Source organism: Desmodus rotundus, chromosome 4, assembly GCF_022682495.2.
Source record: "Desmodus rotundus isolate HL8 chromosome 4, HLdesRot8A.1, whole genome shotgun sequence".
Classification (NCBI taxonomy): Eukaryota; Metazoa; Chordata; class Mammalia; order Chiroptera; family Phyllostomidae; genus Desmodus; species Desmodus rotundus.
The window spans coordinates 175,627,355-175,699,443 of NC_071390.1; the positions used below are offsets into that span (position 1 = coordinate 175,627,355).

At 42.3% G+C, this 72,089-nt stretch overlaps 1 long non-coding RNA gene across 1 annotated transcript; it reads left to right on the forward strand.

The window, feature by feature from the left end:
* The first annotated feature begins 4,168 nt into the window (after positions 1-4,168).
* Positions 4,169-27,923, forward strand: LOC123478031 (uncharacterized). Its single transcript, XR_006653130.2, has 4 exons — positions 4,169-4,509; positions 14,006-14,084; positions 25,290-25,540; positions 27,856-27,923. It is a non-coding gene; the product is annotated as an uncharacterized lncRNA (long non-coding RNA).
* The last annotated feature ends 44,166 nt before the right edge of the window (positions 27,924-72,089 follow it).

Below are 72,089 nucleotides of genomic sequence, written 5' to 3' on the forward strand. Positions count from 1 at the left end.
AGAGAGGGAATCCTTCCCTCAGGAAGACTTCAAATAATCTCATTCCTGGGAAATATTTTTTTCTCATTAAAAGTGTTACTCGACATCTACTCCTTAAATTCTACATAAGATGATCTCAATCCCCCATTCTGTACCTTGTGAAAAAGTGTAATAGTCTTTCTAATATTCCTGAGCGTTCTTTATCGTGGGATGAAGGGGTCATGCTTACATCCCCAGGTCCGCCTTTGGCTCAAATTTGCTGTCTTTGCTCATTTTGTCACTGTTCCTTTATTTTTGCTAGGCCATTGATACAGGAAACTCAACCTGTTTTGTTGGGAACCACAAAAATGTTCTGTGTAAGGCTGGAGTAGGCATGGAAATGTCCCCTGAAGCTTTGAGGTAGTGGCACTTTAGGTCAGTGAAAATAACTTTAAATATAACCTATCCTTGTCTTCTTACAGCATCCTAGGCATTGCTGTTTCTGCCATCTCACTTCCCCATTCCCTATTCATCCCCTCCCCCCGCCCTGCCCCAACTCCACACACAAACACACTCTCACAGACCTTTCCCATTTCCTTTGGTAAAGATCTCAGCCTTCTCTAACTCCTATCCACAATTCAATTGAAATTTTGAAATAACTGCTAACAAGGACCTACTTACATTTTAAGATAAGTTGCTATGTTCCTTCCCAACTCAGTTTGGAGATAAGTTTCAAGCTCAGATTTCCAGCTACAGTAGCATTCTGTTACTTAGGTGCACGTTCTGTGCATTTTGGTTAGTTTCTCTGAAACTGATTGCCTCTGGGAGTGTCATGACTAGGTCACTGGGCTTTCAGAGCAGGGATCTGGACCCAGGGGCTGAGGTGCTTACTCAGCTTTAGTGGGACTGTCTGCTGGTCACAGTACCAGCTTTCTTCTCTTTGTTATAGCTCCTTATATTTCTATCTTCAGCCATCTCGAAGGCTCTAGTTTCTAAGGCAAGAAGCTAGATACCGTCTTTTAATGATTATGGCTCCTCTAGGTATTAAAAATTACTACTATTCTCATTTTACAACAAAAAAAACTGAGGTTTAGTGGAGTTTAAGGTATCTGCTCAAAGTTTCACAGCATGTAACAGCTGGGATTTATCTTTGTGTTCCAACTTCATCTTTGTGTCTTCCTGCAGCACCAACAAAGCTTAGATTGTACCAAGCATCCGTTTATATGTCTAGCTAGTGCAAATATTCCTTAAACTGAAATGCAAACCTTATTTCACAAAATCCTTTCCACGATTCTGATCAGGTGTTACTTTAATGTGGGATTTTAAAAATTGTCATTCTTCAAGAGTTCAAAGAGTCATAATTTTTAAGGACCGAGAAAACTGCCTTCTCCCGTCTATTTCATTTCCAGGACATGTAATGCAAATACACAACCCAGTCATCCCGTTTTCCCCAAACGGGCATGAGGTCAGGTGCATGTGGCTATTTGAAGTGAGTGTGTCATAAACTAGAACGTGATAGTTATGTGCACACGTATACAGCTCAGCCCCAAGAGGTTCACTGCAGCTGAACTTAGGCTTTTAAGAGCAGTTGTGAAAAAAACCCCAAAAAACCCAAACTGAACCAAGTTAGGAATTAGGATGCACAGAAGGTCTTTGGCTGCTTTTCAGTGTGCTTCAAATTGCTAAATTCAATCACATTTATAGCTCTGGTTCCAAAAGCAAATTATCTTGATAAGTACCCAGGCTACCTTTGGGAAACAGGAATAATTGCACATATTTAGGGATGTGGTCAGTGTACACTGAACCTTCAGAGGGTCAGCCTCTGTAAGTAAATTTGGCACAGAGTCTGAAGTCAATATACTTTGAAGGATGAGACTTCAGTTGGAGATTTGGAGGAACGCTTCCACTTTGTAGGAAAGGGTGGAAATGCATACCCTATCGCCATTCTGCAGAAGTAGAGAGATGCTATAAATAAAGACCCAATTAGAATGGGTCTCAATGAAGCCTTCACTTACTGTACTTTCCTTCTCTGAATCATAATGTGCCCTTTTTGGGGGGAGTCTTAAAGAAGAAGCCTGAGTGATTGCATAGCATGAACAGAGGAAAGGCGAGCAGGGGCAGAAAAATATGGGGCAAGTCAGAGACGTGGTGAGGGGAGGGCAATCCTCCCTTGAAACAGCTGTGAAGACTTCAGTATGGAAAGGAGTGTATCAATGAGACCACAGTGAGGGCGAGTGAAAAAGGACATTAGAGAGGTAGACAAAGATTAGACCATGGAGGCCTTGGATGGTATGCTAAAGAACATGGGCCTTAGCCTGCAGGCAACAACTGGTAGTGAACTAGGAAGAGTTCCTTATCACGGAATTTTCCCTCTAACCAGAGAGATGGAATAAACAAATAATAAGCAAAGATCAGGTAGGGGTGTATAAAAGAGAATAGGTCAGATTTGAAAGAACACAGCTGTTAAAGCCAGAGAGGCCTCATTCAGATCTCAGGTGTAGTATTTGCTAGCAGTGTGAGCTTGGACAAAGCATCAGTTTCGGGGCCATTTGTGAGAAACACGCAGTGGGTCCCCAGGCCCTTGTCTATGGCTTGGCCTATTGTACTTGTTCAAAATAGCCTCTATCGAAGCATCTAGATGCTGATGCCAAGGAGAAGAGCTGCAAGGGGCAGACTAGGCAGTTGCTTTGCTGGCTCAAGAACAACAATATCAATGATAATGCTAGTGAATGTATATTGAGTTTTTGGCACATGCAGGAACTGTTCCAGAAGCACTATGCATGCATCAACCTTCCTATGAATGACACATTTCTATCACCCTGCTTTTGGAGATGAGAAAAATGCAGCACAAGAGAGGTTCAGTGACTTGGCCAGAATCACATACCCAACAAGTGGCAGAACCAGGATTCTAGTTTCCCTCTGTACTTACGCTCCTAATCATAGCCTTATACTGCTTTATAGTTGGGTAGTGCACCATAGCTGACCACCTTCTAGCAAAGCGTGTGACACATAGAAATTATACTGTTAGTATTTATTTAATATGTGGATCCAGGGTCTGAACTGAACTTTATCTCTTAGACAAGCACACTTTACTTCATGGTTGGGTACACAGAGGCCCAGTTTATCTCAGTGGAATCCAAAAGTCACCAAGCTACTCAGTAGTGGGGCCAGGTCAGGAAAACCAGGTCTCCTCATCTGCAATCTAGAGCTCCAGTCCTTTTGCCCAGGACTGGAGGGCAGCTGAGAACCGTGCTCTCTGTCAGAGGGGCAGGCTCCTTTGGTCCCTGGCCTATAATGGCTTATAATTCTCATCATCAGAAACATTCATTTTGGACACTTGGGGTTTTTGTAGGTACTATCACAAAAAAGTGATAAGATAGCATCAATTCTTCAAAATACTACCATTATTTATTACATTTGAATGGCACTATATAGTTCACAAAGCCTTTTGCAGACATTCTCATATAATATTTATCATTGCCTGCACTATACCTAGACCCTTAAACTGGGCTGATTCTCCCAGAAACACCCTCCTAATAACAAGCATCCAATATAAACAAATGCCAATGATACTAAATAGCTGCAATTCCAGGTAATCACTTAGGTCCATCCTTCCCCTTCCCACTTTGTCACATTATCTTTGGTTTAATTTCACCTCCTTAGTGTTACTTTTATCTCCATTTCCATCCCATCCATAAATGGCTTTTTTTCCTGACTGTATGCTTGGCATTGGGACCTCCACTCTCCTACCTGGGTTCCTGGTTAATTCATACTTTGTGTCTTGGAAGCTTACATAGTATAAGAATAAAGTCCCTGATCTAGGCATCATCTGTCCCAAAGCTGGTGATCTGCAACTTGTCAGATGCCTCTGTCTTGCTCAAGAACTAGCCTATAAAGCAAAGGTTTATGTATTTCTCAGATAAAGAAACAGGCTCAGAGAATCCATGTAACTTGCTTAGGGTTGTAGCAGAGACTGCTGGTTGTCCCTCAAAATCCATTTTAAAAATTATTTCTTATCAATGTAATTTGTGATTTTTAGTTGAAAACTTGGCCTGAAGTAAGACTACATTTCCCAGCCTCCCTTGCAGTTAGGTGTGGTCACATGACCAAGTTCCAACCAATGGAGGACAACTGTTTTGCACCCCTCCTCCCTTTCTTCTTCATCCTCTCTTCTTTTCTGGTGGCTGGACTGTGGACAGCATGCATGAATTCCAAGCAACCATCTTAAGGCATGAGCGAAAGCCACGTGTTAAGGATGTTGGTGCAATAAAATATAAGGTATCACCTTACCCTCCTCGGGCCACTTACTTCTGGATTCTGTTACATGAGAGATAAATGGATCTCTATCTTGTCTGAGCCCCTATTATTTTACATATTGTGTCTCAGAGTTGACATAAATCGGACTGATACAAGATCACACAGATAGTTACTAGCACAGCTGAACTTTTATGCTCCATTGTTTTGATTCTAAATTAAGTTGTTTTTATTTATACCTGGAACCTCCATCTACTTCCCTTTCAAGGCTCCTGTGAAGATGAAATGAAGAAACTGGTAAGAGAACATTTTGCAGACTGTTAAGGCCTCATTCATATGTGCACAGAAGCAGCATTTGGCATTTGTGGAGAGCTGTGGAAAAATACTTAATGTTTTAGCTTGCTTGTTGGTTGAACAGGTAGGGGGTGAAAAAAAAAGCAAAGAGCCATGTTGTGTTAGAGACCTGGATTCCAAATGAACCGGAAACCCCGTTGGCTAATTCTTGGGCCAAAAGATGCTTTTCAAGTGGGGAAGGATGAGTTAGTCCTGAACATCCAGGACCTCTCTGACTAGCTGTGGTTTAATGCTGCCCAAACTTTTGTGTAAATACACCTACACCTTAAGTAAAACAGGGAGGATTGGGGATCCATAACCCCCGAGTTGGGAGATTCTCTGTGTCCAGCGTCTCTTCACGAAGGAAATTGTATCAGTAAAAAGTCAAATTCCCAGTGTTGGAATTTGAGTCACTTTGGCAGTAAGTGGCCAGGTTTTCTGAGGCTTGTTTGCTTTATGAAGAGTATTGGGGTCAGGCTTTGCTGGCCAGAGGTCTCTGACCAGAGACAGGTCTTTACACAGGGCTTTTCATATTTTCTGTCTTCAGCTCAAATACCAAGAAGTATCTCCAGGATGTTTTTGCAAGTTTGCCTTTTCCTTTTGCAATGGGCAAAGGCCAACAAAAGCCAATGCTTAGAAGGTATGCACATACTCTGCTCACTTTGTTCAGGCTTTTTTTTTTGGAATATTCTGGAATTGTCTCCAGACCTCCTAGCATAGTTTAAGACTGATGATACCCTCTTGTGAAAAGATAGGGCAGAATATAGTCATTGTTTAAAAGCTGGGTCCAGGAATACAGTGATAGTTAGGAGCAGGGTGAGGAAGTCATTATTATAATAGTTATATCTAACCCTCACTGAACATACTTATGTACCAGGCACTGTGCTAGCCCCTTACATATTGTATTACTTAGTCCTTCTAGCAATCTTATGAGCCAGAATGATTAAAAATATTTCACAGGAAGTAGAACACAGCATCAGTAGGTGGGAACAGATGTTACCTTAGTGCTGCTTCTGGGTCCTGAAAGCTCCTTGCCTCTCCAAGGTATTAACTCTTTAGTTTCTGGATTATAGGGAAGTTTGGAGGGGAGAACAATCCTATCCCTTCCTCCTCTCCCCTCCTCTCTCCTCTTCTCCTTTCTCTTTTCTTTCCTCACCTCCCCTTTCCTCCTAACCCAGCCCTCTGTGGAGTGAGAGAGTGATTCTCCCACAGATGGACTATACTAGCAGAGGCTTCGAATTATGATTGTGAAATAAAACAATGTGAAACTGAATAAAAGCAAGTTGGATTTCAAGAGCGAGGGATAATGTAAAGAAAGATTATCTGTGATTGTTTAGATCAGGAGTTCTCAAACTTTTTGATCTCAAGATCTCTCTCTCTTTTTTTAAAGATTTTATTTATTTGTTTTCAGAGAGAGGGAAAGGCAGGGGGAAAGAGAGGGAGAGAATCATTGATGTGTGATATCACATTGCCCCCAACTGGGGACCTGGCTGCCAACCCAGGCATGTGCTCTGCCTAGGAACTGAACTGGTGGCTTTTCAGTTCCCAGGCTGGTGCTCGATCCACTGAGCCATACCAGCCAGGGCTCAGGGTCACTTTTAGTATTAAAAATATTGAGAACCTCAAGGAGATGTTACTTATTTAGGTTTATTTATATTTATGTATTAATATTATATATATGTGCACATGTAAACTGAAAAAATTAAATGTTTAATTTAAAATCATAAATTATAATATGCTAACATACACAATTTTATGAAAACAGCACTATATTTGAAAACAAAATCTATTTAGTGAGAAGAGTGTCATTGTTTTACATTTCTGAAAACATTTTTAATGTTTGGTTTAATAGAAAACATCTCCTCTCCTACTTTCTCCTGCACTTGATCATTGCAATAAGTTATTTTGGCTGAAATATTTGTAGAAAATCAATTTATACAGGTTACAGGTATATAGTTAAAAAAGGGGCATTGTAATTAGCAATTCAAATAATTGTGGATGCTTTTCTTTGGTAAAGGGGTAGTTTCTAAAAGGTCAGTTGCAATAGACTTTATTTTGTGTTACACCAAAATCCATTGGTCTGTCTTGACCTTTGAATGCATCCTTTACCCATGTATGGTTTTGTAACATTGTGTAATGGTTTGAAAAAAACATGAGGTCATTAAATTATTTAGGTATTCTAAATTAATTTAAGGTTTGGATTTTTTAACGTATTACCACCAGTCTCACCAGCAAAATCTAAGTATTGGGAATCTGTGCATCGCAAGATGGAGGCTACAAGGCCTTCAAACATCTAATTTTCACTTTTAAGCTGGGATTTTATCGTTGGCAACAGACACTGCCATTTTTCTTCCTTGACTAGATAGATTGCCTCACTTCATTCACTTCTAAGAAAGTGTTCGTCATATAACCACGTTCGAATAAACATAGTTTGTCAGCCATTCTCTCAAATAAACGTGGTATTCATGATGAAAAAAAAAAAGAAAAACAACACCAGTAGTTAGTTCAAGCTTGCAGTTCAAGCAGCTGCAAAGTTTTCGTCCTGCACACGTCTTTGCAGGTGTGTTTTTTGCACATTTCCCACTTAACCACACAACATATTAAAACATGGCTTGTAATGAAGAGTTGAGATTAAATACAATTAAGAAATTGCAGTGCTTTATTAACGTCATTCTTAAGGAAGACTAGCTTTTTTTCTCTACTTAAAAAAATGCCCTGCAAATTGTAAAATGGGCGAAAAATAGCTGAAGCTCAACTCTGCAGTTGAAATGTTAACTCAGTCTTCACATTCGCGACTACGCCTTCAATTTGACAAGTTGCTGCATCACAGGCAAATGTGCGAGCTGCAATTTCCTTCCCTGGCTTTGCATTCGGCAGGCATTCGGCAATACCAGCTCTGCAGTTTTCATCACGCTCTTCGCTTTTGAGGGGCCTTCTTAGCTAATGCAGGATGCTTCAGTGGCTTTTTCATCTTGGTTTATACTTATTTCTTGCTGTGTTTTTATGTAGGTACAAGAAAAATTTTGGCATTTCAAACAAATAACATTTGTACAATAATGTATTGTACAGATGGAGGAAGTTATAGCAGGTATATCCAAAGAAAGCTAATAAGAGCACAATAGAAGTACTAAGAAAAAAAAGACCTGAGTTAATCTCTGAAAATGCACACATTTACTCTCTAAAACTACAACATTAGGAAATTCTAGAAAACATGATAATACACAAACACACATCCTGTTAGCCATCAGTGATGACATCATCACATACAAAGAATCCGGAAAATCCACTGTACAGTCATGGAAAAATAAGAGTAAAGGAGGCAAATAACTCAATATTCTTATGGAAATAGCTTTTACCTTATAAGTCCCTTGAAAGGGCCTTGCAGACCTTGGGACCACACTTTGAGAACCTCTGGGTAGGAGCATTTAAGGCGCAAGTATTTTTACAGATTGGAAGAAACACGTTGTGTGAATCAATTAGTGCTGTAATTAAATTATATCAGAAGATATATCGAAGTCCTAATCCCCAGTGTCACAGAATGTAACCTTATTTGAAAGTTGGGTCATTGTGGCTGTAGTTAGTTAAGAAGAGATCACACCGGAGGAGGGTGAGACCTTTATCTAATGTGACTGCTGTCCTTCTACGCGGGGGACAGAGCCACACAGGGCAGGGGCGGCCATGGGACCACAGAGGCAGGGTTGGATTGCTGTAGTTGCAAGCCAAGGAAGGCCAAGGATTTCTCACCATCACCCGAAGCTAGAAGAGTGTCGTGGGACGGATTTGGTTGTTTTCAGGCACCCAGTTTGTGGTACTTTGCTGTGGCTGTAGGAAACTAATACAATACAACTGGCTTGTTCCGAACAGCCGTAGGTGAAAGAAACATTCATTTCTATTTCAAATTCAGGAAAAGCGGCTCCCTTATAATTCAAAAAAACTTTCTGCTAAAACAGAAACTACAACCCAATCTCTCCTGGCTGGTTACATTCCGAGGTCTACATGTTTATTCCCACCAATCAAGCGCTCTTCATAATCTGTCCAATCAGATGTTATGATCACCAGGGCCCTGGTAAACAGGTCACCCTTTGGAGTGCTGGGGCTGTTTTAAAAAAGACAAAACCTTCTCTTGCTCATAGGAGCTTAAATTAGCACATCGATGTTCTGATGTTTATCAGGATAATATGTCACTGGGACGGACCAGGGCATGTTCTGTTTGAGAGTGGACATCCTGAATCGTGCTTAGAGTAGACAGAAGAAAAGAAATAGTAACAATAACCTGCATGGTTACACGAGACTTTCATGCTGAACTCAGATGCATTTGTCTTAGTAGGTGTCTGCTCATATTCTCCTTAGAAACTACCCCATGACATCCAGTTCTACATTTTTGATTTTGGTTTTCTCCCATGCCCAGTATTTGTTGATCACATCAAACTTTCATAGGTACTGCCTCTCACCGAAGGGAAAAGTGAAGGCAAATGACTCTTACCCAAGGTGGGCTGCCAGCGATCACCAGCTGGCTCTGTTTAGCAGATAAGAAAATTCAGATGGCAAAGAAAGACAATTACATTGATGAATATGGGAGCACAAAGAGAAAAAACTATTAGCCAGAACAGTTTTGACTTCCAATCCCTGCCGCTTTAACAGGCAGCCCCCAGCTCCCCTCCCCTTTCTGCTGGAGCGCTCTCTCCCCCACCAGCCCTCCCAATGACTTCACCTTCAGAGGTTTGGAGCTTCCCCGCCTTGTTTAACTAATTCATGGTCACTCCATGTGGCTTACTCGGGTTTTACTCGTTCAGTACAGACACAAACTATTTTGCCACAATTAATGTTTTGGTCAACAATGTGCAGACTTAAAGCCCTGAGTTATATGACTAGGCAAATAAAACCAGACCACAAAATTTGGTCTACTTTGGTCGGCTGTGATTCACCCACATGGGCAAGCCAGCGGGCTTGCTGCTTTCCCCCAAACCCTAGGAAAATCAGACTGTTACACTTCTTTGTCCCTTTCCCAGATGCAGAGTTGGCCGGTCGAAATTTGGGGGCTCGAATATTTAATTTGTGTCATGCAGTGGAACGATTTCAACAGGTAGAGGTTGGTCAAGTATCCAAGCTGAAAAACATTCCCACGTCACTGAGAGAAGGAAGACGTTCCGGCCATCGTCTCTGCAAGGGAGTCTGGGAAATTTACAGAGTCCCGAAAGTGAGGTATAGTAGGTCTTGTTTAATGGAGGGGCTCAAACTAAAAAATAAAAATTGATTTTATGAATAAATATATTTTTCTTAAATGATTTAGAAAGCTCTGTTTATTCATTTACCGACAGTGTTTAGAATATATAGTAGCCAGTGTGTCTGCAGATATATTTATGTTGGACTGTTTGGCTTGGCTTCACCTCTGTAATAATTTATAACAGCTTCAATGTAAACCTACCACTGAGCAGGTCATAAAGGTCCTGGATTTTAACCATCACTGTTGCAGATAAACCCCCAGCGCTGGTTCCCACCACAGAGCCCCAAGCCCATCCCCATCCAGCCTGCGGAAAGTTTGCACACAGGGACGTTTAAATGCTGAGGAATTTTAATTCAGTTTCTCATATCTCAGCTTTGTGTTCCTTCTTGAAAAAGGATTTATTCATTTGTAAGAAATAAATCTTCAGAGGCAGTTGTTGCATAAAAAAGTACATTTTCACATGCTTTTTTAAAGTCATGAAGATTGACTTTATGCTATTATTCTCCATGCATGTAATAAACAGAAACAGGCATAAACGTGAGAAAATAATTCTTATTTTAGGTATTTTCTTAATTTGTGTCAATTTCAATCAGCTGATGAGAGGCATCAGTGTCTGGGCTGTAGTTTTGCTTTCAGAACTTTCTAGATTTGTAAGATATTTCTCAGATATTTCAGATTAGGTTTAGATATTTTTCTAGACCTTATACTGACAGAATCCTAATACCAACACTTCCTTACTGTTAATGCATTATATTTCAGTTATAAAATTAGTGAAATATTTTTAATACCATTTTTAAAAGTTAGTTTTAATGACTCATGTATTATATTAATTATTTTGGCAAGTAGAGGAAGCTATTTTTTTCCAAGGAAAAAACCCTCTAAAAATAGTCAACAATATACATTTGAGAAGGAATGAAGATTTTGGGGAGCGATCAAACTGACTGGGAAGCAGCCACGTAGCAGTGAGGGAAATGTGCACAGTCCTGCCCTGTATCTCTTGAAGAAAAATTCCTGGGAAGGGCGTTTCCTAACTGGGACCCTCTCCCTTCACTAATCTGTTGACAAAACTGTTCGTCATACTATTTAGCAGCATATATCGTCCCTACAGCCATTCCTCTGTCTATCAGAGCAATGTTTGCTGAACACCTACTCTGGGCCATGCTCTCTGGCAGCACTGTCTTTATGTCACATGATTTTGCAAACCGCGTGTAATTACCTGTTTCACAGATGCTAAACGTAAATAGCTGGAAGATTACTTAAGTTGCTCAATATCCACACAGCTAGCACGTGGCCGAGTCGCTATCTGAACAATTTCTGCCTGTTTCTGGAACAACGTTGGGTGGTCGTAAAGGTGGTATTGGCATAAAACAGATGAGCATCAGGGTCCTGATGAGGCTTCTCAGGAATAATACGGTCTTGGTCAAGTTGTTTAACCACTTAAGACCTCCGTTTCCTTTTGTTCACGTTGCAAGCATGTTTGTTTGCCCACCAGCTGGTTAAGATTCAAAGGGGACACTCAGAGAGTGGGGTTGGGTGCCGGACACCTCTTTCCCTGGGCGCTAAACTTGGAGCAAGAGGATACTCCTTGAGAGTCCCCAAATCAAAAATAAATGAACAACAATTACGTGCCTTTAATCTGTAAAAAATAGTTTTATAATACTTCATAAAAATCAATTTTAAAAAGGGAAAAATATAAAGACAATAATAATATATACCACATTATTTACTAATTCTAATATTTTTAACATCTGTCTATCTATCCATCTATCTATTTTTGTACAGAAAGGATACTACTTTACACAAATACTACTTTACCCTGCAAATTAAAAAAAAAATTATTGTTGACACTTTTACAAATGTCCCCCCTTTCCCCTCTTTTCCCTCCACCAAGCCCCGCCTACTGCAAATTTTTAGTAAAAACTTTGGTAGGAACATGTTTCCAGGTGCATAAGTAAATGGCTGCATAATGTTAGACGGATGGGTGTAGCTACGTTTACTGAACTAGTCTCATATTGATAAGTATTTAGCTGCAGGAAGCATTCTCGTCCATTTTCTCACTCATGTGATAAGCATCATAGGAATAAAACCTAGAAATGAGGTTGCTGAGTGAAAGAGAGTTCTTCTTTTAACTGCTACATTATACAAACCGCTCTCTAGAAGAGCTGTCTGAATTTACCCTTTCAGAATGTGAATACCCATTTTTCTAATCAGCACTGAATTTCTCTACTTTTTAAAAACATTTGCCAGCATAATATTTGGAAAATTTTGCATTTGAAAAATGATTCATTTATTACAATGAGAGTGAACACCCTGAAACTTGTAAAAAATGTTTGCACAGTTTTATATTTACAGAAATATTACAAAGATAATAGAGCATTCCCATAGACACATTTTCCCTACTATGAATATATGACATTAACGTGATGTATTTGTTAAAATAAATGAGCCACTATTGATACATTACCATTGACTAAAGTCCATGCTTCAACCACTTGTAGACATGGGGGCCCAACTATTTTCTTCAAGTGACATAAGCCTTCAGACTTGTGAGTTTGTAAGCCTATTCTCTTAAAAAATGGGAGCCTTGGGTGTGGTAACTTCCTGAGACCCCGCAGGATTGTCCTGTGGCTGGTCCAGTACAGGTATGCTCCAAGGCTGAGACAGGAGAGTCACAGAGAGGGGAGAATACTTGGCAAGGGTGGGGGATGACTGAGAGAAGGGGGCAGGAAGTGATGAGGCCCAGATCTCAGGTGAGAGGGGTGGCTGCAGTGCCCACTTGGATGAGAGTGCAGGTGGTGTGGGAGCCACTTTGGGGCGGCCCCAGCAATCCCACATCCTGATACTTGCACCCTAGTGTTGCTCCATCCCCATTACATCAATGTTGATCTGGTGGCCAGTAGCATGTGAAGAAATGATGGTGTGTCGCTTCAGTGATTATTTTATAAAAGGCTCCTTTCCCAGCTGTGCTCCCTTTCTGTGATCACTGATTTTGGAGAAAGCCAGCTGTCAGTTCCTGAGAACACTGAAGATACCTCTGGAGAGGCCTATGGGATGAAAAGGAGAGGCCTCTGGCCTGACAAAGAACTGAGATGTCCCAATGATTATGGGAGAGAACTTGGAAGTAGATTCCCCCTGACCCACCCCCACCCTGCCACCCCAGACGTCACCTGACTGCAGTCCCAGTTGACAGCATGACTGCTATATTGTGACTCGTCCTGTGCCAGCACCACCCAGTGAAGACACTCAGGAGTGCCTGGCCCGCTGAAACTATACATGTCCTTTTAAACTAAGTTGTGGGGTAATTTGTTGCATGACAATAGTTAACTACTACAGGTGGATATGGACAAAAATAAATATAGAGAAAAAAAAGAAAGCATTACTTTTTTTCTGGAAAGAAAAGTTTGACAAAATCTCCAGAAATGTTGCTTAAATCAAAACACTTGGGCTTTTCCACCCTGTATATGTCAATGGTAGTGCAATTGGCTAAGATATACATCTTTAACGTTTACATTTTACAGCCCTGCTTTTAGTTGTCTTGTATAAACCCTCCAGCAGAATAAAGCACCTTTAACTCACAGATAAAAAAATTCATATTGATTAGCTAATTAATGCCTTTTGGCCCCAAATTTGCTGCAAGTAAGAGGTTTCAGTAGAATTATTTCAGGTCATTGATGAGTTCTGAGTTAGTACAATGGAAAAGAACAGGGAAACAAAAGAAATGAAACACCCCCCGGGGGTCTAGCTAAAGTTGGAGGCCATCCATCTGAGGTATCCAGCCCCCTGTGTGGTGGGGTTTTGCTCTGCAGCTGTGGTGGAGGCAAGGGGTACAAGAGAATTGAGGATACCTATGGACAAGGGTAGTTCAGGTAAGTCACAGTGGATGCCTTGCTAAGGATTTCTCTGCAGCCAGCCTTGTGCTGGTCACATGCCTGCCTGCCTCACTGTGACAGTGCATCTGGGCTCATCCGGACTCTTGTCCCACCCTGAGGTTTTCCCCTCACTTTTTGGTCTGGTCCTTGTCATCGTAGGCTTATCACTGTTTCCTGAACTTCCGTTCGAACAGCTCCAGACAACCCGGTGAGGTCTTCCAGTCATGGACTGTTTCCCTGAGTTGAAGTCCAGGAAGCCTAAGTGATTGATACAGAGTCCCACAGCTAACCAGTGGCAGAGCCAGGCCTGGACTTGGAACTCCTGGCTCCCTGACCTCTGCCAACGTGCTTTTCTGTCTTTTTTTAGGTTTTCCTCATTATGACTATGGCAGACCAGACTCAACAGGTACACTGGGAGCAGGCCACTGAAGGATGATCAAATTGAGGTACATTTAGGATTTGTGCATCCTAACATCTTAAAATGTTTTTCTAACATTTGGGGTTTGGCATAGCAAAGTGTGCCAAGGTTCGTTCCTTTCATTTTTAAACCCGCATGTATTTTCAGGGAAATTAAGCTCATATGTTTCTGATTCATTTACTGTATAACTCATCAAAATATTGTTTTATAACAGTTCTTGGCAGTCCATGAACCCTTTGAAAATATGGACTTTTCCCCTTTTGCTACCGAGGAAGCCATGTTTTAGCAAGAGCACAACACCAATTAACTCCAAAGGATTTTCTGAGTTTCACATGAACACTGAAGACTTTATTGGGTTCTCTGTGATCAGCAAGAATGCAAGTCAACAAATTACCATGGAGCATTCACCATGCATTGGATGTTTGGGGATCCAGACTTGTAAAGACGAATGAGAAGCGGCCCCCAGGTGTCAAAGAGTTGTCGTGCGGGAGACGGATCACAGTGACAGCCGAAATACTTGTCGAGCACTTCGAATGTGTCTGCCTCTGGGAGAAGCCTTGCGTGAATACCTCGCGCAATCGTCTCAACCACTGCGTGTGCTGCCATGCTCACCTGACATAAAACACTGAGGATTAGGGGGTTTACGGGGTCAAGTTGTACAGCCGTTTGGCAGTGGGTCCAGGAGACAGCCTCTGACAGTTTGATTGCAGAGCCCAGACTTCTAAGCTGTTATGTAGACTTGGAAATGAAGATCCAGTGAGGCTAAACCGATGTCCAGCTTGGAGGTAGAGATGGAACCTTGTTAATAGCATATAATTTATTTCTATTTAAACTCCAATTCTGACCACAAAACTATTTCCTTCTGGCGTCTTCGCTTGCATTTTGGACATTCTTTGTCAAAGGTCATGATTATGAAGTAAAAAGTCTAGCAAAAGCCTTCCGGGTAGCTTACGTGGGGTGTCAACTCCGTGGCCACCTGGGGTGTTTCTCCTCCTACAATGGGGGCTTCTCGGAAGAACTCTGCAGGTCCACGCTGCACGTGATAATCTCACACTATGCTTTCTCTAGGCCAATTTTGTATGAGATTATCATGATTTACACTGATAATATAAGAAGAGCACCATGTTTTACTTGTTTCTTTATGCCAGACACTGCTAAGTGCTTTCTTTAAATTACCTGATTTTATCCTCACAAAACCCCCACGAGGAATGCAGTGTCAGCTCCTCATTTTCTGGATGAGGAAACTGAGGCATGGAGCAGTTAAGTATAAACCACTAAGAGACAGCAGTCTTTTATGTTCAGTGACATGGGACTTGAAAAATGAACTAATGATAAGGGATGACCAGTAAAAATGCACCTTCAGAATATTCAAGTTTTATAGAATGATGATGGAATAGAATGATGGAATGGAAAAGACCTACTTTATAGAGCCAGTGTTTCTCAAATACAGAACTGAAAGTATAAAAATAAAGAAAAATAGTCATATATATATACACAATGTAAAATATGTATATATGTATATGTGTGTATAATTATGCAGCATAATATTAAATGAGAAATGTCATGGAGGTATATAGATGACAGCAACAAATTTGTAAGGATGGAGATAAAACAAGATGCTATGAGCCTTGTAAACTATAGGGGTTCCTTTGCACTGGTGTGTGTGTGTGTGTGTGTTAGGTGGTAATAACTGTCAGCCCTGCTCCTAAGCTGCATGAGGTGTGAGATAAGAGATCCTCCACTTGAGAAGGCTACAGAAAAAGTGGACTTGGAAAGAGTGCAGTAGGTCTCTAGACAAGGTGATGGAGTGAACATCTGGGAAGATGCTGGGAATCCAGAGGATAGTCTTGGTTGCAGGTGGGGAGTGCCAAGGCATGACAGACAACAATGGAGGGAGAACATGTTGGTCACAGTCCTCATAGGAAAACAAATTCCACTCAGATGGTTCAACTTTGGAGATTTAAATGAAAGGGAACCATGTTTAAGGTATAGACGAGGTTGAAGGAACAAGCAAGGGAGGCTGAGGCACCCAGAGACTAGCACTAGTGGGCAGTCATTAGTACCCCTAGGTCTGAGGGAACAAGTGGAGGAAACAGAACTGAAGAGGCCAGTGAAAGCCGGACCATGACAGAAGAAATAACTGTGGGAACTGTGGTCCAGAAGGAGTAGAGCCACTGCAGGGAAGAATAAATGCTCCCACCGCTCCCTCTACTGATGCTCTGATTTTTCTGCTTGGCCCTCCCAATGGGGGTACCCAACAGAAAGTCAGGGCGCAGGAGCGCTGGAAGCTGCCATACATAAAAGCTGCATTCTAGGCAAAAGTGGACCAGAGAAGGGCTAATCATGTGTTGGGGGGGGGTGAATATAGGCCGGCCAGTCGAGAAGAAAATGTAGTTGGACTTCGTCAGAGAAGGGATGTGCAGAGACGTCTGGGAGTTATAGTCTGGATGATAATTAAGGACTGAGTTCGAGTTGGATGACAGGCAGTGTGGCTTGTAGTCTGCATCAAATGTGCTAGAGAGGGTGTGAGCGTTCTCCTCCTTGCCTTAATGAAATCTGGCTCATATTTCAAAATCTACATTTTGATTGTCTTTGTGATAAATTCGCTGAGAGCTCATGTTTTCTTCTCTGCTCAACAGAATTGCTATGATGGAAGCTTTGGAGATGGGACATGGTCATTTTCTGTCACTTGTGTGCAAGGGAAAAAATGAGTAAAGGTGGGGCCAAGCTGGTTGCAGGCAGATGTCTGCAATTGCTCAGTATAACCCGAGGGCTCTGCAGAAACCATAAGGTACTTTCCTCCTTGGGAAGAACCTGAACGCTTTGGTCCAGTTAAGCATGAGCTAGGTGTGATAACTTTTTGAGGGCTTTCCAATGTCAAAGACTTTGCTTTGTTCCCCATCACAATGCCTCTTCCAGTCAATCGCTTTTCTGTCTTAAATTAAATCTTGATAAGAAATTAATATTGAATATAAAATTTATACTTACCAGATCACCTATTTCACAAAGCCTTTCCTGTTCAGACTCCCAAATAGAAATGGGCCAAAGATTGTTTTGTTTTTATTAGGATCTTATCTTTAATCAATTAAATAAAAAATCAAGTTAGGCAGATTATTCGAGTATCCAACATGAGAAGGATGCTCTGTAGCAGGGGTGTCAAACTCATTTTCACCAGGGCCACATCAGCCTCATGGTTGCCTTCAAAGGGCCAAATGTAATTTTAGGACTGTATAAATGTAACTACTCTTTGACAGTTACGTGAGAGCTCAGCACTGCCGCTGGGTAGAAACAAGCTGCTGGGCCAGATAAAACAAGCTGGAGGGCCAGATTTGGCCCTCGGGCCTTGTATTTGCCACCTGTGCTCTGGAGAATGTACAAGATTCATGTCCTGTCCTAGGAAGCAAATGATCTACATGCGTATCTATGAAATGACTGCGAGAGATTATGGTCTTGGCAAGAAAAGAAATGTCAAACTGATTAGGACAATGTTATCATTGGATTAAGAGAATAACATTTAGCATCATTCACTGATAGATTTCATTCCAAAGGCATGAACTTGAACTTAGAGTTTCCTTATCTGTAAGATGAGAATAATGGTATCTATAATTATTAGGATTGTATTTACTCTTCCTCAATTGTGGGCGGTGCCGCCCCCTTGCAGGACATTTGTAAATATATAGGGCATTTTACTTTGTATCAATCGCAGGGGATGTTACTGGCATTAAGTGTCCACAGACAGTGTTAAGCAACATCCTGCAAGGTGGGGACAGTCCTGCCCAATGACAAAGTATCCCATCCAGAAATGCCAATAGCATTCCCATTGGGAGTCACGGCATTTTCTCCCTGCTGGTTCTGCATTTTCCCTCTGGCAGGTGCTTCACTGCGTCTCTTGCTCTGCCCCACCACCCTCAGTTCTACTGCGGGTGACCCGTAACTTTGCTGAGGAGCACTCTGCCTTTTGATGGCTGGATGGAAACAGAATGGCCTTTGCATTTGGATCTATTGGAGCAAAATCCCCATGTCTGCTGCTCTTCAGTCGTATGCCCGTGAGAAAGTGATGTAGCTACTCTGAGTTTTAAGTTACTCATTCAGAGAACAAACTGAACGACATCTTCATCTAGGTTTTGAATTTTTTTGGACTAGAGCAGAGTAGACTAATATTTAAAATAAGTCCTACCTCACAGAGTTCTTACGAAAATTAAAAGAGATAATGCCTGCAAAATGCGTCATATTGAATGGGACACATGGAAGACATTTAATCAGTGGTGGCTACTATTACCTTTCTGGGGAGTGAATGTATTTGATATTCCATGTAATAAATGAGACACTGGAGGATTCATTCTCAGAATATCTCACTGAGCCTAGCAACGGTTTGCAAACTTTTGGCAGCAAGAGGAGGCAAATACGTTAAATTTTATAAATCTGAATAATGAAATCATTTGAGAGGCGGCTGAAGGTTAAGAGGCTGAGTGGGGGAGGAAATGTTATTCTATCTGAACGCGTTCACCTAATCATGCTCACTTTAGGATAATACCAGGTTGTATTCTCCTGAATAGAGGATTTCATGCCCAATTTCCAGCACTTGCTCCCAGAAAATGGCCTCCTCTGTAACAAGGCCACTGTACCGTCCGACCCTTGCCGCGAGCTCTCAGGGTGAAGCATTCAACCTTGATCTTGAACTTCCTAGATTGGGCAAGCTTGCCAGGCCCAAAATGCTGTTGTAGCATATTTGACTGTGGAATTCAACAAAGTACAGCTCTTCTGAAATAATTGACCAGCACTAAAATATTTCATCTCCAAGTGAGACTTTTGTCATTCTTGCAGCAGGAAATGGTTCTCTGCAAATATTTGGAAACGCTGTGGAAACTCTGAGGCTCTCATCCCTGGCAGCCCGTCGGGCTCGCAGGCTGTAAAAGACATCATGCCTTCCTGAGCAGAATGGTTTAATTCCTAAATGTTTGTCACAAGTGAAAATATGCGGGCTGACGTCGAAGAGGCAAGCTCTTCCAGTCCACTTTAAGGAGGCCCTGCTTGACATTTGACCCCCGCAATCCTATAAACGGCAGCAGAAATTCCCTTTCCACTTAAACTGCATCTGCTGGGCACAGTTTCAATAAAGCAGCGATTCATGGAAAGGTTTCCCCTTATTGCCAGTGTCAGAGTTCTCCTTGTTTAAGCTCGCTGTTGGCAAACGGTGCCTGGCCTCGGCTGTGAACTTTGCCTTGTTGCCTCACCTCTGCTCGGCAGAAATAGACTTTACGACCCATTGTAGTCTGTATCAAAGCTCTATACTTACATAAATACAATAAAATGGAATGGAGTGAAACTGTGTATTGTGTCTATCACTGAAATTAGTCTCCATACATGCTAGTAAATGTTCTCTGGGAGTCCTTGAAAAGTTGTTTTTTTGTATATATTTACCTGAGTACACAAAAAAGAAATATACATAAATAAATAGATAACCATTTGTTTGGGAATTGGGAATCTTGGATTTAAAAGCTTTCTTTTCCTCTTTGTTTGCTGGAAAAACTTGGATACTTGACTGGGGGGGGATAATTTCTAGGCTTTTTCACTGTGTCATTGAGGAGAGATGGCAGAGAGTTTGAGTACGTTGAGGGATGCGGGAGGAGAGGTTCAGTTTTGTGAGGAAGGCAATTATTTCAGCCTTGCATGTGATTGAGTTTGAGATCACACTGGGGTATTCTTTTTCTGTGACTTTGCTATGGTCCTGGGATACTCAAACAGGAAATGAAAGTTGGGTATCATCCATGTTTCGATGAAAGTTGAGGCATGAATGCACTCGCCGAGGGCCAGCTCATAAAGTGAGAAGAAAAGAAGGTCAAGGCTGGAACCCAGAGGAATGTCAGCACTAACTGGGTGATTAGAGCAGGGAAGAACAGTGCAGGAGGGTGACTAATAATGCGTAGCACGGTGGGTGGAAAATGGGGAAAGACTTGTGTCGAGAGAGATATCCCGAAAGGGAGTAGTTACGCCTGGCAGATGCGTCCGAGGAGTTCAGGAGTGTAGATTGGAAACCTGTTCACAGTTTCTGTGATCTGGAAGGTTGTCAGTGGCTACGTGGAGCAGTTTCAGTGAGGTGGAAACTGGGCTGGAGCAGGGTGAGGAGCGGAGTTAGGTGGCACAGAGAGAAGATGAATTATGGCTGTAGGACTCCTGTCTTCAAATATTTGAACAGATCTTATGGCAACTACAGATTAATTCCCATCTATCCAGCCTCCACAGGGCAAACCAATGAATAATGTGAGCTCACTCTGGGTTATAGTTTAGAAGGTATGTCTAGCAATTAAAATTATTATAGAAGTGAAGCGGTAGCCTTAGAAAGTAGTAAGGTCCCATTATAGCATTCATTCACCAGTGGATAGAAACCACCAGTGAAAGGGAACATAGAGATGGTTTGTTCCATTCTATCTCTTTGATTCTGTGAATCTGTTCTGAAATCTTCAAGTGCAGGGCTCATTGTCCGTGCAACATGGGTAGACAGCAGCTCACACCCTTATTCATCCTTCCCAGGCCACAGAGGCCAGTTAGAATGGTTATTATCTTTTCCTGTAATGTCCAATTTCAATGAGACAGAGTTCACTGGAAAGGCCTTGTGGTGAGCTGCTGAGTATTGAGCTCAGAGTTGAGAAAGCCCAGGACTGTCTCAGACTTTGCAGGGACTCACCAGGGGATCCTCCCAACTTCTCTAAACTCACTTTTCTGGTGCTTTGGGAGAGGACCTTCGTCATTTCTGTGTATCTGCATTGCTTCACTAATTGATTAAAGGAAAAATAAACACATCTGGGGTGGAGACCTGCTTCTTACATGGGATCAGACAATCTCCAGCTTCTGGGTTTCTCAGTGGGTATCTCAGAGGGAGCTAATGGTCATGCTTGCTCAGAGTTTTCTGGACTGTGAAAACTGCTCTTAGACATCACAAGGTCTAGGTCAGGTGCTTTGATGGCAAAAAGAGAGCAAACACTCCATTTCGAAGGGTAAAGAAAGTAGGAACTAATGAGAAAATGTCATGGAGAGAAGGCCAGAATAAGAACTTCCGGGGCTGCAAGCACCAATACATTATGGGGTCCCATCTCCTTCCTTCCGTATGTAACTTACAAAAAACTCAAAGCCATATGATAAATCTAACAACAGCAAAGAGAGTCCTTGTTTTTCTAATGATAATGATTTTGACAATTTACAATGAAATTTAAAATTTTTAAATAATGATATTCACGCAGTGTTTGCTTACCCCTAAAGAAACCCCTTACTGTATGTCTCTATGTGCACTGAGCACAGGACTGTAAGCTTGACGACCCCAAATGCAGGAGCATCTCTGATAACAAAGGACGGTGTGTCTTTCACAATGAATTGGTTGAAGGATAATTTAATCATGCATTAAGCAATTATTAAGCAGGTATTGTACACTAAGTACTAGATAGAGGGATGGGAAGTGAATGAAACAGCCAACATCCCTGCCTCAAAAGACCCAGAGAAGAGAGAATCACGTTAAGTGTCTTTATTTCTTAAAGTACAACATAAAAAAAAGATCTCCATTTCTTGCTTCCTTGAGTTACTGTGAGTCTCAGGTGTTCTCTTAGTAGAATTCTAAAATATTAAGCTTGAACTACATTATGTTATTTCTGGAGGTTGTTTCAAATGCAGCCAACTCATGGATGTACAAATAAATCAGGCAAGTGAAGAGTTTCAGAAAATAACTTGTTTGATACAGTAAAAGCTTGATGTTCATTTATGTTATATACTCAATTTTTTTATAAATCCCCATGTTTGCTCATGGTCCCATAACTCATGATATCAACCACGCCATTTAATAAAACTAAATGAGTATGTAGGAGAGGAAATATGTATCTGTATGTGTGTCTGCACATGCACATATATGTACACATGTGTATGTGCATGTGTACAGGAAGAAACTTCTTTTGAAAACAAAAAAATTTAGCTAACCTGTGGACATCCTTTTAATTTCTTTGCTATGGAATAAATATGTCCCCCCCCCAAAAAAAATTCATATGTTAAAGCTCTAATGCCCAATGATGGTATTTGGAGGCAGGGCCTTTCGTAGGTAATTATATCATGAGGGTGAAGTCTTTCTGAATGGGATCGGTGCCCTTATAGGAAGAGACGCAGAAGAGATGGTCTCTCTCTGCTGTGGGCAAGTTCAGAAAGAAGGTGAATGTCTATAAACCAGGAAGGGTGCTCTCATGAGACACTGAACTTGCTGGCACCCTGATCTCAGACTTTCCAGTCTCCAGAGCTGTGAGAAAAGAATGTTTGCTGTTTGCGCCAATCAGTCATTATATTTGTTATAACAACTAGAACAGACTAGACAATAATTGGTACGGAGAGTGGGGTGTTGCTATAACAAATACTAAAAATGTGGAAGAGGCTTTGGAACTGACTGATGGGTAAAGGCTGGAAAAGTTTTAAGGTGCATCCTAGAAAAAGTCAGTATTTCATGAAGAAAATTTTAAAGGTGGTTCTGAGGAGAGCTCAGAAAGGCAAGAGAAGGACTATCTAAAGAGAAAGCTTCTATCTTCCTAAGACATTTGTGTGTGTTCTGCTTATATATTCTTCAAAGAATAATAAATTCTCATGTACAGAATGCTGGTAGAAATGTGGATGGAAATGGCCATTCTGATGAGGTCTCAGATGTAAATGAGGACCATGTTACTGGGCAAGGGAAGAAAGGTGATCTTTGTTGTAAAGTGGCAAATGTTTTGGCTGAATTGTGTTTATGTTCTTGTGTTTTATGGAAGGTAGAACTTGAAAGTGGTACAATTAGAATTTAATTGCTTGGTTCCTCCTGACTGCTGTGGTGAAATTCAGAAGGAGAGACACGAATTCAAGATGGAACTGCTAACCAAAAAAAGAACCAGAATGCAAAAACTTGGAAAATCCTCAAACTGTCTGTATTACAAAAAAAAAAAAAAAAAAAAGAGAGAGAGAGAGAGAGAGAGGGAAAGCACATTTGGAAGAGAACACTAAGAACATGATGGGCGTATCATTTGATAAAAAGCTTTATTGCCAGTGTGGAGTGAACTAGAAAAGTACTAGAAGTGAACCTAGTACTAGATGGAGGGATGGGGACCTAATCAGCCATCCTGGCAGGGCCACTGCCAGTTTCAGCTGAAGGGGATGGAGACAGGATGGAATTGAGGAAGGCTCTTGCACTTGGATTTCACAGGACAGCACCACAGAAATATTTAACCATGGACCTACACTATTCTTTAAGACAAGGGAAGAATGACCCCAAAGGCAATTCAGAAATTGTCAGGGTTGCCTTCAAAATTTCAAAAGGGAGAGTCATCACCTTGATTTCAACAGGTCAGAAGGCTACCTGGGGCTGTGAAGTGGGACCTTCACCTGGCAGAGTTGTGAAGGCAGGATCTCCACCCTAGTGGGTCTGGAAGACAGAGCATTGAGCCAATGAGGATTATTCTCAAGCCTTAAGATTTCATGGAGTTCGCTTTGCTAGGTTTGGGACTTGCTTGAGACTCATCACTCTCTTTTACTTCCAGCTTCCCCCTTTTGGAACAGGAATGCCTATCCCATGCCCGTCCTGCCATTGCGTTTCAGAAGCACATAACTTATTTGGTCTCACAGATTCACAGCTAGAGAGGAACCTTGCCTCAGGATGAAGAGTGCCTGGAGTCTCATCCATATCAGTTTTAGATGTTTAGAGTTTAGATGAGACCTTGAACTTTACAGTTGATACTAGTATGAGTTAAGACTTCTGGGATTGTTAAGGTGAAATGAATGTATTCTGTATATGGAAAGGACATAAATTTTGAGGTGGTGGAGCAGAATACTATTACTTGAATATTTATGCCCCCCTAAGTTTGTATGTTGAAGCTCTAATTCCCAATGTATGGTATTTGGAGGTGGGGCCTTTTGGAAGTAATTAGGTCATGAGGTAGAGTCCTCATAAGTGGCATTCGTGCCTTTATAGGGGGATGAAGACACCAGAGCTCTCTGCTGTCTGTCATGAGAAGGTACAAGGAGAAGAATGCCATCTGCAAAGCAGGAAGTGGGCTCCCCTCAGACACCTTATCTACTGGCACCTTGATCTTGGACTTCCAGCCTCCAGAACTGGGAGACCTAACTGTTTCTTATTTAAGCCTCTCAGTCTGGTAATTTGTTACAGCAGCTAGAAAACTGTGTGAGAACCCTGTGAGTAAGGGACTGAATGTGATAAAAAGCAGGAAATACGAAGAGAACAGAAATAAATTCAGTTTGGCTGTAGTACAAAAACAAAGTGTGGCTACCCTTAACTCATACTTCGGCTCTTCCTGTATCTTTCCTGAGACCCCCTCACCCAGTTTTAAATTAAATGTCTTAGTGCTCATCAGGGTATAGACGGGAAAGAATATGTGATTTAAGAAATGTTTTTAAACTGCAGCTGAATAAATTTTTTAAAAATGTAATCACCAAAAGCATGCACACCGGCCATCATTTTGAAATTCCTGCCCGACTTTCAGAAGACAGGGCAAAGAATAACACAAGGCAACTCAAGGTGACAAAAAAAAGGATCCAACATGGCTGCATGAACATTGATCAAATGCAACCTACCAGCCACAGAGTAGGAAATTCTTAACATCTCTCTTTTCTCTCCTATGTCGTGAAGGCTCCACGGCCCCAGCTAGCTGATAGCGTCACAGAGGTGCTGACAGGCTCCCAGCTGTGGTGTCATTAACTCAGTGTGCTTCCGCAATTAGCCTATCGGAGTCTGGGGACTAGCATTTCTCCTAGGGTCACAAGGCATAAAGGACCTGGCCTGTCAGTCCTTGTCTGGCTGGGACCCAGTGTTGGCAGAGGGGATGTCACAAAGCAAACGGGGACTGTGTCTTTAAGCAATGAGAGTAAACAGGTCTCTGCTTGTGAAGCTGAGTGCATATTAAGCTAAGCTGTCCAGCACTTGACTTGGAGCAAGGCCCCCTTTCCTGTGTACATTCATTTTATTTTATGGCCATGTAAAAGCAACTCTGTGGCGCTGGCGGCAGTGGGAAAATCAACAACGCTATAGAACGACCCACAACCAAAAGCAACCAGAAAAGAAAACAGCAGGAGAAAAATACGGAGGCAGATCCCCCAATCACCTCGGCGAGCCACGGCCATGTCAAAAGTGAGAATAATTGATCTTGACAGAGAGGAAAGTAGTAATTGGAATGAAACTTGTTTGAATAACAGCTTAAATGTTTCTTTCCTTGCTTTCCAGATTACACGCACTGCAAAGCTGGACTGCGTTCTCCTGGCTGGTTCACAGAGGACATTCTGTGTCCAAGGGGCTTGTGAAGGGAGGAAAAACAAAACAGCTTGTGAATTTGCCTCTCTCTGCATGACCGTGGGGCCTGAGTTCCAGGCCCACATAGACAATTTATTGATACTTTATTCCGAAGCTCATCTGCTGTCCACGTCGCTCACAGACGTGTCCACTGTTGAGATGTGGAGAGGCTGCATGGCGTCCGGGTAAGAGTGCTTTGTCTACTCAACTGGTTAACACAACTGAAATTAAAACTTTCCCCCAATCTTGTTCCTTTTCACTAGTTTCTAATCACAGTGAGTGCAATGGACTGAATGTTTACGTCTCTGTTAAACTCAGAGGTTGAAGTCCCATCCCCCAAGGTGGTGGCATTAAGAAGTGGGACTTTGGGGAGGTGATTAGGTCCTGAGAGCAAGCCCTCATGAATGAGATGAGCTCTCTTATTAAAGTGAGCCCAGAGCAGTTGCGCCCCCTTCCACCACGTGAAGTTACAGCGAGAAGACTGCCACCTGTGAGGAACGGGCCCTCGCCAAACCCTGGCCCCGCTGACGCCTTGACCTTGGACTTCACAGCCTCCTGAGGGGGGGGGGGGAGTCTGTTGTGTATAAGCCCTCCAGTCTATTGTACTTTGGTGTAGCTGCCCGAATGGACTGAGGCAGTGAGTGAAAGTCCTAATTCCACAGTGGGCCCTGGTTGGCCTTCTGTGATTGTCCTTGCTGACTGCCATTCCAGCTTCTCTACTCTCTGCCCTGCATGTCAAACATTTGTGGGTCTTATGTGACCTGGCTACTCCTGTTTCTCTGATCATCTCTCCTTCTGTGCCACCCTCTATTCATAAACTCCAGCCACGTGGGCCTTTGACCTTCTTGAATCTTCCAGGTTGGTTCTCTAAGCATTTGCTTTTGTTGCTCCCTTTTTCTGGAGTATTCTTCCCCCACCTCTGCCCTGTCTTTACATGGCCAAATTCTTCTTCATGTTTGGGTTCAACTTGCACGACCAAGGTCATTTTCCCTGGTTCCCTCCCCACATAAAACAGGTCTTCTAGAACAATCACATTAGGCTGTACAAGCTGGTTTCTAAAAACATCGTGATCATTTATTTGTCCACTTGTTTATCATCTGCACTTCCCCTGGTTCATGGCCACAATGGAATCTTTATGAGAGCAGAGACTTTCTCTGTTATGCGATCTTATATTCCCAAGTGTGGTAGGAGCTCCACAGACATATAAGTAAGTGGTCTTCAGGACGTGGCTTGTCCTGCCCTGCTTCCTTCCTTTTGGCCAAGTCACTGTCTCCTCCTCCAATTAGTCAACTTGCTTAGTCAGCACTTTGTCCTCTTCAAAGACTCCGTCCACATGCTCTGTCTTTGTGGAGCCTTTCAAATCGGGCTGGGGGTCCAGCAGATTTTTGTGGCTGTCTGACCCCTGGCAGGTCCACTTTTTACAGCAATCACCGTGTTATATTGCAGTTGTGTGTCTATGGGTATAGCCTGGCTGGAGGGTGTGTGCTTTTTGAATTTAGGGATTGTGTCTATCTATAAATCAACAAGGCTAATGTAATGAACATATGTGAAGGTGCTTAGAAGTGTTTGTTGAGTAAATTAATAGTCATTGGCTCAGTCGTCTAGGCTTCCAAAGGGAGGCTCTGCCGTTGTTCGAAGGCTCCATGCTTAATGGTTTTTCTCACGTGATCCCACTCAGAGGTACCCCATCATTTACAGCATCAGCACTGTTTGGGGACCTTACACTTGGCAAATTATAATAGCTGTCTAACTCACTCCCTGTCTCCTACCTTCCTCCCTCCAACCCCTAACAGAAGGAAAAGCCTTATTTTTCTATCATGGGCTCTCTCCTTTAATTCTCAGGCAATGGGAGAGAAACAATTAAAATAATTGTTCAAGTTAGCAAAAACTCTTTTAGGCTTCCTCTACAACCTCTCAAATTTGTCTGCCACTCTCTTACTCTGTTTCTCTGTCTCATTTTTCTTCTCTCACTGCTTCTCTGAAACCAAGTAAATGCACTCTGTACCTTCTACAAACCCTCTCCTTGCTGCCGGTGAAAAATGGCACCATCCCCAGGTCTGGATCTCACTGGGGCTGGGGGATTAGGGTCTCGGCTTTAGCCTTGTGCTTTGGCTACGAGCTCCTGAAGGGCCTTCAGCAGGGCTCCTGAAAGAGTTTTCCGTTGCTGCCTTTGCTCTTGATAAGTGTTGCTTAACATCTATGCTGCTATTGACCCTCCAGTGTGCAATACATGACTGGTATGTCCCCTCTGTGCATTCCAGAAGGGAAGCACTCCTGTGACAGTCACCTTTATTTCTAGCAGATTGCACACAAGGCCATGCACGTGTTCCTAGTATTTGACCAGGGGGACAAGAAGTAACTTACTTCCACCCTCTTAGGAGCATGGTGGTGGGCATCTAATGGATGCTCAGGAAGTATTGGCTGAGTGATTGATGGATTATTCAGTAACTTCTCACTCTTTCTGAGTTTATAACTCAACTCCACCTCCGTCTTTCTCCAGGGAGCAGTCTGTCCTGGATGACTGTGGTTTCTGCAGTCACACTCCTTAGACTCTACCAGACTCTCCTGAAGGCTCAGCTGTGAGTATTATGAATCTACTTGGATCTTATTTCATTGGGAATCTGTGGTACCTTCAATCTGGTTCATCTGTAATTAAAGGCATCTGGCTTCATATCTAGTAGCCTAAAATTTGGGGACAATTTTTGGGTGTATATTATAATAGATGAAAACATCATTTTAAACTTTTTCTTGAGAGTGGATTGTTATTAGCCAAGAACAGGAGATGGTCAATACTAGCAAGTTGGATTAAGCACAGTCACTTCTGACATATCCGAGACATCCCAGCCAGCAGGAGGGCTATTAGGGGAGATGACGACCGATTTCAACACTAACTGACATCATGTTCTGGCACATCATGGTGATGTCCAGAAGACATCATTCTTGCCTTTTAAAATATCTTGGTAAGAAATAAAAACACACAACGACTGAAGTGTTTTTTCTAGATACATGCAATCTTGCTTGCTCTTTAGAAGTTAGTTCAAATCATGCTTTGAGATGCTGTCTGATCTAATCAAACTGCTTGCAGGCCTAGCATTTTAGAAAATAAAACTAACATGCATGTTGACTCTTCAGTGCGCCAGGTATTTTCCTATTTCATCGTATCACCGTGACCTCATAGCCATGTTGTGATTCCAGTATATCACATACATTTTATAAAGGAGTAGATAAGCCTCAGAGGCCGAGGGACCTCCTGCCATCACATGGGTAGGCGGTGACAGAGCCAGGGCTGGCTTTAGAACTTTTTGCACCGGTTAGTGCTCTTAGACTCATAGCATATTGCCTCAGAGATCACCCTCTTGAGTCCTCCCTTTTGTAGATAAAACAAAACTAAGGCCCAAGGAGGACAGATGCCTCCCTAATGGTCTCACAGACTGCAGATGGTTAACCGCCTCTATAGATAGTTAACTTGCCGGCCTCAAAGAAAAGTTCTGTTCCTGTTAACACAAAACACTTGCTTATCAGATTCAGTACTCTTCTAGAAATGCAGAATTTTAAAAGAAAAAAAAAACGGAGAAAAAGCTCAAAATTGTGGCTCACTTGCCTTGGAATGTGAACAGAACGTTTCCCGAGTATATGCGACAGGCAATAACACGATGTGTTTTTGTTACCTGACCCATAGAAAGTAACTTGTGTTTCCATCCACTGCGGTTCCAGATGTACGCGCTCGCTATGTCCCTTTCTAGGTCTGCCAGAACTAGGTACCACAAACTAGGTGGCTTCCACAACAAAAATGTGTTTTCTCACAGTTTTGAAGGGTCCAGTCCACCATCAAGATGTGTGCAGGATGGGGTCTTTCTCAGGGCTGTGAAGGAAGGCTCCGACCCGGGCCTCCCTCTTTGGCTTGAACACGGCCATCTTCTCTCTGTGGTTTTATGTCATTTGTCTCTTTCGATATTTGTCCTAATTTTCTCTTTGTTAAGTCCACCAGCTGTACTGGATTAGGGCCCACCTGTGACTGCATTTCATTTAATTATGTCTTTAAAGACCCTCTCCCCAAGTCTGGTTGCATTCCGGGGTCCTGGGTGTTAGGGCTTGAACCTATAAATTTTTGGAGGACACAATTTACCAGATAACACAAAGTATTAAACCTACGTGGGGATATATTTCTGATCTTATTGTTTAGAAAGTATAAATTTGATATTTTTGGAGCACAGTATGTACTGTATTTGGAGATGTTTTAACTCTTTTTTTGAGGGTTCTTTTCATGAACCAAGACTTTACAAAGAGAATTGAAAGGAAAGAACACAGGCAGAGACTTTAGGCTTCTTTAATAGTTGCCAGGCCGCAGGAAGAACCTAGGTTCAGAACCCAAGTGCTGGGCTGCTGCTGGCTCCTTCACCCATCTGCTGAGATTGTGACCCACTCAGGCCAGCCACAGTTCCTTTCATACATAAAATCCCGATCCGGACACCGACACCATGTGACTGGTGTGAGGACTACACGAGATAATGAGTACAAAAGCATGTTGTATATTCCCACAAGAAGTTGAATTTGTTTAGATGGACCCCTTTCCTTACTGGCATTCTTAAGGCACAAACCTCATGTGTTCAGAGGGGAAAGCAAAGCTGCTTTGAAGAGAGAGAGAGGAGAGAAGCTGGGGGTTTGGGCTGGGATCAGCCACCGAGTCCCATCTCTGGTTGGGGTTCTGCCCATTCATTGGGGCTGTTACTGAGCATGTTTTAAAGCCTGCTACTCTTAGGACATATTAGAACATTAGTTATTGTCTTATGGTGATTATTTTTTAGTGTATCATCAGCACTGTGAGGTGGAATGACATTTTGTTTTCAGTTTTTAAATGCGAAGTTAAAATCCAGAATGTTGAACTAGTTGCCCGATCCCTCAAAAGCTCACTGTTTCTCCAAAAGCTGTAGGAAATAATTTATTTAAAAAAATTTAATTTGGTATGGGCTGATGCTTTTGTAAAATAAAATAAACATGAATTACTAACAAAACCAAAATTAAAAAAAATAAGGCAGGCTTATAAAATACAAGCTTTATTTTTATTTGTTTCACTAGACATAAATGAATTCTGCTAAACTGCTATAGAAATTTCTATGAGACTACGCTCGCTTTACGTGGGTTCAACTGTTTGTGGCCCGCACTTTGGGCGGCGCTGTTACAAACCGTGATAGGCCTGCGCTCAAAGATGTGCTTTGTGACCCTAAGGTTAGGGCTCCTTCTACTTTACATAATTACTTTTTTGATCCAATATCTATGAGCTCCAATATCATCACCTATAAAATGAACATATTCACCTTGACCCCTGTTTGCCTCCTAGGATTATTATGGCATTCAGAAACACGAAGTGGAAATTTGATAGCAGGAAGAACAAAAGGCTGATACTTTCAGTGCAGAAAAGTTTAAAGCAAATATAATCTTACTAAGGAACATTTAGACTTACACACTTCTTTGTCCTGGTGAAGCATCCCCAACCAAGTTGTTGCAAAATGCACCCCCAGGGAGAGAAATAGAATGAGTGCCTGTACTATGAGATTTTGGCCATATCCAGGGTGACTTGTGCCTGGTTTGCCTGGGGCAGTCCTGGTCTAGGCCTGCTGTCCCAGCTAATTACAGTGTTTCTTTTCCTCTTAAAAGTGCCTTAATTTGTACAAAAAGTTATGTAGTCATCCAGTCAGATGATAGATGCTGTAAAAAATGATGTTATTGGTAATAGGATGGTTTTTTGCCATTGTTTTCGTAATAACTAAATGCCAACAATTGTTTTCCTCCTGAAGTAGTATCAAATTCTAAAACCATCAAAAACCTATCTATACTAGTTTTGTATAAAATTAGAGTCTAATTAAAAAAAGAACTTTCAAGGCAAAGCAAATTAATAAAAGGAGAGGATGGGGAAGGGTCAAAAGGGCGAGGAGGTGGAACTCCCAGTGCCTGGGAATGGTGACCTGGCTTTGGACAGAGCAGAGGCCTGCACTGGGCTGTTTTTGTCTATTTCCTTCCATTTCATGTCTCTTCCATTGTCAGGCAAACCCAGCCCCTCTCAGCTGAGAGAGAAGGAATATATTCTGGGTCCTTTCATGCTTGGGAAAACGCAGAAGAGGAGAGTTGATATCTTCCCAGAGAGCCAGTTGGTCCAGTCAAAGTGCAGTTCAGAGACTATGAGGGACTGAGTCGGGGCCCCTCCCCCCAGGTTCTGGCGCATTCCTTCTCTTGTCTGGTGATGCAGTGGCTTCTGTGCTGTCATCTAGGTTCTAGTCTTCTTCCTTTGAATCCATTAGCTATGAATCATTAGCAGGGATGTCCAACCTTTTGGCATCTCTGGGCCACACTGGAAGAAGAGTTGTCTTGGGCCATACATTAAATACATTGCGACACATCATCACAGAAATCTCATAATATTTTAAATAAATTTATGATTTTGTGGTGGGCCACATACATAGCCATCCTGAGCCACATGCAGCCCGTGGGCCACAGGTTAGACACCCCTGCTTAGAGAGGTCTATCTGGTCATGTCCATCCCCAACTTAAAACCCATCATGACTACCAGTTTTGCTGCACATACAACCTACATGTTCCAGTGACAGTATCTATCCAAATACCTTGACTGCTAAGCAAGTCTGTCCCAAACTTGGTCAATTCCTTCGTTTCCAGCCTTAAGAACTATTCCCTTCCTGATTTCCTCACCGTGTTCTATCATGATGATGATAGGATGAACTATACAAAAATCTCCCTGTAAATTAATCAAATTAATCAGGATCTCATTGTTTCAACCAGGTGGGGAGACAGAATGGCTTGCTGGTTTCCCAAAGCACGTGTGATATGTACCCTGCCCCTGCACATGCATTTTATTCAGCATTCAGTCACCCCACAGGTATACAGTTAGTGCCTGGAAGGTGCCAGAGGTGCTCCTAAGAGTTGAGAACCAGCGGTGACTAAGTTATGCAGAGTCCCTGCCTTTTTCGCAGGCTAGTGGGCAGGTGGCCTATAAACACACATGCAGACACTGTAATATCAGGTCAGTGATAAGAGCTACTGAGACAAGAGCAGAGTGAGGGGGTGGAGAATGCTGGAAGAGGAGCACAGGTTGCAGTTCAGAGCCCAAACTCCCCTGCTCCCCACCACCACTCCCCAATTTGTTAGTTCTTCAACATTCTGCTGCAGCTTCACCTCTCTCATACTCTCCACAAGACCCCTCCCCTCCAAACGGGGTTTATTAATCCTGCAGAGGAGACCGTGGACTCCACTGTGGGATCCTCTAGCCCCGAAAGCTGGTGCAATCAGGAGAACAGGGATTTGAATTCAGACCTATGCTGAATTCAGAACTCCAACTTTGTCATTTTATCCAGCCTTGGTGTGTTCCACATAAAACCTACATGTTTCCAATTTAGGTGTGAATACTCTTCTTGCTACATGAGGTTTCTGCAAGTCTCGAATAAGTGAAAGCATTTTAAGAACTGAAAATTACATTGCTCATTTAGAGTGCTCTCCAATTTAACTGGCTCTCAGTGCCTCACGGCAATGACCAGCTGATAGTATTTGCAAGAGAAGGAAGATCACCCCAACTGTAAAAATATCCTTTAACTAAATGAGCCAGGCATTCATTGAAAAGAGAATTGACTGTACAGTGCTCTGTGGCAGGCATTGTTCAGGTATGGGGCACAAAAGCACTTTTCCTCCATGGAATTCACTTACATTTTATTTTTGGGAAAAATAATCTGAAAAAAACCCGACTGTTATGGTAGGTATTACTGAACACCATGGCATGATAATTTCTAAACTTAATTTGCCTTTTTCTAAGCCTTCTTCTTACATTAGCAATAACATATAAAGTTTTCCACCAATTAAATCTTTTCTGAAATCACCAAGTATTAAATTATATGGCCTCAGGAGATATAAACATAAGTAGTTTAATACAAAAAAAAGCATGGCAAAAAATAACAAAGAATTATTCCCAGCGGTGGTGTCAACTTTTCTACAAGGTTAATTAATCACTGCAAATGAGTGTAACTGGAACAGGCTACAGATTGATGTTGACTGTAAAGTTACAACTTTGAAAATCCCAAGCAAATAACATAATTTATGGGTCACAATCATAGCACACTTATAAATAATAAAGCTTTAAGAGTACATATGAATAAAAAGGGAAATATAATAAACACCTAATATATATGTAGAAAGTGTTTGTTACCTGAACATATTATCCCATGTTGAATAAAGTTGGCTGAATTAAATCATATCTTTTATATTATTTTGAACATGGAGATTTTTATTTTCTTTTTCAGGAAAATCATATGGGATGTATATCAAATTTTGTGGCCTAAACTCCAGCTTCATTTTTAAGTTATGCATACAGATTTAATCCAAAATATTGGCCCTTTTATTCTGAAACATTAAGGGAATAAAAATGATAATTAAAATGGAGTATAAGTGATAATATTCCTCAGTACTGACATATACTTTTTCAATAGTCCAACCTCATCAAATATTAATAAAGCTTACCTGCCAACTTCTGTAAGCAGCTGGCTCTGACAACAAGGGATGGGCATACTATTGCTATATCTAACACCTCTGAAAAGTGTATTAAGTAAATGAGGTATTTCTTTTTAGACTCCATGGAAACAAGTCAGTTTAGTTAATTCTGTACTTATCATGGACCTGATTATATATTATGTAGTGGCAAGAGCAAGACACTTAAAATGAGAAGATGGATCGTGAGTTCTCAACCTGTCACATTCAACTTTTGTAAAATATGATGATGAGGGTGGTGATTAGAGTCATTTGTGCTTTTCCTACTTGACTGGGATGCTCATTTGTTCTTAAAAAATATCTCTACTACCAAAAATATGGCAACACTCCTATTATATGCTTGATCCTGTGATGGAAATGCCAAAATGAATAAAATGTGGTCACTGAGCTCAACAAGTTTCCAGACAGGTGAGAAAGGCAGATAAAGAAAATTATGGCAGAGCTGAATAAGAGCCATGCTGGACATTTGAAAGGAACCCAGTGAGGAGCACTTACTATCAGACCTAGGGCTGGAGGCATCATGGAAATTCTTATCAAGGAAGTGACAGTGCTTCTCCCTGGGCTCCAGGCTTTCCCCTGACCACGAGACTACTTCACAACTCCCCTGCATTAACTGATGGGCAGCTCACACTTACGATGAGCAAAAGAGACTTGCCTTTCTGACCAATTCATTGTTGCAGTCTTCTCTATCATGGTAACTGAAGCATATGTGCTTCCAGTTACTCCAGCTGGAAAACAAATAGGTGTCTGTTTTCCTATTTCCCTTCTAATTTACATTGATTTGAGAAGTATTTAGTGACTCTAAAATACATTCTGAATTTAGTCACTTTTCACTCCCCAAAGCTCCATCCACAAACCCTGCCACCTTTCCTTCTCTCCCAACCAACTGCAGGACCCTGGAAGCCAGTTTCCCTACTACCATGCTCCAATCATTCTTTCTTCACATAACCAACAGAATGCCCTTTGTAAAGGGTAGGTCATATTCTATTGTCCCATTCTCTTGCTTATAACTCCAATGGTTCCTTTCCACACTAAGCAAAATAAACAAGCAATCTATAATGCAAACTTACCTGCTAAGGCCCTGTACATCTCTCCCAGGGAGATTTCTTTGAATACCATCAAGAGAACTGGGTTGGGTTCCCCCACCAATTCCATGCTGTCAGAGTGTGTGCACACCACAGTCATTGCACTGTCCACACTGTACTGCACTGATTTGTTTATATTATAGGCTGAAATCTCCTTGTGTATTTAATACACTGGGAGATCCATGAGGGCAGATAACACTACGTTTTTATATCCCCAGTAGCAGCATACATTAAGAAAGAAGTGATGATTATTATTTCTGCACTTACATATGTGCGGGAGTTTTGAATTATCCCTAACAGGTAACAATTCCCTGAATAAAATTTAATTTCTCCTTTGATTTATGCAAAAACCTGGGATTAGAATTTTAATCTGAAAAGTTATAGGAAATCTTTTTCACTGACTAATTAAATACTCGATCTTTACTCCTTTTACCTTGATTGTCTCCACTTTGGAAGGATGAACAAATAAACACATTTCCTGCCTCCCTTGCAGCTAGGATCAATCATAACACACAAGTCTAACCAATAAAATGAAGGATGTAGTCTGTTGTGTGTGCCTATGACCTCTGTTTGTATTCCTGAGGAAGATTACACACACACACACACACACACACACGAAGCATAGAGGAATTCAACAAGAACTAGTTCTGAGTTTAAAATACTCTGTATATCTTTGATGGCAGATGCCCCAGTAGACTGGGCCAGAAAAATAGAGATTAAAGGTCCAGGAAAAATATGAAAAGAAAAAAGATGGAAGACATTTAAAGTTCTTAAATTTTTGCTTTTACCCTTGTGAGAGGATGAAGACATACCTGAGGGGACAATGCTTAATAAAAAAATAGATGGCAACATATGTTCAAAATTAAATGTCATGGACACACATTTCCTCTAGAGTAATTATTATGGCAAGTCCTTAATGTACAAAGTTCTGTTGAAGGCTCCCTCTAATTTATGACCTTTTGAGTTATTGTCTCTTCCAGACACTATCTTAGTTCTGGTTCCCTCCAAAGCACAGCCTGATCCAGGGATTTGAGTGCAGGTAGTTTATTTGGGAAGCAATCCCAGGGAGCAAGAATGTGGATGTGGGGAGACTGAGTCAGAACAGGGAGAAAAGCTGACAGGGGCAGTGTTTCTGCTGTAGACAGTGGGAGCTGCTTTCTATGAGGACCTCTGGAGAGTCAGTATGCCACAGAATTTCTTCCCAAAGAACAAGTACTTATCCATTGCTTCGTATCTTGTGTTGTCTGAGGGTTACCTATGGAGCATTAACAAATCTTCCATTCTGGGCTGTACTTTTGCACAGGTTTACTGATACCATAGCTTTAGCAAAGGCCCTTTTTAAGGCAGAAAGTGAAAAGATTGGCATGAGAAGTGGGACTTTGTTGTAACATGAGTGTAAGTTCATGCAGTTCTGTCCACCATTGTGGTGACCTCAGCAGTGGGCTGAAGAGGTGTGCTGTGAAGCACCAAGAACATCTGTTACAGAAAGCAATAGCTATCCTTTGGGTGAGACCAAACTTCTTTTCTAGGTTCTGGCCCCAGGTCCCTAACAGATGGGTAGTTCAGAAAAGCATTCTCCCTTTCCTATATATGTTCCCATCAAACCTCAGAATGGCTTTCTCCTAACACTGACACACTCTGCAAGGGAGATGTAGTCACTGGTTGATTAACACCAGTTCTGGACACTGAGTCCCTGTCCTCCTCAAAGTTCAAGGACCAGTCACTAAAGCAAGTTTGGGGACTGAGCCTTCCCTCTCCTTACTTCCTGTCCCAGTAAGCTCCTGCTTTCATCATAAACATCATTTGCCTAGAACGTCCTACATGCCTGATGATATGCTAAGTGTCCTTATTTAATCATTACAATAGTCTTTTCAAGATGGTCATCTTGGTCCCCATGTTTTAGCTGAGGAAACTGAATCTCAGAAGGAAACTCTGCAAGGTTTGAGCCCAGTTCATGAAAACTCAAAACATGGTCTCAACCACTATACCATACTCACTCCATGTTTATCTTCACCCTGTCCCCCATCACCCATCTCATGCCCTCCACCTTCATGCTGGACCTCAGACTGTGCTCCTCTATTACAGTCGACATCTGGTTACACTGAGGTCACTGAAGTTTGTTGGAGTCTAGTTCCCTACTTTCCCTCTGGAGTTCCCTCTGGATTTCCCTCCCATGTGACAGATGTGTATCTGCTTTCTGCCTTGAATGTCCCCAATTAGAGTGATTTCATGGCTTCTCTTAGCAGTCTGTTCCATTGCCTAACTGCTCCCAGCGGTCTAACATTTTCCCTGATATTCCTCATTGCAGCTTACAGCTTGTTAATTCTCATTCTGCCCTTGCTGATTAATAAGAAGACTGATCCTTGCCCTTCTCACAATATCTTTTTATGGATGTGTCGGCAGAATGATGGCTCCCTTCAGCGGCCCTTCCTCAAGCCTGTGCTGTTCCAGCTCTATTAACCTCCCCACAGAGGTCTCCTTCTCCAAGCCTGGGACTGTTTGTGTCCCACTCCTCTCAACTGTGTCAATTAGCCTATGTCCTTGGATAATTTATAGTGTCCAAAAGGGAGCCCAAACCTGGAGAGGCAGCCAGCTCCAGGCAGAGACAGGCACGATGCTGTTGAAATTCACTTACTCCTTTTGCAAAGTGATATCTTAATTATTTTTTCCCGGAGGCAGACAGCCAAGATTTCTCCCTCTCAATGTCCTTTTTATGAACTTGGAATTATAGACTGTGGGAGCTAATTTAGACTCTCTGGACCATCTCCCTTATTTGGAAGTGAGCAAATTGAGGCATGGAGGAAATGAAGAGGTTGCCCAAAACCACTCAGTGGCTCAGAGATCAAGTAAGAATAAGGACCAGCTCTGTAGTCTTCCAGGTCAATATTCCTCTCAGTGCAACCTTAGGACTGGCCTGGTGAAAATATGATATGCCTGGCTCTACCGCAAGGCACAGGAGCCAGAGTGTGTGTCACTGCAGGCAATGGCACAAAAAGGTACATGGGGAGCAGGGTGCCCAGCATTGAACATGAGGAGGGTGAGGACTGACTAGTGACCGGTAGGGTGGGCCATGCAGGGTCACGCCAGGGTCTGAAGGACACTTCTCATGGAGAAATGGGGAAGGAACACATGATTTTGATTTCAGGTGTGAGGACTCTTAGGGGGCTATTTGGTAGGCTTCTGAGAGGGCTTCCTGAGAAAATGTTTTAAGGTGGGGAGGATATAATATAATGGTTAAGAAAACATAGTTTGGAATAGACAGACCATGATTTGGTTCCATGGTCTGTCATCTAGTAGGTATGTGGACTTGATCAATTTACCTAACCTTTCTGAGCCTATTGCTCATCTGTAAAATAATAAAAAAATTATATTTATAATATATTAATTTTATATAGCATGTTGATGTATTATATATTTAGCCTGCTATACAACAATACCCATTCCTAGTGGATACAATTTTTTTTTTCAAACTTCTCCTTACCTCACTATTAAAAAAACGAAGTTGAGATAAATATATGTATGGTAGCAAGACACCCATTGACGTGAGCACATAAAACTGCTAAGCACTGTGGTATGCACCCCGCATGTATGATCTCATTTGTTGCGTGGAGTGGCACTTCCTGGTTACTATGTTTATACCCATTTTATGGTTGGACGAAGAGGCTGATGAGTCATGTTACTAATATATGGTGGACCACTAGTTCAACTGAGGTTTGTCTTATTCTAAAGCCTGAGTTCTCCCTGTGTCTATTCTACTGTTCTCTATGAGCTTTGATATTAGGGCCTTTTGGAGGTTTGAAATATGTCATCCACTAAAAAAAACAAAGAAGGCTTAGAAGTGTAAGTCCCAGAATGATGAACATTTTCTATTTAGCTTCTTTCAACAATGGCGCCGCTGTCATTCATCCCTGGCAGTTTGTTACCCATGTGTGGCCATGGGTGTGCTTTCAGCTGACCACACTGGCCACTGGGCTGTGACCACACAATTCGCAAATGGAGGTGGACACTCAAAGAGGGCTTCATGCATACAGGGCCGTCTCAGAAATATTCTCAGTGACCACACCCTATCTATCTTCCCAGGTTTAATGAGCTGGGTTTAGGAAATATCTTGGTCTGGCTCTAGCCATCCATTCCTGCTTAAGAATCCAATTTTCCTATCCTAGTTGTCCTGAAAAACAGGACACATGGCGTAGCTAATGTCTAGACGGAAAGGTAAAACATTTTTAGATTTAAATAAAACAGGTAGAAAGCTCTAGGAGTGCCCAAAAAAGGTAGAGGTGAAGTGCTGGTATGCAGAAGAAGCAGATGAGATTCTCAGTTCTTTGGGTAGATTTCCAAAGGAGCTGGTGATTATAGCTGTCTTTGAAATATAAGTGAGATTTGTCTGCATGAGGGTGGCAAGATATGGAGAAGGGAAAAGACACTTTGTCTAGGTTGAAGGGCACGAATGCATAGTGTCTTGAAGAGAAGAACCAATTATTTCAGTTGACTTGAGTAAAATGTCAGGAGGAAAAGGAGGGTTTAAGGTTAGATGTGTAGGCTCAGGACTGTCAGGTTGCTTTTTGGATTTTGAACTTCACTGTGTTTGAAATGTGGACTAGTTCAAGGATTTGGGACAGAGTAGTCATATCATCAAAGATATTCACAGCAGAATAATAATCTGACAATGGTTGGTGGGATGGATCAGGCAGGAAAGACTGTAGCAGGTAAAGATGCAGGTTAGAGGCCCTTGTAATAGTTCAGGCAGCAAGTAGCGATGCTTTAAGCTAAGGCAGTAACAGGAAGGGAAGAGGCAAAGAAAAGAAGACCAAGCATACTGTGTAAGTAAACCCCACAGGATATGGTGACTGATGGGTTATGTGGGTTAAGGAAAGGAACATGAGCCCAGAGTTCTAGCTTTATTGTTTGGAAGTACAGATATACCAGCTAAAGTTTTTTGCAAGTGATGAGACATACATTGGCTCATTTTAGCAAAATGTCTTTTAAAAGATATTTATTTAAAGAATTTGAAGGTGACTCAAAAATTGAAAGGACACATTAAAATGAGGCCTTACAAAGGACAAGAATGAACAAGCTCTAGAAGTTAAAGCATAGGCTCCTGAGACCAAACACGTCAGGGTGAATCAGTTTGAAACATTTAAGCACAATTGGCCATTCTATTAAAGATCCAATTCTGTAGACTTGGGGGAGATAGAGAGGGAAAAAGGGTGGGAGATTCTGAGTGATTGGCTGCATGTCTACTTCCTGACCAGGAAGTGGGCAGGGCAGCTTGATTGATATGCCCATCAAGATTGCTCATAATAGGAGAGAGGTAGTTTTCTTTTCTTTTTTTTTTTCTAAAGGAGACTGGAAGTGTTTACTGTTAGAAGTGGGGAAGGATGCTGACTAATTGAGAACCAGAAATGGACACCTCTGAGGGCTAAAAATCATATAGAAGCTCAGACTTCGGTGTCAGAACATATAAACATCATTTAAGTTCTTAGTTTGTAGGTCATTAAGAACAAATTCACATAATAATGGTGGTACTGTGGTTTGTTGCTTGTTTGATTTTTAAGAGAAAGGTCTCAGTTGGTTGGTGGAAATTACATTCAGGAAGCATCCTTTTATTTCTGGCTTACTACAAGGTCTTTTTCTGGAAGGTCGTGAAATCTATACTTGACAGTGTTATGTTATTCTTTTACCTGGCTCTGGGCTAAATTTGCTGGAATTTTATAAGGATTTGGCATCACATTCATAAGTGACAGTACCTGTACTTTGATCTTTTCCCTCATTTTCCTGTTTTCACATCATGGTTATTCTGGTTTAGCTTCATAAATTTAGCCATGATCCTCTTTATACATAGTTTAAATGATGTAGAAATTATATGTAACTTTACCTTGAAAGCACAGGGACATAGAACTACCTGAAATTGCATGCTTTTTGGAAGTAATGTGTTTTACATTTTTTTCCCCACTATCCAATGGTTATTGGGCACCTTAGACTTTCTGAATCTTCTTGTGCAAGTTTTGATCATTTACATCTTTATCCAGGAAAACATGCATTTTATCAAGGTGTACAAAACTACTAGCATAAAATTGTTAAGATTTAAATGGGAAGAACATTGGAGAGGAAGAGACTTGGAATTGTATAAAACTAGGAATGGAAAACTAGACTTGGAATTCTGTGAAATTTGCAGAGTTTGGATGAGATCAGGATGATCGGAGAAGAAAAGGCAAGTCAAGGAGGGTAACTGAGTTACGTTAGGAGGTTTCAGAATTTGGGGTGGATGCAGTGGACCTGATGGATTGCTGGGAATCAGAAAAGCCTGCAATAGAATCAAAATGATAGTCAAGGAGAAACACTAAAATCAGAGCCAGAAATATGACACTGAGTATCAGCATCAAATATAATAAAAAAGATCAGAATCGAGCAAAGTAGAATGGAGTCTGGACGTGGTAAGTAGAATGGCAGGCGATCAAGAACCAAGATCCTGCACGCAGGGAGGTTCTGGAGGAATATTTTAGCATCCTGTGGTTTTGTAACAGAGAGAGAGATACATAGGGAAATGGTGTACTAGCTATGATTCTTTTGAATAAAATATCTTCCCAATTCCTAGACACAGACAAGAAATAGCACAGTGGTTATCAGAGGAAAGCGGATGAGGGGGCAGTAAAGGATAAAGGAGGCCAAAGACGTGGTGACAGAAGATAGTTTGACTTTGAGTGGTGGGCACACAATGCAATATACAGGTTGTGTATCACACAAGTGTACACTTGAAGCCTGTACGATCTTATTAACTAATGTTGCCCCAATAAGTTTAATAAGAAATATCAGAACTGTAGCATTTTAAAGTAGAAGGGAATTATTGGTCATTTAGTCAATTCCTTTTCCATTTAAATCTGCATGTTAGATAATCAGCAAAAACATTAAATTCTATTTCATTTTATTTTAGTTGTTTTTAACCTATTAATTAATGACAGGAAAAACAAGGTCTGTCAAATGGGATTAAAAAGTAATGCAACCTTTAAAAAAATAAAGATATTTTGTGTTTTTTAAATTATTATTATAAGTTCCTGTTTTAGTCATTGCACTGCCAATATGCTCTTTCATTTAACCTTTTTATATTTTAATTAGCTTTTCTTCCACTATTAGGAAGGAGAGAAACTCATTTTTAATTAATTCTCTGACTGCGTTTTCATGGCTACCTTAAGTAGCTGAGTAGAATCTTGGACATATGAAATAATGACCCAATTTAAGTTGCCGTGTTTTTGTAAAGCACTGGAAAAGAGGAAAGCACTTCAAAGTAATTAACATGAACATGCTCAATTACGTTTCTGTACAGCATGCCAACACCGCCGCCTGGAAATTCTGAAATTAGGAACCTCATAATCCCCAACTGCTAGCACAATGAGTTCCTTAAATTGCTATCTCCCTCTCTTTTCTCACGATGGTCTTTTAGAGAATTATTAAGTACTAAAAGGTTAAAAACTAAGAAAACAGTAGCAAAGAGGGGTAAAAATGTTCTCCCATCAGGCCAGTGGGTGGAAGGGCAGGGTCACTGAATGTAGCCCTATTTCTGCTGGCTATGTTTCTTTCCTACCCAAGCTCCAAAGTAAGCGGACTGTGTAAGCGGGAATGAAATACACAACCCCCTTGTGACTGTGAGCAGCAAAGCATTCTCCGTTTGTGGTTTTCTTCAAATGAGGCTGCTTGGAATATGTGTTTGAAAACACTGAGACTCTTTATTAATCAAGCACTTCACTCGCCCTGCCAGCATAACGTTTCATTGATGTCAAAACTCCCTTAAAAATGGTTTTGGAGCCACTTCTTGTACACAGACTTCAACAGAAGAAATATTTTTGGAATTGTAAATAGAATAATTGAGGCAAATATTTGCCCATTTGGAAAGCTTCTGTAATGGCTTTAATTTTCAGTTGCATTTGAAATAGGTATAGCTGGGCATTGGTGGTAGGTACGAACGAGCAGCAAGAATGAAGTGCACCCCACGGTCTGGACTTCCCTCAGAGGGTGGTTGTGAAGAGGAGAGACAAATGGGTTAGAGGAGAGATATGAAAAATTGTTTTTGAAAAGGTAGATTAGATCCCAGGTTCAAGCAGTCATTAAGGGGGTTAACCTATCAGAATATGACAATCAGGAAGGGGAGGGCTTAGCAGAAGCTGAGAAAAAGAAGGAGGGTCATGGAGATGATGTCTTTCTAAGATGTGCACTGAATAGAGGATGCCTAGGTAACAAAACACAACCTACCAGGACTTAGGAACAGGTCCATCCTAATTAGGTAGATGGTCACATTAGAGTACAGCTGCCACACAAGCTAAAATATTAGAGTTATACATGAAATGTCCCTATTCTGATGTCTTGTACTTGACCATCTCTTTTCCTACCTAAGTCTTGTAAGGAGGCAATGTGCATTCAGGCTTCCTGGGAACTCTGATGTGAATTATGGTGGGACATCTTGAAGAAGAGTAGACGAACCTGTTGCATTTCATCAGTCCCTGTGATCTCACAAGTGTGCATCTACCCAAAGGGACAGATCTACTCTCTGTGTTGGCAAATGACAATTCTAGGCCTGCAGAGTGAGGGCTGGAACCTGGGCAGTGGGACATTCAGCCAGGTAGCAGACTCTCTGCAAGCACTCCTGGAAGAAAGGAGGTGGGTTTGATTTCCATGGCTTTTTATCCAGAAAGTGTAACCTTGAGCAAGTTTAAGCCTCTGTGAGGCTTAATTTTCTCATTTTATGGTAAAGAGGCTCTCCCTTTGCTGGGTCTTCATAAGTTTTTGAGACATTACTGATGGCTTATATGCTCCTGAAGCCCCTTTGTACTCTGAAGTTATGTGATGCTCTATATAAACATCTTTGACATCTTTGAAGTGGCTACCAGACAATGACTGTGCTGTGACAACTGTCCACCTCCCACTCGCAGGGCTGACTTCTGCAGCCATGTTTGTGGTCTTTGATTCCCTTTCTCTGTAGATGAGGGAGGACACCTGGTCCAAGGGAAGTAACACTGGGTCTGTCGATTTCCTTCAGCCGTGAATGTTGCATGGGTCACGGTGGCTCTAGCCAACCTCTAGGGAATATCTTAACTGGTGGGATGTGGAAGCTAGGGTGCCTTCCTCGTGGTTATGTGTAACCTGTATACAAAGAGAGATGAATAGTTCGAGAATCAAGAAGCAGAGATTTTAAAATCACAAACAATAGCAACAAACTATATGATGACAGAATGAGGGAGGTGGAGAAAGCAGGGTTCTCCATCCTTAAAATTTTCCTCATCTTGACCTCAGTGGTTTATGAGATGCGGTTACATTCATTCTCTGCTCTGATTTTCCCATAAAATACCGCTGTTATTTGTCTGATAATCCCAACAACCTCTCAGCTCTTGTGAAGCGAAGCAAGTTTGAGTGGGGTTTTGTCACATGATGACCAAGAGATCTCTGTCCTGTGAGCTCTGATGTGGAACCACAGGAGACAAGGGGAAGATCATACTCTCTTTGTGGAAGCTTGGAGAGGGAGGACGGAGAGGCCATCTTGTCAAAAATAGCTGGTGGGTGATCTCCCCTTCTTGGGAAGTTGGGCAACTTTCTTCTAGACAATGCCCTCTCAGAAGCCATCTCTTCATATCCATTTTTGAGTAGCTGCTGAAAAGCCAAGTGTTAGGCTATTGGTGCCTCTGAAAAAGGCCAGCGTTGCTCCAACTGGTACAGCTGAAGCCTCCTCATGGCAGACACATTTACTTTTCTTCCCACAAACCCTTCACACCGGGGCGGGCAGAGGTGTCCTCCTCCTCCTGGGGCTTGTTTGGGTGCGTGCCTGCAGAGGCAGACACGCTGAGTCTGCCTGTGACCTGGTGATGTGATGACACCCGGCCCCTCAATTGTCAGGGCCTCTAGAAGGGCACTGGGGCCAGTAGCTCAGTGTAGAAAGGGATGTGCTGATGGCAGGAACTCAGTGGAGTCCTACACCCAGCAGTGATGTGTCACTGCAGCAGGAAAGAAAGTCACCAGTGAGAACAGTCCCACCCAGTTGGAGGAGGGCCCTGTTTTTGACCTTTCCTTTAGACAACTCTGGAAGGGGACAGACACTATGGTACTGTGGAATGGGGGCTGGGTTGAAGACCTGGGACCAAGACTTATGGGTCATAACTTATGGGGAATCTGTTTATGGGCGAATTGATGAACACCTCTCAGCTTCAGTAGCCTCATGGATAAAATAAAAGCATGGTGGTGAGGATCCATTAATATAATTGGAAGAATAAATGTATAAATGTACTTACTTCTAGCTATGTGATAAGTTAGTACTAGGGATGTAAAGTACAGTATGTTGACTATAGTTAAAACTGCTGTGTGATACATGGCAAAGTTATTAAGAGTGTATACCCTAAGAGTTCTCATTACAAAGAGAAATTTAAAATTTTTCTTTTTATTGTATCTATATGACATGATGGGTGTTAGCTGCACCTGTTGTGGTCATCATTTCACAACGTATGGAAATCAAACCATCACGCTGTGTGCCTTGAACTTATGCAGCGATGCATGCCGATTACATCTCAGTAAAACTGGAAGAAAATCCGTAAACCAGGATTTCTCAGCTCCACATGTATACAGTCTTACCTCGATACTCGTCATCTTCAGAACTCGTCAAACCCTGCGCTCATTGCATTTTGAGGAGAAAAATATGTTTTAGCACTCGGTGCTGGCTCACCAATTGGTGTCCCTCTCTTGTGATGAAACAGAGGTCAACGTGTCGGTCTCATGGTAGGTAGCTTGGGAACAGTCTGGTACTCCTCAGTGTCAGCAATTGTCACAAGTTCCAGAACCAAGTAATGATGAGGACCAAGGTACCACTGTGATTGACTTCACTGTGGCACCAAATGTGATGGAGATTATGCCATTGTGAGCATATTGGGTACATGAAATAATGTCAGGGGAATGTGATGGTGAAGGGGGTGGGGGTGGGAGGAGTCAGGAGGAAAAAGAGCTGTTGGATGGGCTCAGAAATTGGGCACTTCTGCAGTTAGCTTTAAGCACAGGGTCCAAAGACTGTCCAGAGCTCAGAGCTGGGATAACGAGTGCAGGGGTGTGTCCCGATGGGTAGCTCATATCCACAAAAGAGTCCTGGATGTCAGGGGTTCACACACCGAGGCGGGGCCATGATGGGGTACTGAGAGATGTGTTCCAGCAGGTTGCCACTACAGCTGGGCACATGGAGGCCATGGTTTCATTCCTTTTGGAGGTGACAGGGCAACAGCAAAGAGCTGACAGTCATGAAAGTCTCATATAGTAGAGGGACACTGGTCTGTCCATGGCAGACTGATTGAACAGATTATAGGGTCCTTGGAACTATTGGCTCCATAAGAACTCTGCCCTTAGGGGGATGTCTCACCACCGTTGCTGTCTGCCCATAGACGATAGCTTGACCACCACAGTCCTTCTGACTCAGAGAAAGATGGAGTTTGGTGGAAAGTTTAGTCCAATTCAGTACAACAAATATTTATGGAGCACCCCTCTGAGTCAGGCACCATGCTAGGCACAGGGATACAAAGATGAATAAGACACAGTCCTTACCAGAAATGGCAAGTACATGGCACATGTGTGGCCACTTCCTCCTCGTCCACCTAAGCAGACATCATTAATCAATCACCCCATTCCTCCCTGCTGTGTCTGCACCTGGCCCGGACTCCTCCTCAACAGGCAGCCACTATCCATCAATAGGAGATGCCAAGTGGATTGAAATGAATCGGTACTCCTGCTTCAAGAAGTTTTTAGTCTTGGGAAGGGAGAGAGACTGAGCTGTTACCTTTATGTATATTACACTGCATGGTTCAAGTTCAAGGTCATAGAGAAGAAACCTGATGAAGCCTGGGGTCTTAAAAATGTCCACATTTCCTTTACATGTTTTATTGTAATTATTTTAAAGGGGTGAGAGGATTTCTGTTAATAAAGACATGGCATCTTTAGAGAAGCATTTTACCTAAAGGCCGTGTTATTCTCATCAGAGAGGACTTCTTTTAACATACAGCCCGAGGCAAAATTAAAATCCAGAAACACAGTTAAAGAGAGTATAAACACTTGCTAGAACTGCAATGTATCTACCCCAGGGGTCATAAGAATGTGCTAACCCCTCACTGCCAGTTCTTCTGCAGCCAAAAAAATCAAGCAACTAAGAACTCCTCAGGGAAGGTAGGGTAGTGAATGGGGACCTATTATAAAATACACACCTTCAAGAGAACAAGAATTACAGGTAACTTCCCTCTTCTCTAAAGCGAGTGGTGGTAATAGAATTCCTCTCTGTGGACACTAAGAAGGTCTTGCTTGTTCTGTGGCTTTGGCCATTTATACTTAATTTATGTTTTTAATTTTCTGGAAAGAGCCCAGAGGAGCCCACTGCCCGAAGGAGTGCATGATACAGGTTTGGTAAACACAAATTAAAATAAAATAAAAAAGGTCTAGTGCCTCTGGATACATCCAAAAACAGAATTAAGAGACTCTAAATCCTACGGTAAGAATAATCCTTCAATTCATCTTAAAAGGCAAAGCCTAAGGGAAGAATGGCGGGTGAAGGAAGAGGTGGGAGGAGGGCCCCGAAATGACAGGACACAGCATTAGGCCCAGTGGGGCCGGACTTAAATTGCGCCCTGCCAGCCTTCCTGAAAAGGGAACATTATAGGCATGCAAAATCTGGATTTCACGGTGAGAAGAAATCAAACATTACACTTCTCACTCTGAATCACTTTCCCCAAAAGAGGTTTTTGAATTGAGACCTTCATTACTGCCAATAACTGAGTTTACCTAAATAATCTCCAGCACTTCAGAAAGAGGGTAAGGCCATTGCTGTTTGGTGGATTTTTTTTTTTTTTTAAAGAGCAGGAATCGTGTCCTAGAGAAACCTTTATTTCTCTCAACTTTTTTGCAATAATTCCTCCTACTTCAGCCCCTCATCTTTGTAAAAACCCATCACGCAAAGAGTAGAATGTCGAACTGCGGAAACGTTGGCTTACTAAGCACGGGTTTTTGCTTGGCGTTGCCCATGCAGGAAGTGCAGACCTTCGTTCTTGGAAAGAGTAAAGCAAAACACTTAAATCTACTCTATTTCAGGTGATATCAGTAGAGACATCCCAGACCCTCATGAACCTTGCTTCTCTATTTGAAGAATGGAATTTAAACTGAGGACTTTTAAAATTCCATTCAAATGACTCCTCATTCAGTGAACAGCTGTTAAGAGGACAGCATTGTGCTTGATCGACTGTGAGACGTAGTAAGGCTGGAAGTATTCCTGCCAAGTCCAAGCCTGTGCACACCATCCTTCTGATTGAAATTGGGCGTGGGTTCCCAGATCTACTCTGGTTGTACAATAGACTTACACAGTAGCAATAAATAATATTTAACAACCTCTAGGTGTATTGGTCTGTATACAGTTTTAACAATTATAATAAAAGCCAACACTTTAAACGTTACTACTATGCTCCAGTCTCTCTTACCTACTTGACTTCCATTAACTAATTTAATTCTCACAACCACCTCACATGGTTCTTGTGTTAGTCCTCTAATGTAAATCATCACACACTGGTGCTTTAAAACAAGAGAAAGGTATTATTTCAGAGTTGTGGAGGTCAGAAGTCCAAAATCCTGGTGTCAGCAGTGCTGGTTCCTTCTGGAGGTTCCAAGGGAGAAGCTGTTCCGTGTCTCTGTCCCAGCTGTTGATGGTGGCTGCCAGCTGTTGTTGGCACTCCTTGGTTTGTGGTTGGACTCTAATCTCCACACGGTTTCTCTCTGTGCATCCCAGTGTCTTTTCCTCCTCTGAGTCTTAAAGGACAGTCATTTTGGTTTTAGGGCCACCCTAATCCAAGATGATTTCACCCACAGATCCTTATTTAATTACATGTGAAAGATGCTCATCCCAAACATGGTCACATTCTCAGGTTCCAGGTAGATACATATTTTGGTCCAATATTCAACTCAGTACAATTAATATCCTCATTCCATAGATAAAAAATACACACTCTTTAAAGTAAGTTGCAGAGGTTATGGAGCAGGTAAGAGAGCAAAACAGTTCTGAGGCCAGTACATCAGAAACCAGAGGCACTGACCTTCATGGTCACAGTGTCACATCACTTTGTTATGCTATCCCCTCTTCCTTCTTGTGTTTCACTGTGCGGCACATACCGGCAGGTATGATGTCCAAACAAATCATGGAGAGTACTGGAGCGTGATGAAATGAACCTCGTGTGAGACTTAAACAAATGGGATGCTGCAAGGGGTGGACTGTAACAGATGCTGTTGGTACCCTGCCAGGTACCCTAGGATCCCTTTAGCCAGATTGGTTAGTGTGCTCATCCTCCAGATGCTATAGGTGCTTCAGCTAATGCCTCACACCTGCAACCTTCTCTGGGTGATAGCCCTTCAGTGATTGAAGCCATGTTGCCCAAAGGAGTCTGGGTGTTAAGCCCTTCTTGCCCAGTGGACACTGATTGGTTGGGGCAGGAATGCAAAAGAATTGCTTTCTTACCTCAAGGCAGAAAAGACTCTGTGGTACAATTTACATCCCCAAACGCCCTTGGGATAAGGACTGAAACTAGATTTCCCCCAATCCACAGAGATTCTTGCATAGATCCATGAGTAAATGACCGTGTACACAAATCACAAATCAACTTTCACTGCTCGAATCAGAGGCCATTCACCATATGTCACTTCATTTAGTTCTTACAGTAACCTCCAAGGTAGCTCTAATGATCTCTGCTTCAGAAAGCAGGAAGCCGAAGTACATAGAAGTTAGGGCTGTGCCCAGGCTGCCTGAGATGGAGCTGAGAGTCAAAGCAGGCTCTGTGCAGCTCCCGGTTTTCTGCGAAACTCCCGCCTGCTTACCAAAACACTCAGTCTCAGGAAAAGTGTGCCCAAGGGAATGGTCTGGTCTCATGAAAGTTTTGGGGGCTTTGGAATCAGACACAATTGGATACTTAGTAACCAGTAGCTATTTTTCAGGGGGGGGGGCATTTGAAACTTTGTTTTTTAGATTTTCTTCTATTTTCTGAGTTTGTAAGAAACGTTTGGGATGATGTATGCAAAGTGCTTAGGACCCCACATAGGACACACTCAGAAACATTAGGTGTTGTGCATTCCACTCTTGTCCAGTGCCGTGGCTCCTGACACTGACATCTGGGATCCACGAGTGCTGGGCCCAGTGTCCTGATGGGGTGAAATTGCCTCACAGCGACACAGCAGCCTCCGCAGTCTGCCGGACCCTTTTGACTCATCCACTTCAAGGCAGAAATCTACAGAGGTGCCATCTGAATTCAGAGATGAGGGTAAGGGAGGCTTCTGTGGACAAGTTAAACACACCTGAGAAAGAGACAAGTGGCAAAGGTCACAGGGGCATTTCACTGTGTGTGACACCCTGCTGAAATCCTATCCCACAGGGCCATCAGGTGAGCTATTAGAGAAAGTGGCTGAAATTGCTTCCATGTTGGTTTTTTATTTGCTTATCCTTCCAGAAATATCTATGCTGAGAGAGTTGGCCAGTGTGTGCATGTATGTGCGGATGTGCTTGCACGTGTGTGTCTGTGCTCATGTGTATGCTCGTGTTTCCATGTGTGTCTGTGTGTATTTGTGCATGCACATGTGTTGTGTGGGTTTGCATGCCCACTTGTGTGTGCCCTTGCGCTAAAGTTGGTGTCCTTATTGAAAGTTCACTTCACTGTGGTTTTGTTAAATGTCTCCCTCTTTCTTACACTGTTGTTCCTCCAGTTCAAACTATGCTGCACCAAGAAAACTGTCCCTCTGCTTAAACCTCCATGGATTCTCATTTGCTTGGACACCTTATTATGGGTCACATACTTTGCTTACATCTTATTTATTTCCCTTCTTTTATTAAAAAAAGTAGCTCTTCTTACTCATAAACCCAGCCCTGACATCATCTCCATTACCTCCTCCTCCCAGATCTCCCAGGCAGAGGAGTTATCCTTTCTCCTCTAGCATCTGCAAAGAAGTGTGCTGGAGAAGCTGCTGCCCTGCTCTGCCACGATGTGTCTGCATGTTTGTCTCTCCCACACCATGCACTGTTGGGGCCCTTAAGACACGGACTGTGTCATGGATTTCTGGCTTGGCATTTTGGCAACATTACCTGGAACATTATAGTCTCTAATAAAAGGAAAAAATAAGGAGCTGAATAAATAAATGGAAGGATGAAGCACTAAGCATAACATCTCTATACACAGAATTCTATACCTGCAAAATGGGAGAGATCAAGGTGGTCAATTGTAGCAGATTAAACAACTGACCCCGATTCTTGACCTTTCTTTTCTGTAGCATGCTGGGTAGAAGTTTGGGCATGTTATGGGCTTTGGCCAATGGCCAGTTCCAAGCCTACCATTAATTCTGGGAACCTGTTCCTGCTGTCCTTAAGCCTGGACACACTAGGAAGACAATGCAGCACGCCTCCCGCAGTTGATCCCAGACCTGCAGTGAGAAGGGGAACTTCCCAGAAGAGCTCAGCCTAGAGCAACAGAGGCAACCCAGCCGACCTAATGACCTGGGATGATAAATGAATGTGTTCTTAAGTGACTGAGTTTTGGGTTGATTTGTTACACAGCATGATGGTGGCAATAGCTTACTGATACTTCAACTTCTTTTAGTTTTTTTGTGAGGATTGAATCAGATAATTCACGTCAAGTGTGGAGCACAGGCCCTAGAACATGGTAAGCACAGATATGATGCATCACTATTATTGATGTTCCAACTTTATTATTTTATAAAGCTAAGCCATTTATAGAAAAGAACAGTTGGCAGAAAAGGCAAGCAAGAATCCAGCAAGTTCAGTGAGGCTGTCACAGCTCAACTTGGCAATTTCTTTGCTATTTGCTAAAAGTCTTCGGTGGAATGTCAAGCAGGATGACGTGCTTTGTCTAGGAAGTCCTCAGGGGATTCACACTTAGCAGGAAAAAGCCGACTTGGCACGGCGGCTCCCCAGCATGGAGGCTTATGTAACTGTCCCTGTCAACAGTAGGGTGACCTGCCAGCTTTCCTATGGCACTTTCATTTTGCAAAGCACTTTGTTTGACAAGCCCTCTTGTTAACCATTCCTAACCATTCCTTGGAGCCAATCTGTACACAAAAACACACAGCTAATTCCTAGAAAGTGCCAGAAAATGGGGCTTATAAGGGCCAAGCCAATAATAGTCGTTGTTTGTTAATGGGTCCCTTATTCTGCCTTCAACCCAACCCTCCTTCAGAGCTCCAGACTAAGATGCCTAAGTGTGGCTGGACACCCCACTGTGACCACTCAGGCTCATGCCACACTTGCATGTCATCTTCCTTCCATGCCATCTCTTTCTCCACCTTGCCCAAAATGCAGCTTCAGCCTTGCCCTAACCTCAGTGAGTCCAGTTTAGTAAACCAGCACCTTGTGGCATCCATTGTCCCTCTCTATCTTTTTTCTCACTCTCTTTCCCTAACATCCAAGTTCTCATTATTTCTCAAATCAAAATCACTCCACCACACTCCATCACGACTACTATTGCTTCATCTCTTTCCTGATTTATAGGAACAACCTCTTTATTTGTCTCCCTACCTCGGACTCTCCTCTATTATTTCTCTGTTCTCTAAGGTGAGCTCTTTCATCTGTCTGTACCTGTGTGTGGATTTTTGTGAAGGCCTCATGCCCCCATTGGACTGCATGTTCCTTGCCTTTAGGAGTCATACTTAGGATTTCGTTCATTCTCAAGAAATATTTGGGGAATCTAATCAGATTAGTTAAATCATTCCAGGTAGATAGGTTAATTTTTAACTGAGTTCTCTGAATAAATGTCTACATGTCTCTACTCTCATCTATTAAAGCAGAACTATTGCCCTGATTGGTGTGGCTCAGTGGGATAGGTGTCGTACTACAAACTAAAAGGTCGCCGGTTCAATTCCCAGTCAGATCGTGTGGCTGAGTTGCAGGCCAGGCCCCCAGTGGGGGTGTGTGAGAAGCAATCAATCAATGTTTCTCTGGCACATCAATGTTTCCCTCTCTCCTTCCTTCTCCTCTCTCTAAAAATCAATGAATAAAACCTAAAAAATAATAAAAATAAAGTAGAATGATCTTGAGAAGGAAAGACAAAAATTGAGGCCATAACCAATATCAGCCTACCAGGGATCAATCAGTTGAACCCCAGTTTAGAGTACAGTTTAAATAAAAGGCTATGTAGGGAAGATTGGCTCAGAGTAGTAGGGATGAAGGGGGGCAGCAGAGTATACGGGAAAGAGGTGGAGACCTCACATTACAAAACAAATGCTGGTTCCCAGGAGCTGCTCTACCTCTTTCAGCCCCTTGATCTCATTCACCTTCAGAGGCTGGGAGGTGGGAAAAGGGGCTTGCGGTAATTTGAGTGAAAGTTTCTCTCTGCAGAAGGCCACGCCTTACTGTACCATGCTAGCGATATTTTCCAGCTTCTGTACAATTCCCCTATATCATGGACGGTGCAAGGATGGTGGTAAGAGTACTAGTCTTTCAGCCTGTTGTGAGAAATGAATTACGGACAACCTCACACAGGCTCATACAGCTCCCAGTGCCACGTTTCAGAGGATGTCAGCACCTGTTGACAGAGAAGAGAATCCACACAGAAGATTTCAGCAATTCGCCAAAGTTAGTGGTGAAATTAGGTTGATAATCCAGTCTTTTCTGAGTCTAAAGTCAAATACCTTTGCCTTCCTGATATTTCTTTTTTCTAGGGATTCGATGGGGTGGGGTGGGCATGGAGGGGGATCTCTAGGAATTTCCCTATCATTTCTCACAGTCTTCTTTTTCCTTGAACACCTTCTTCCACACCTTTTACCTATTTTATCTGGCTAAAAGTGTTTTTCTTTTTGAAGAACCAGCAGGGATATCACTTCCACAATTGTGTTGACAAAATTAGGGGGGCTGCCATCTGGGCTCCAACTCAGACCCTAATTCCTCTCATTGTCTCTCCAGCTCATGAGATATCAGTAACCCTTTCCAGGCCAGGGGATGCCAGTGACTCAGCATGTCTGTCGGAAGTCAAAACACCTCACTTACCTCAAAGGATTACCGTGAAGGATTAATATTACAAAGACAAGTGCTCTTTTCAGGCATTCCACCATGCAGTGTGTTTCAGAAAGGACGCTAGGGATTACAGTGAGAGTTCAGGGGAATGAAAATACTTCCATGTTCAAGGCAAAGAACTGGATCTGCTCTGAGCTTGGAGGGAGAAGACAAGGGTGCTCCAGACACGTGAGAAAGGCTGATGACTCTAAGGGAGAGAATGGTGGAGTCATAAATACCTTTCAGGTGTCCACTGCCTTTCTTTCTCCAAAAAAGAGGACACTTTGTTTATGGTACGGCTTTGAGAGGGTTAGTTTGAACAGGCACAACACAAAAAAATCCTCTTAAGTCTCATCCCCTCTGAGGTCCCCTATTTTCTACTTTCTGACAGCCCTGGCTGTGACCTTACTCTTGTCACCTGTCTGATCTCTCCCCCTGGGACAGAAACAAAGGTGATGAAATTGAGGGCTCTGCAAAGGAGTCTGGCTTTTCACCTTCCAGGTGTGAGGAAGAAAGGGCTGGAGTGGGGGGAGGGTGCCCCAGGGAATGCTTCTCCCCTCTGCAGGTCACGCTTAGGGAAGACAGCCTGCAAAGAGCTGTGAAGAGTCACAGACACAGCCCCACATGGTGGGTTTATGGGTCACCGAGGGGCAGGGACACTTTAATGAATGCAGCTGGCCATCATTTTAGCTCTTAGTGGAAAAAGAAAAGGTACAGACAAAACAAGCTGTCCCTACTCACCACTAGGTGGATTAGCAACGCCTGAACTTGACGGAGAAGCCAGTGCTCAGGGTCAAAGGATAAACTGATTGGTGGGACCTTTTTGATGCCTGAATTTTGGTGAAGCTATTAGTGCCAATTAGAATGACACCAGAGAAGAGGCTGGAAATATCGGGGGCCCCGGAGCATGTCAGGAGAAGGGGTTTGATGGCTGAGACGCATAGAGAGATGGGTGATTAGGAAGCATAATTTGCTCAATTACTTGCGATTTGGCAGAAGTTGGTTTTTAGGACTGTTTTTGTAACCCGAAAGTGGGGGCCTTCGAAGCCTTTGAAATGAGGACAAGGCACATAGAGTGAAATACTTTCAATTCGGAGCAGACTCTAAGAACATAAGAACTGCCACGCCGGATTGGGATCTCCAGGGGCCAGGCTGCCGTTTTGATTTTGACAGGGTGACCAGAGAGGTGTGTGTGGACAGGGCTGAGCGGTCCAACACAAGAGGTAAGGAAGCCTGTGCGATGCCTTTAGCAGTCTGTCGAGGGTGGTCATCTTGTTGGGCCACTGTGACTATTCTGATAATGTCAGAATGCTGACCTCATTGCTTATTAGCTATGTGAAGTCTGGAAAGCTGCTTAAATTCTTAGGGTCTCCATGTCTGCATTTTACATATTGGTTTAATACTGTATTTTTCTGTGTACAATGTGCACTTTGGCCAAAAATTTTGAGGAAGAAATAAAGATGCATGTTATACATGGATGGTACCCGAAATACCTTGTATCTGTTCTTATGTTTTGTAATTATTTGTTACATAAAATTTCTTGTACCATAATGTGTTCAAAAATAAATACTAAAATTCCTCTATAATACAAAAAACGGGTATCTAAACATAAATAAATAAAAATTGAATTAAAAAATTAAAACGGAAGATTGCTTCTGAAAGTCTGAGCCAAAGCCCTAAGTGCTCAGTATACACAGGAGCACATTATACACGGCAAAATATGGTAACCGCTGCCTCCAAAGAATCATTTTGAGCATTAAGGGGAAAAACAATGAAAGATAGCTAATACTTACATAGCACATACAACTTACCATGTACCGAACTACACATCATTATTCTTCACACAAATCTACGAGCACGGTTGTTGTGATCTTCGTTGTACAAAGGAGGACATTGTTTGTGTTGTGCTTGGGCTTACCTTGGGCACAGGGCTTGGAGCGTGGTGGCTGTGGGCCTTCCCCCAGACCGTGTGTCTCACGAGCTCCTTAAACCAGAAGGTAGTGACTGTTAGCGAAGGAACTGTTGCTCACTGTAGTTTCAATTGTTTCGGATTTGCATTCATTCTATCTCCCAGAAGATCAGCCAGCTCTCGGAGACTGAGACAGAGATGGTTGCATGTATCTTATCCAAACTACAGAAGAATCCTCAAGAGAAATAAGTAGGAAGAGCTGGACTGCAACAGAACTTACAGTCACTTTCTTCCAGGTTTGGCATCCATAATTATAGAATCACATTAACCAATCTTTCTATCTTAAATTAAGAGTGTTGAGTCTAATAGATGGAATATTGCCTTTTCAACAGTGACTGAGCTGATACACAAGCAAGTGCTTTAGCTTCCCTTTGTTCTTTTAAAAATATATGTTTTAGGTTCCTTTAGAACAAGATGGGGACTCAAACACATTCAAAAGAATCCTTAAGCTTTTAAATAGTTGCATACTCTACCATTTTTAAGTGTCTAGACAGAAGTATATGTATTATAGTAGTAACATTTTATTTCCGGCGATCACCCGTTCCTAAAATTACTTGGTTTTCTCAGAACTCTCTTTAGACAGTGGCAACAAGCATGAGCAAAATATCTCTTAAAAAGGCACAGAGCGGGCAACAAAGTTAAGTTGTCATCCACAAAGATGAACTGTTCCTCTCGTGAAAGGATCTCAAAAGGCACGGGGTGGTCCGGTCTGTAATCTGGCGGGAACACTGCAGTCGTTTAACTCCAGGTCTCCGTCAGATTCGCTGGGACCCCGCCCTGCCGACCGTCTTCGCTGTGGGGAGCTGTCCTGGGCGCTGTAGACCATTGAGGAGCATTACTGGTCCCTGCCCACTGGGTGCCAATGACACCACCGACATTCCCAGTTGTGATGCCCAGAAATATTTCCAGACATGGACAAATGATTCCTAAGGGGGGGACTCCCCCTCACTGAGAATCAGTGATTTACATTTATACCAGGGATCAGCAAGCTCTTTAAATAAGGGCCGTACAGTACACGTTTTAGGCTTTGAGGACTGAGTGATCTCTGTCACTGTCACTCAACTCCCATTGTTGTGCAAAAGCAGCTGTAGACAATATGTAAACAAACACTCCTGACTGTACTCCAGTAAATCTTTATTTACCAAAGAGAAGGTGGGTGGATTTGGACCATGGGCTGTAGTGTGCCGACCCTGAGGTACATCACTGTGAAGGATGTGGCGTAATATGATATAACAGGGTGCTTAGTACTGAGTGCAAAAGGACATTTCCATTCAAGAATCAAATGAATGTCACTGATGGCACCACCCAGGGATACCTGCTGCCATTTCCAGTACATGTAGAGACACACGCGTTTGTCAGGACAGAATCTTGAAATCTTACTATCTATGTGTAATTTTGTATCCTGATGTTTTCCATATCGCATCTTTACTACATAAGTAACTTTCTGGTGTTGGACAGTCTTGAAAAGCGCCATTTTTAATGGCTGGGTAATTGTCCATGTTATTGCTGCATCAAAATTTATTCATTATTCTCTATCATTGAATATTTTAATTTTTTCCCCATTTTTTCCCTAATGTGAATAATGGTACAAAGAATATGTTTATACATATAGCTCGCATAATTTCTATAGGACAAATTTCTAATAGTATAAGGATATTTTAAAAGGCTCTTGATCATTCACACAAATTGGCCTTCAGAAATTTTCTGCTGGCTTTTATTCCTATCAGAGAACTAGATTTTGAACTGAATTTCATGCTAGATGCTAAGCTGCCAGCGGGCAGGGTGCAGAGTTCTTCCACTTTATACATCCGCCAGAGTGCCCTGCGGGATGTCTGCTGTCCAGACTCCCAGTGAACTGTCCATAGGCAGTGCGGGACACACAATTTTCAGACTGGGACACATATTGCAACAAATTAGAAATTTATCTCCACATCTTTGAAACTACTCTGGTGTGCAGTCGCACATGGAATGGCCCCACACACTTGGGACAGGCAGTAAAGGCAAAACTCTCAGCACCCAAACTGCCTAAGTCGACATGTCACAGGTTAAGTGGGTATAAAAAAAAATGCCATAGGCCTATTGACGTGAAAGGAAGAACCAGGAGGGGTCCTGTTTCCCTGCACAATCCAAGGACTTGTGTCCTTTAAACGCGCGGAATATTACCATTAGGAAAATACCGTTTATGTGGATCATTGCAGTTCCTGTTTTTAATCCCTGCAGGCAGTCTGGCGATCTTCAGAGCTAGCAGAAACCACAGCCGTGCTGTGCGGAGAGCCCAGCCTGCACAGGCCACCCAACCCTAGGGGGAAATTTCTTATAGCCGGTTCTTTCTCACACTCCTCCTGGCCCAGGGGAGACAGCTGGCCAACCTGCGGGCCTGGGCTCTGTGGAAGGAAGGAAGGGGGACACTGAAGCCCAGCACGTCTCATGTTTTACCCTCTAGGGTTGGGTCTACTATAGATTGGGATTTCTGAGCCGGAGAGAAAATGAGAGAGGAAGCGTCTGGGTTCTGAGCGCCGATCTGAGCTCTTTCGCAGTGAGTACTTGGCTCACTTCCCCCAGACAGACTGACCCTGCTAGGCGGTCATCAAATTCCCTCCAGGTTCCTCACGTCCCAAGTTGTATGCGGATGTGTTTATCTGCATATAACTAAAATGGTGATGATATAAAAGGATTGCCTTGATGTTTTCAATATTATCACCCTAACCGTGTATATGAAATGTTTCAGGTAGTGGTCTTTGGCCATGAAACGGGCACAAGTCTTCAAAGACCTTTGTCACTGTTAATTCTCAGTGGCACCGGCCACTGGGTGAGCACAGAGGACGTGTCCTGTAAGGACTGGCTGTTCCCCAGGTGAAGATGAGGAAACGTCGCCTGGGCACCGTGAAGGGAGCACAGATCCCCACGCCCGGCTCCCTGCTATGGCTCCCGACTGTAGGCGGTGTATTACAGCACTTGCCCCTTGTCATAACTTGTCACCGAGAAAGTGACAGACAATTAAAGACGTCATTTCCTGCACACATTTACATAAATGCCATCTTCCTGGTGGCACCTCTGGCTAATCCAGCTGAAGTGACAGCCCGTGCCCCACACCCAGCACTCTGTTCGCTTTCTCGTCTTTATCACCTTAGCACAGCTCACCACTGCAGGTGCCATCCATTCACTTGTTTGCCCTGTGTGTGTCTGTCTCCCTACTGAGCTGTAAGCTCTGCAGGGGTGCATTGTGTGTGTGTGTATATATATTTCCATTTTATTTGCTGCTGCTTGGACCCCATTGCCTAAAACAGTTGTCATACCTTTGAAGACACTGCTCGGTCAGTGAGCTTTCTTCTTGGCTGAATTAGAAAGTTCCGAGAGCAGCCACTATCTCTAGTGTATAGTGAGCGCTTAGTGTATATGTAGGGACTTAATCAGACAGTCACTGCTCTTGTGTCTGGAGGGAAGAATCGTGACTGCTAAGTAACACCCTTCGGTTCTGTCTGAATGGATCTGCTTTTAAGTGGAGAGGGGGTTACGCTAGGCACTCTCAGCAGCCACGGAGTCCCCGCCCTCGCAGTAGTCCCTGCCAGCGGCTTTACTCTTGCAGGGTCTCTGTGAGGCTGATGCTACCACCTTTTCATCTGACCAATTAAGAAAATGGAAACTGAGTGGGAGGATGTAAAGCAACAACTCTGAGTCCTTTTTGTGCCCAAGTAGCTGTGCTGGGGTGTGGACGCAGAGCCCCTGGAGTATCAAACTCAAGACCTTCCCACTGTGTGAGGCTGGTCTGTACATTTGTGAGGAGGTTCCAAAGCCGTAAAAGTGCCCTCTAACGGTGCTTTTTTCTGACAATTTTTTTGATTGAGTCAAGACAAAATAACGGATAAACATTTGTATGGGATTTCCATCTCAGAAACCCATAGCCGTTAAAATATATGAGTTAATTCTTAAAACTCACAAAGTAGTTAACAAATTATGTGATAGGAAATTGACTATAATAAGAAAACAGTAACACATGAAATGTCAGATAGATACCTTAAGGAAAAACGTAAAGACTCATATATTGTCTGAGTTAGAGGGCAGGGTACTTCGTAAAGAAAAGTAGAACAGGAACAAAATTTGAGAAGTTTTAGGATCTCTTGCCACAGACGGATGACTTTAGGGTAGCAATGGTTTTTGTGCTGTGATTAGTGAGGTTGACTATTAATAATTCTCCACAAACATATTGTTTTGTCTCCAGAAATAATTATTTTTTCCTAAAATACATCTCAAGACTTACATGCATCATGCCGTTCAACATTTATTTTACACCAACTATGTAAAACAGGTCGGATGAGATTTGGCTATTCGATAAACCATTATTTATTGTCTACTTCCCTGTAAGGCATCTGAGTAGAAGATGCCAAGATTCGTGCTCCCTTCATTGTGATTCCGTGGCATCTGTTTTTCTGTAATAATAGCAACATTCACTGAAATGTACATTTGTCTTTTCACCTAACTCAAAAATGAAGGCTTGAGAATAACTCCAAATGGAATCTGCAGGTTCTACACATCTGAGGAGCACGTATGATTTGTCTGGAATAAACCAGTAACTGGGGTACGCCCTGAATGTGCAAAGGTTACTAACTTGGTCCAGGTTGTTAAGTATGTTCTGGTATGGGAAATAGGTGAATTTACTTGAGTAAAGTCAAAACATGTAGAGATAAGTGACTACAAAGTTTCCACAGCTAAACCCTGGTAGAAGTGGGATTCACACCCTAACCTCTGACTCAAATCCAGTGATCTTTGGCTTTGATTTTCCTTTCTTGCCGAGGGGCTTACCCAACTAGCTTCCTGTGTAGCATAGCAGCTTCTGTTTCCTTAAATGTCCTCCTGAACCTTGGGACATTATTTACTTCGTCTTTCAAAGGGATCTCATGACCTGAGGTTTGGGGCTTATGGCTGTAGACTCAAACTGGATATACTAGTCTGTGTGGGCCTCCATAGCAAAGTACCCCAGACAGAGTGCATTAAACAACAGAAATTGTCTCGTAGTTCTGGAGGTTAGAGGTCGGAGGTCAAGGTGTTGGCAGGGTTGATTTCTTCTGAGGCCTGTCTCATTGGTTTGTACAATAGATGGTCATCTTCTCCCTGGATCATCATAAGGTCATCCCTGTGTGTGTCTGTGTCCTGGTCTCTTCTTCTCAGAAGGACACCAGCCTCATTAGATTAGGACCCACCCTAATGACCTCGTTTTAACTTAATGACTTCTTTCAAGACCCCATCTCCAAATATAGTCACATTCTGAGGTCCTGGGTGTTAGGATTTCAGCACATCCATTTTGGGAGAACACAATTCAGCCCCTAACACTGGATGTGCAGAAACAGTGAACTCAGTAACCCAGAGGCAAGATGTTGCCTATAAAATAATAGGTACTCTTTTTTGCTTCTTTTTTTAAAATATATTTATTGATTATGCTATTACAGTTGTCCTATTCCCCCCCCACTCTACTCCATCCTGCCCACCCCCTCACTCCCACATCCCCCCCCTATAGTTCATGTCCATGGGTCATACTTATAAGTTCTTTGGCTTCTACATTTCCTACACTATTCTTACCCTCCCCCTGTCTATTTTCCACCTATCATCTATGCTACTTATTCTCTGTACCTTTCCCCCCCTCTCCCCTTCCCCCTCCCACTCCCCTATTGACAACCCTCCATGTGATCTCCATCTCTATGGTACCGTTCCTGTTCTAGTTGTTTGCCTAGTTTGTTCTTGTTTTTGTTTTAGGTGTGGTCATTAATAACTGAGAGTTTGCTGTCATTTTTACTGTTCCTATTTTTTATCTTCTTTTTCTTAGGTAACTCTCTTTAACATTTCATATAATAAGGGCTTGGTGATGATGAACTTCTTTAACTTGACCTTATCTGAGAAGCACTTTATCTTCCCTTCCATTCTAAATGATAGCTTTGCTGGATACAGTAATCTTGGATGTAGGTCCTTGCCTTTCTTTTATTTATTTATTTATTTATTTATTTATTTATTTATTTATTTATTTATTTTATTGTTATTCAATTACAGTTGTATGCCTTTTCTCCCCATCCCTCCACCCCACCCCAGTGGGTAGAGGGGATTACAGGAAGTACTATAAAGGACACATGGACAAAACCAAGGGGGAGGGTGGAGGTCCTTGCCTTTCATGACTTGGAATACTTCTTGCCAGCCCCTTCTTGCCTGTAAGGTCTCTTTGGAGAAATCAGCTGACAGTCTTATGGGAAGTCCTTTGTAGGTAACTGTCTCCTTTTCTCTTGCTGCTTCTAAGATTTTCTCCTTCTGTTTAATCTTAGGTAATGTAATTATGATGTGCCTTGGTGTGTTCCTCCTTGGGTCCAGCTTCTTTGGGACTCTATGAGCTTCCTGGACTTCCTGGAAGTCTATTTCCTTTGCCAGACTGGGGAAGTTCTCCTTCATTATTTTTTCAAATAAGTTTTCAATTTTTTGTTCTTCCTCTTCTCCTTCTGGCACCCCTATAATTCGGATGTTGGAACGTTTCAAGATGTCCTGGAGGTCCCTAAGCCTCTCCTCATGTTTCCCAATTCTTGTTTCTTCATTCTTTTCTGGTTGGATGTTTCTTTCTTCCTTCTGGTCCACACCATTGATTTGAGTCCCAGTTTCCTTCACATCACTATTGGTTCCCTGTACATTTTCCTTTGTTTCTCTTAGCATAGGCTTCATTTTTTCATCTGGTTTTCGAACAAATTCAACCAATTCTGTGAGCGTCTTAATAGCCAGTGTTTTGAACTGTGCATCCGATAGGTTGGCTATCTCTTCCTTGCTTAGTTGTATTTTTTCTGGAGCTTTGAAGTGTTCTGTCATTTGGGCCTTTTTTTTTTTTTTTTTTGTCTTGGCGCCTCTGTTACTTAAAGGGGCAGAGCCTTAGGTGTTCCCGGGGTGGGCTAACGCTGGTTGCTTTGCTGTGACGCTGTACGTGGGGGAGGGGCCGAGAGGGAACAATGGCGCCCGCTCCACTTTCCACCGGATTTCAATCTTTCACTCTGCTACCCACAATCAAACTGGGCCCCTCTGGTGCTGGTTCCCAAGTGGGTGGGCTTGTGCATGCCCTAGGCACCCCTGGGCCTCTAGAACGACCTCTCCTGTGAGGCTGGGAGTCTCTCCTGCTGCCACCCCAACCCCCACGGGCGTTTTCAATCAGAGATTTGAGGCTTTATTTCCCCGAGCTGGAGCCCTGGGTTGTGTGGTCTGCTTCGCTCCCCGCCGTTTGTCCGGTTTATCTGTGCACGAATGTGGGGCCGTGGGGTGCTACCCGCCGCTCTGCCTGTCCTGTTCTCCGCCACTCTGAGTCTGGCCCTCTCGGTTTATCCGTTTATCCGTGCACGAATGTGGGGCCTTGGGGTCTGCTAGTGGTCAGACTGCCTGCCCCGTTCCAGTCTCGGTCCCGCCACAGCCACGCGAGTCCTCTCTGCCCCGGTGCCCATCTCCGCCCCTCCTACCGGTCTGGATGAATGTTTTTTTTTTTTATTTCCTTGGTGTCGGACTTCCTTGCTGCTCAATTCTCTGTCAGTTCTGGTTGTGCGAGGAGGCGCAGTGTGTCTACCTACGCCGCCATCTTGGTTCTTCCCCAAAATAATAGATACTTTTAATTCAGGTTTCACCACATACCTGGGACTTTACATGCTTTATTCCATGTTAGCATCATAGTAGCCTAGCAAATCATGTCTTACAAGACCTGTTTTCTAGGTCAGATAGCTAAGAAAGGTTAATTAATTTCCCTAAGGTCACATAGCTAGTAAGTGGCACAGGCTGGGGCTCACAGAGCCCTCCAAGCTCCTGCAGATTGCTCCGGAGCTGATCCAAATACAGTAGCACACTCAAGGGGGCGCTCTTGCTGCAATACATCACAAGGCTTCTACTAAGAGCCTGACTTTTCTTAACCCCCGTGGTAGAAGCCCCAGCGGTGATGAGAAACAGCTGAGACCAGAGGCACTGTGGATCCCAGGGAGGCTTCAGAACTCTGTCATGAAAGGCCACTTGCCCAGGCCCAAGAAGGCTGAAGGACGTTTAAGTACTGCACATCTTACATGCCGCGCGCAACAGCTCTCCACCAGCCAGGCTTGGAAGCAGAAGCCCAAGGCCATTGCCTCTCTGAGGGGCAGCCTGTCTCCCAGGAATGTGGCCATGATAAACGAGAAATATGTATAAAGTGTGAGCCCTTGCCCCAAAGGGTGCTGAATAAATGCCGGGTATTATACTATTGTTTATTTGGGCTACCCAAGTGCATTGGACTGAACAAGAGTATTTCTTTCACTGACAACCGTGGTCATTGTGGTGAAAAGATTCATGTTACAACATATGAATGATGCCTCTGTGTACATGCATGTGTTTGTGCGTGTGTGTGTGTGTTAATATTTGGTGTGCTGTGTAGGGAGATGGGGGCTGCATTTATCCTGGAAAATGAGCTGGAAATTTCAGGAAAGTTTGGGTTGCCCACAGTTCCCCTTTGACAGACTTTCCAAAAGTTTCCGACTTAATCATGGAATCTCTAATTTGAAGGGGAGCTCAGGAATTGCCTAATCCTGGTCTCTACCTAGTTTCAAACACTTCACTGTAACATTCTGGAGATGTGATTAACCAACTGTTGCTTTAACACTTCTGCTGACGGAGAACTCACCACCTCTGGAGGGACATTTGTTCTTTCTGTAGACAACTTAAGGGGAAGAAGGAAAATAATCTTTATGGGGCATTGTGGATGTTTTAGGCACTGTGCCCAAAGCTTGCTATATGTCATTTAATTTACCCTTCATCCTAGCACTTCAAAATAGGTTCTGCTGCTATAACTATTACCACTTTCAAAGCTACCTGTGGGCCAGGGACTCTCTTATATGCTTTAGGTATATGAGGTCATTTAATCTTTCCAAATGCCTTATGAGGTAGGTACTCTTATTTCTCCTTTTATGGATGCTGAAACTAAGCCTCAGAGAAATTAAACAACTTGCTCGAGGCCACACACCTACAGAATGGTTTCGAAGACACACAGTAGGACCCAGAATCCATACTTATTGCTGTGTTCTGCTACATTCTAAATTCAATGACAAGCAATTCACGTCTCAGAGACATAAGCCTGGCTCTTTCTGACTCCAAACGCTTATTATTGCCATGAATCCACATGGCCTCCAGCTACGACCAAGTGCTGTCTACACTGATTGAGACAAAACTGACCGCCATTGACCTCCTCATGTATATGGAACCAGGTGCCACTTCAGACTCGCTCCATAGTCACCTTGCAGACTCAAAAGCCACTCACACTGCCCTCAAGTCTAAACACATGCAGGCATTTTTAGTTAGTCTTTACCCTGGTGATTTCTGCCTGCTCTACTCTCGTCGAGATATTTTGGTCTCATTCTTCTAAAGACGGACATTTCAAGTGTATGGATTGGTCTAGATGAGCCAAAATAAACAGAATTGTAATGTTCTCCTGTTTATTTATTCAGCTAGTCAATTAGCTGATAAGTAAACAAAAACACGTTCTGTGACCTGTTAAATATCGGTGATCAGCTGCCTGTCATGTGCGTAATTACACATGCACACATATGCACCTTGCTTTCACGCCTGTGACTGGGCTCTGAGATACTGAGTATTTAGCCATTCACTCTGACCTCGTATTTTAATAGCTGTACCCTCATAAATACACTGATATTTGTGTGCTAAGTCCTCTTCCTTCTTTTTCAAAATCATCTTGGTTATCTTGCCTACAAGTTTTCCCACTGATTTTAAGATCAATTTTAATTTTTTTTAAAAAATGTTGATATCTTCATTGTAATTACCTTTAAAATATAGGTCCATTTAGGGAGAGCTGCAGCAGGCATAATTTTTTGATCTTTTAACCTGGGATCATGTTGTCTGTCTCCATTTAACTTTCTTTTTTTTAATTTGCCTAAATTTAACAATATTCTCTATGAAGTTCTTAAATACATTTTTTTAGATTTAGTCAAATGTATTTTACAGTTTTCAAGAATATATTTTATTGATTAGGCTATTACGGTTGTCCCATTTCCCCCACTTTTTCCCCTTCACCCTGCATCCCCTATCCCACCCACATTCCCACCTCTTAGTTCACATCCATGGGTTGTACATGTAAGTTCTTTGGCTTCTACATTTCCTATACTATTCTTAACCTCCCCCTGTCTATTTTGTACCTACCATTTATGCTTCTTATTCCCTGTACCTTTCCCCCCATTCTCCCCCTCCCTGCTGATAACCCTTCATGTGATCTCCATTTCTGTGATTCTGTTCCTGTTCTCGTTGTTTGCTTACTTTGTTTCTGTTTTTGTTTCATTACTGTTCATAGTTTTGATCTTCTGCTTTTTCTTAGATAAGTCCCTTTAACATTTCACATAATAAGGGCTTGGTGATGGTGAACTCCTTGAACTTGACATTATCTGGGAAGCACTTTATCTGCCCTTCCATTCTAAATGATAGCTTTGCTGGATAGAGCAATCTTCATTGTAGGTCCTTGTCTTTCATGACTTCAAATACTTCTTTCCAGCCCCTTCTGACCTGTGAGGTTTCTTTTGAGAAATCAACTGATAGTCTTAAGGGAACTGCTTTGTAGGTAACTGTCTCCTTTTCTCTTGCTGCTTTTAAGATTCTTTCCTTCTCTTTAATCTTGGGTAATGTAATTAGAATGTGCCTTGGTGTGTGCTTCCTTGGGTCCATCTTCTTTGGGACTCTCTGAGCTTCCTGGACTTCCTGCAAGTCTATTGCTTTTGCCAGATTGGGGAAGTTTCCTTCATTATTTTTTCAAATAATTTTCAGTTTCTTGCTGTTCCTCTTCTCCTCCTGGCACCCCTATGATTCGGATGTTGGAATATTTAAAGTTGTCCTCCTGGAGGTTCCTAAGCCTGTCCTCATTTTTTTGAATTCTTGTTTCTTCATTGTGTTCTGGTTGAATGTTTATTTCTTCCTTCTGGACCAAACCGTTGATTTGAGTCCTGGCTTCCTTGCTGCCACTGTTGGTACCCTGTACATTTTCCTTTATTTCACTTTTCGTAGCCTTCACCTTTTTCTCTATTTTGCAACCATACTTAGCCAATTCTGTGAGCATCCTGATTACCAGTGTTTTGAACTGTGCATCTGGTTTCACAGTTCAAAGCTGGTTTGCTATCTCTTCGTCGCTTAGTTGTATTTTTTTCTGGAGCTTTGATCTGTTCTTTCTGTTCTTTGATCTGGGCCATTTTTTTTTTTTTTTGTCTCAGTGTGCCTGTTATGTAGTAAGGAGTGGAGCCTTAGGCATTTACCAGTGTAGGGCAACCTAGCTTTCTATGTTGTGGTGCTGTATGTAGGGGAGGGGTCTGAGAGGGAACAATGCCACTTGTTAAGTTCTCTGCTGGTTTTCAGTCACTTTCGCTGCTACCCACAAGAAACTTGGGACCTTCTGGTGCTGATTCACATGTAGGTGGGTTTGTGTACATTCTAGAATCCAGTGGGTCTTTCCAATGAACTCTCCTGTGAGTCTGGGAGTTTCTCTTACTGACTCAACCCCCCCCCCCCAGGTTTTTCTAGTCAGAGGTTTTGAGGCTTTATTTCCCTGTGCTGGAACCCTGGGTTGTGCAGTGTGTCTTGCTCTCCAGTTGTTCCTCCCGGTTTATCCACTCATGAATGTAGGATGGCTTCTCTGCCAGCCGCTATGCCCACCCAAGTCCTCCAACCACTGCCTTGCCATGAGTCTTCTCTGCCCCAGCTGCCCATCTCTGCCCACCCCCCACCGGTCTGGATGAATATTTCTTCTTTAACTCCTTGGTTGTTGGGCTTCCATACAGTTCGATTTTCTGTCCATTCTGGTTTATTTTGTTTTTAAATTTGTTGTTGTCCTTCTTTTGGTTGTGTGAGGAGGTATAGTATATCTGTCTATGCTTCCATCTTGGCTGGAAGTCCTCTGTTTCACAGTTTTGATGTTGGGAATGCTATTATTTTTATCATAATTTTTTAACATTTTAATAATTTTTAACATTTTAATCACATTTTGAAAATCGGGAATTTTCCCAGTATGTTCTGTGGAGTCTTGGGGTTCTCTGGGGTGCAGCACCTGTGGGGGCCTGTAGTGGGTGAATATAGATGCAGAGAGAACAGACTGCAGGAACCCTCCCTACACCACTCAGATTTCGGAATTTGTATATTTTATCCTATGGAAAATAGGAAGCCTTTGCAATGTTCTAAGTAGATTATATTCTTTGGCTGCTACACAGAAAACAGGTGGTTGAGGAGCAAGAGTGACAAAGGAACAGAAGTTTGGAGACTTCCTCAGGAAGCCTGCCTGGCAAAAACCATTGCTGGACCCCATATAGATTGTAATGTTCTAGCGCAGGGAGAGTGGGAATTATGTGGGATGTGTTTTGTAAATACAATGGACAGGATTTCCTGATAGATTAGATATTGGCAGTAGATGGAAAAGAGGACCAGGAATCATACCTAGAATATTTGCTTTAAACATCTTGGATGGTGGTAATGACTTTGGCTAAAAAGGGAAAGACTAGTGGAGACATAGATTTGTGTGTTCATCTTGGTGTTAGGGAACAAACAGAAGGGAGAGCAAGAACATGAATAGTTGGACATCTAAGTCAAGTGTGGGGATATGTCAGAGGTACAGGGAAGGCATTGGGAGACAGACACATACACACAGGCAAGCACTTTGAAATTTTCTGAGTGTTAACAAATGGATACATCACTTGTAGAGTGTGTTACTTGGACAGTAGAGAGGTCATACTACTGAAGACAAGGCAGGGACATGTTAACAACATTTTTAATGGTTTCCTGATCACGAGGCCCTGTGTAAACATTTTGCATCTTAACATAATAGTTTATTAATGGTATACAATCAATTTATTGTGTCTTTGAAAGTTAATTGTGGGTTTGAGATTTATATGTAATGTATTTTTTTTCTATTTAAAATAATGGCTATGGAATTTCCTCAAAAAACTAAGAATGGAACTGCCTTTTGACCCAGCAATTCCACTGCTGGGATTATACCCTAAGAATCCTGAAACACCAATTCAAAAGAACCTGTGCACCCCAATGTTCATAGCAGTGCTATTTACAATAGCCAAGTGCTGGAAACAGCCTAAGTGCCCACCAGTAAATGAGTGGATCACAAAACTGTGGTACATTTACACAATGGGATACTATGTAGCAGAAAGAAAGAAGGAATTCCTACCCTTTGTGACAGTGTGGATGGAACTGGAGAATATTGTGCTAAGCAAAATAAGCCAGGTGGTGAAAGACAAATTATCATATGATCTCACCTATAAGTGGAACCTAATCAACAAAACAAACAAGCAAGCAAAATAGAACCAGGGACATAGAAATAAAGAACAAACTGACAGTAACCAGATGGAGGGGGGCGATAATGGGGCAAAGAAGGGGAAGGGTCAAGTCAAAGAACATGTATAAAGGACCCATGGACAAAGACAACAGTAGGGAGGAGGATTGAATGTGGGAGGTGGGAGGTGGGTAGGAAAGGGGAGAGTAATGGGAGAAAACTGGGGACAACTGTAATTGAACAATAAAAAAAGAAAAAAGAAAAGAATGGGTAAGAGCCTGTCGGTTGGCATTTTTGTTCTCGGTTTTCATGTAGTAATTGCTAACATTAAGTGGGAAGAGCCTCTCGATGGTACATAAATCAATGTAACTAGTTGTCTTGGAACTAGGAGGAGGAAGTCTCTGACTTCCTCCTTGGAAGGAGGAGTCAGAGAGGAATAAATAAAGAAGGTGTGGCCAGGTAGGTGGGAGAAGAACCAAGTCCAAGTGATGGAAGGAAAAGAAAGGAACTATTTCTACACAAAAGGAAAGATGATTGGACTATATTGTTCTCACTGGACATGAGGACTTACATTCTCCTATTGTTCTGGGAATTCCTCAGTTATTATCTAATCTAAATGCACTTGTCTTGCATTCTTTGTGTTCTTTCGTTCTGGATTTACATAAACACATGCACAATCTACACACAAACGCACACACACATTCCTACACAAATGCACACAGATTAATTTTTCCATTCTGTCTTTAATTTTCATTCATATATTTTCCTGTAACACATATCAATCCTTCACAATTTATCTTTAAGCTCTATCTTTAAAATGTTTATCTTTGTTCATCATGGGATTTTTGCATTAATTTTTTTATTGTATAAAAATGCTGTGTTATTATTTATCTTGATTACTGAGTGTTTAGCATTCCCTTAAACTTTGCACCCAAGAAAAGTGCCTTTGTTGCCTCACCCTAGTCCGGGCCCTGTATATCATTATGTGCTGGGCTATGCAAAGGAACTAGGTTACTTAGCACCCAATATTACTACTGACTTTAAATTAGATAAAACCTTTATAACTGATGATACAATATTTTTGATTCATTTGAGAGAGAAATACAATCAGCTGTTCTGTCTCTGTCTCTGTTTCTCTCTTTTTTAATCAGAGTAATTTGTCAAAATTCCCTCACATGCTTCTATTAGAAGAAAGTTCTTAACATGACCTCCAACCCTTCCAGAGTCTTCCCTATCTCAGAGTGTCCCAGTGCTCTAAGCTCCTCCACAGCTGTCCTTTGGGTTATGTGCCCCAGGTCTTATGGGGGAAAAAAGTTGTCATTGTTTAGCTGTTTCAAGTTACCATTGTTTAGTTACATACAGTCAAATATATTTGATTGCTGGTGAAAAAAAGGAAAGGGGACATGATGAATGTTAGTAGCAGAATGAAGGTCATCACTGATTTTCCGAAGAGTCGTTTCTGGTGAGAAGTAGGAATGATGTTGAAACAGCAGTGACAGTCAACTTTTCAGAGTTCTGCTCAGGTAGGGAGCAGACAAACGGAGTCAGAGCTCCAGGGAAATAATGACATAAATGGAGGGGCACATTTTAAGATAAGATATAATAGATCACATGTATCAGCTGATGCAGTTTAGCTGGTAAAGAGAAAGAAACATATTGCAGAAAAGAGGAAAATTTTAAGTACAAAATCTTTGCATGAACAATAAGGTGGAGGATGTAGACAAAAAAAAAACAGCTGATGTACAGCAATAAAAGAAAAAAAGCAGTACATCAATGAAGATAAGGTGGGCTTATGGCCTTAATGGTGAATTTTGTTGACTAAATTAATGAATGCACATATGGAGTATTCTCTAGGATTACTAACTAAATTATAGAGCATGATCAGTAATTGTCTCAGCATGGGTAGAGACAGATAAAGAAGATGTCAGAGAGGAATTAAAAATTGGGCAGACAATTTAAATAATAATCCAGATAATAATACTTTTAATAATATGAGAAAAAGAGGATATACTAGAAAAAAGAGGAAGAGTGATGTAGAAGATCCCCATTTTGTTGAGCAGTTTATATTTATATTCTGTATCTCATTGAACCCCGACAGCCCGGAGAGGGAAGCATTGTTTGTGTGTGCAGAAAGTGAGGCAAAGAGAGCTAGGTAAGTTGCCTGAGGTCACACAGATTCTAAGCAGGGGAATGATGATTGGAACCCAAGACCGCCTGTCTTCTAAGGCTGCATTCTTCCATACTCTATAATTACAGGGTATGGCTCCATGAAGATGGGGCAAGGCTTCCCAGGTGGAGGAGTGACCATAGCAAAGACAAAGAAGTCTGCGCAGTAGTGATTAGTCCAGAATGACTGCAACACAGGAAAAGTCTATTTGCTCAGTAAAAACAGGCTCTGAATGGGAAAATGTGTTTAAGTGGTTTTTTGAAAAGAAACAAGACATGTAAGGAAAGAAAGCCAAGTAAAGATGAAATCTTTGGTGAAAGTCCCACTTAGCGTAGATGATCCTGGAGAGGATTCTGGAGTGCGGTTTCAACCTCACATTTGCCTTCATGTGAAATCAGAAATCTTGCCTGATACTAGCACAGCTATCTATCAGTTATCGGTTGGAGGTGGAATAGGGAGATACACAGAATGGATAGAAAAAAATGCGAGGAGATACGGGTATCGTATCAACATTATCTACCACAGGTGGTTAGGAAGGAGCAGAGTCATGAATCAAGAGAAATAGATGGTCAATTTTCTTAGAGGAATCCAATGCCATGCTAGAGAGTTTGGAATATATTCTTGACTAATCCATTAGTGCAGAAA